Below are 67,830 nucleotides of genomic sequence, written 5' to 3'. Positions count from 1 at the left end.
GCGAGCAGACAGGGACCAGAAGCTTTAGTGGCTATTTTTGCATTTAATGAAGATTGACAAGACCCTGTGACAATGTTCACCCCTGGCTCATAGTAGCTGCTCACTAAAGAGTTATTAAATGAATAAGATTTTAAGACTTTATTTTTCCTTCTTTTCACATAGTTGAGGTTAAGATGCTCAAAATACACTGCTCCCAGGGGCTGGTTCTGACTGTGGATGCCAAAAATGCCCAGTCATCTGTTTACTCTGTCATCATGGAAGAAGCCAGTAAAGTCCAGTGACCTTAGTTAGAGGAACTGTATAGCTTTTGTTTCCTTTATAGAAGCAGCCACTGGCATAGACTGGGAACTCAGTCTTCATCCATTGTGTGGTTGTTAAAACAACACCAACTGGTTTCAGCTCCACCCAGGTATTCACACATAACATTGTGTACAAGGAGTAGGGGGTAAGGATCAGCCGCTAAAATTACTGGGTGGAAAATGGCTCTATCAGGGATATCTCTGGAGAAAAGTCTAGTCTGAAAAGATGCACGCACCCCAAAGTTCATAGCAGCACTATGCACAACAGCCAAGACACGGAAGCAACCTAAGTGTCCATGGACAGAGAAATGGGTAATAAAGATGTCATACATATATGTCATATATATACAATGAAATATTACTCAGCCATAAAAAAGAATGAAATAAGGCCATTTGTGGCAACATGGATAGACCTAGATATTATCCCACTAAGTGAAGTAAGTCAGAAAGACAAATATCATGTGATACTGCTTATATATGAATCTAAAAATGAAGATACAAATTAACTTATTTATAGCACAGAAATACACTCACAGATATAGAAAAGAAAACAAACTTATGGTTACTGAAGGGAAATAGGGAGGAAGGATAAATTAGGAGTGTGGGATTAACAGATACACTACTATTTAGAAAATAAATAATCAACAGGGACCTACTGTATAGCACAGGGGACTCTACTCAATATTTTGTAATAATCTATAAAGGAAAAGAATCTGAAAAATGATATACGTACACATGCGTAACTGAATTCCTTTGCCGTACATGTGAAACTAATACAACATTGTAAATCAACTATAATTCAATTTAAAAAAAAAGGAAAAAGAGGATAGAAAAACTTGAACTTACAGAAAAAGTCTTATTGCCTTTTCTAATAAACCTCACATTCTCAGGAAAAAGAAAAAGAAAAGTGGCTCCACCAGTCACCTGGGTGGACACATACCTGCTGGGGTGTTGTCTGAGTGTGGGGCTCCGGTGCCACCGGGCTTGTGCACAGGCTGGTGGACCAGGTTCCTATTTTCTCTATCTCCATAGCTGCGGAGTCCAGGTATCCAGCCCCTCAGTGGTCGTCTTCCTCAGCTTGCTGGAGTGGAGCTCTTTCTCAGAAGGTCTTCCAGTTGGGGGCCATCCCTGACAACCCTCACCAACCACTCTCCCCCTGGATTCTCTGGAAGAACCTCTTTGAGGGGGTTATTTGAGGAACCTGGGGTGATCTGAGTAACAATGTGATCAGGATGCTTTTATTTCGCTGGAGGAGTTCTTGCCCTCCCTTGCAGCCTGCAACCCTGGGGCATCGCTGGGCTTCCGCGCACTGTTCCTCTGTTCAGTGTTCCTCTGTGTGTCACTGGTCTCTGTGTGTGGAGGTGTGTCAGGGGGTCCTGGAGCTGACCTAGGAGAAAAGACATGGCCATAAGAGCCTGCAACCCACAGCAAGCTTCATCAGTGGGTCTTGGACAGGGTCGCATGAGAGACAAGGTCAGTGCATCACAGCTAGAGACCATACACAGGGACCACCATCCACAAAGGGAGGAGGGGAAGGGACTCCTGGGAGCGGGGCCAGGAGCGAGGGCTTACATGTGTATCTGTGTGTATCCAGTGATGCTGCCCAATGGGACATCTCTGGGTCAGAGGACCGAAGGACCGTAGCGGTTTGCGGGGGTTTTACAACCACAGACTCTTTCTCATCAATGGCTTGGAGTCATGGGGGTAAGGTCTCATGGGGCTTGCAAAGCAGCCAAGTTCTAAGTGGCTAAAACTTTTGGGCTATTTTTAAATAATTGGATGTGTAAGCATTGGAGTTAGAAGCCAGGGAGCTTTTAAGTAATGGGTCTCAGCCTGCAGTGAAGATATAAACCACCCGGAGGCCACCTTCAGATCATTCCTATAACCCCGTAACTGGGGTCTGGGTGTTCTTCCAAAGTCCATGATGAGGCCAAGCCCTGAGCTAAGACTCAGTGGTTCCCCCCGAGAGGAGAATGACCACCTGATAGGGGAGAGCCTGAATGGTCACTGGGAACCACGTGTCCCTGATGGCCTCAGGCCACATCCTCCCTATTCCTTACTGGGGATCACAGCCCCTGTGAACACTGCCTCTTCCCTGCCAGGGTTGGGGAGGCCTTGGCCGATGTCTCCTGCCTCCACACCTGCCTCTTCATTTCCTGAAATGCCTGGAGCCATCTCTTCCGTTTGTGTCCATTGATTTAGGCTAGAATGTCAGGGCCCACGAGGGTCATGTAGCGCAGTGTTTCCAGTGGTGAGTTCCAGGGAATCTAATCCTTGGAGACAATCTGAGAATAAGCATTCAGTGCTCTGATATATCTAGGAAAGGCTTCATCACCTAGTCTCCTCCTAGGGGCTCCTAAGACACAGTTGTAGGTTCAAGGATCCAAGATGATAGTGGAGTGAGTATGTTGTGTGGGGCAGCCTTTGGGGAGGTTCTGGAAAGGACCTCGCTGGGGAGGAAAATTCAAAAGAGTCCTGATGTCTCCAAGGATCGAGAGGCTTACAAGGTAGTGAAATTCAGATTTTAATGGTATTTTTATTTCATTATGGTTGTACAGCATAAAGGATGAATGAGCTATGAGAGCGATGAGGGAGAGAGAGCAAAAGAAGGACAGAGAGAGATTCGGAGACATAAGATAGCAAGACAAGGGGAGGGGCTTCCCTGATGGTCCAGAGGTTAATGCTTCACCTTCCAATGCAGGGGGTGCAGGTTTGATCCCTGGTCGAGGAGCTAAGATCTCATATGCCTCATGGCCAAAAAACCAAACCATAAAAAAACAGAAGCAATATTGTAATACATTCAATAAATACTTTTAAAAAAGGTGCACATAAAGAAATCTTTAAAAAGAAAAGGACAATAAGACAAGGGAGTCATTTAATCCCCATGGTTGAATGGACCACACTTTTCATCTGAATCATGTCTGACCTTGCTTTTAGTGAGAGTTATAATGACTCTCAGGCTTCCCAGGTGGCGCTAGTGGTAAAGAACCCGCCCGCTGATGCAGGAGATGTAAGAGAAGCAGGTTTGATCCCTGGGTGGGGAAGATCCCCTGGAGAAGGGCATGGCAACCCACTCCAGTATCCTTGCCTGGAGAATCCCATGGATAGAGCGGCCTCATAGTTGTGGTGGGCTCAGTACTTGTGGTGCATGGATTGAGTTACTCCTTGGCATGTAGGATCTTCCTGGACCAGGGATCGAACCCATGTCCCCTGCACTGGCAGGCGGATTCTTAACCACTGGACTAACAGGGAAGTCCAACACTTTCATTTTCGTCACTTTGAAAACTGGGTTGAGTCCACAGAGGCACATTTACGGGATGTAGTGGCTTATGGTCCAAGTTTATGTTTGGCTGCATCACCTGCCAACTCTGTGCCCTTGGGCACTGTGGTAACCTCTGGGGGCTGAAGGGGTCACAGTGGTCCACTCCTTCTGGGATTGTTGTAGGTAATAAAGTCAAGGTTTCAGCACAGCGTCTGGGGAGTGCCTGATCAGTTATAGGCATCGCATTTTGTAATTCCCTCTCCAACCACATGATGTTGACTTTTCTTCATTTCATTAAATTATCTTCCTTGACATTATTTTTAATGTCTTCACAGCATTTCATCTTATGACTGTACCAACCTTTATCCCCTATTGTTTGAAATATAGCATGTTCATTTTCCTTCTACAACAAACAGCTGCTTTTTTTTTTTTTTTTGCATATCCATATTTCTAGAATTTTCCTTTCTGGATCAAAACTGTAAGGTAATTGCCCCACGAGGTCCGGGATTTATCACTGAAGTCCCCCGGAGAGGTATTTCCTAGTCTTAAACAATGAAGAGTAAAAATACTTAAAGCTTTGCCCAGTCTTGCCTTGAACCTCTCCAAAGGTTTTGACCTTGATCTGTGAACTTCCTAGACTTTCCCTGAGGTTTCCCACTGGTTAAGTGGTTCAGGGGGTCACGAGGGAGAAAACATCTGTTCTCAAGTTCAATTGAAGTGCAGCCTCGTTCCTCCGGCTCAAAAGTGCTCAGGGAACAAAAGGAAGCATCAATGAGGCAGCTTGGGGAACGCTCCCCCGGGTCCCTTGCTGAGATGCTTTGTGTGTGCCCGTCGTTTTGTTTTGCTTTGCTGGTAATGAATGCTTCGCTGCCTGGTGTGGTCCCACCTGCCTGAATCAAGCATTCCCTTGGCTTAGAGTGGACCTTCCCATCCACCTCCCTCAAAAACAACCGGCCTCTGCCAGCCAGCCTAGGTTGCCTTCTTGGCCTTGTCTCGCTGGGCCTGCGGGACTTGAAAAGTCCGTCCACGCCTCTCCAATTCCCTCACCTCAAGACTGTTACTTCCTCCATCCAAGGGAGCCTCTCTCCACCAGGAGAAGAAAAACGTTCCTTAGCAATAAGAGTTTTTAGAAAAGTTTCAGAGTCCTCAGTCCCAAGTGCAAAGCCACATGGGACCCTCTCTTTCTTAGGTTACTTCGGAATCCCCCCTCTCGCCTGCTCGTGAGATGCCAGAGAAGACCGCCTTGCCCCTCCACTTGCATCTATGGAATTCGGCCTTTCTCAGCAACAATGTGTTTGGGAACAAAGAGTTCTTTGTACTTCGTATCGTGCCAATGGCTCCGCACGACCATTCTGTGCTTTCTCTCTCCCATAAGTGTGGCAGCTAAAGATGCGATGTATCCCATGATAAACTGTCAATCTGTGTAACTGAGGGAATGGCCCTGTGCCAACCTGAGTTTGTGTGTCATAGGCTGCTTTTTACCTGCGTCTTCGTTGCTCATTGAGAATATCTTCTAGGGGCTTGGAGATGACATAACTTCAGACACATCCAGCTATAGCAGAATCTGCACACGGAAGTCAACACTGGCTTCATTCCTCCTCTTCCCCTTCTCCTCCTCTTCTTTCTCTCCTCCCTCCCTCTCTTCCTTCATCCCCCTCTTCAGCTCACTCTCTTAATAATAAACTGCTCAGAGAGTCTAAATGGGTCTGGATGGGGCAGTAACCAGAGGCCCTTTCAGACCAGCTGTGTCCGAGCCCCGCCAGAAACTCCCACACAGCCTGCTGGCTGTAAGGAAACAGGAAAGGCCACCCTGCTGGAGTAAACACTCCCCAGATATTGACTGAGTGCTTGGTGGGGCTGATGTGCCAACGACATTCATCCCCTGGACAAATGCCCGATTGAGACTCATGTCTGTTTTTCCTTTGGGGAATTCTGCATAATGGAAAAACATCACAGGTTTGGAAACCAGAGGAGCTGGTTGCAAGTCCCAGCAGGTACTCGCTGGTGCACAAAGGAAAGACCCTCAATTTTCCAAGCCTCAGTTTCTAGCTAGAAAATAGTCCTGATTCCCTTCAAGTAAGATACTATATGAAATGGCATTTTGGCCACTCTAAGTGCAGAAGACAAGGGTTGCCTCTCACTTCCATGCATCTGATTCTCCTCCCTGTAGAGAGCAGTGATGGTCTCATGAAATCAAACTACCAGCCGTGCACTGGGTCCACCTTGTGCCAGCTGCACAGGTGAGTGATGCTGACAGCTTGGAGGCAGGATGAGTCGGGGCACGGGGAATGGGGGCCGCACAGGATGGGGCAATGGGTAGAGGTTGTAGGATGTTCTCTCTTTTTTTTTTTAATGAGAAAATAAACTGGGATGCATAAACAGATAAAACGTGTCAGTATCTTTGGTGAAAAAAGGGAATTAGATCACATAACATCTATGGAAGCACCATGAAAAAGTTTAGATGTACTATGAATCCAGACAGCTATGTGTGTTTGTCGCTCAGTGGTGTTTGACTTCTTTATTTTTTTGTGACTGCATGGACTGTAACCCACCAGGTTCCTCTGTCCATAAGATTCCCCATGGGAATCCTGGAGTGGGTTGTCATTCCCTTCTCCAGGGGATCTTTCCAACCCAGGGATCAAGCCCGAGTCTCCTGTGTTACAGGCAGATTCTTTACTGTGTGAGCCACCAGGAAGGCCCCAGACACCAATAAGAGGCTCCAAAAAGCAGTGGGTACCAAGAGTGGATTCTGCAGCCAGGTTCCCAGATTGAATCTGTCCTCAGCCGTTTCCTCATGGGGCATCTTGAGAAAGTCACTCCATGTCTTACTGTGCCTTGATTTCCCCCACACCCCATCTTGCCCCAGTCTCCTTCCTCTGAATTCTTAGGCCCTGAAGCAGGAATCTCCAGGCTGAGTCCTGGCCTGAGTGGCAGCAGCCTCTGCAATGCAGTCTTCAGAGTCAGATCCTGGGGGCATCCAGGAAGGCGGGGTGTCTGGGTGGGGGGGCGGTTTGCTGAGACACCGTGCTCATCGGTCCCCATCACCACCATGTCAGCAGAGGACTGTGGGAAATTCCTCTCTCTCTCTGTCTCTGTCTCTCTCACACACACATACACACACACCAGGTATACATACAAGCCCCTCTTATGCCTGCCAAGACTCTGACCACAGCTGTGTAACACTGCAGCCTGCACTGGGACTTACCTCGATTTGGGGCCCCCTGACACCATATGATGCGAAGAACCGACTCATTGGAAAAGACCCTGATGCTGGGAAAGACTGAAGGCAGGAGGAGAAGGGGGCTACAGAGGATGAGATGGTTGGATGGCATCATTGACTCTATGGACACGAGTTTGAGCAAACTCCGGGAGATGGTGAAGGACAGGGAAGCCTGCTGTGCTGCAGTCCATGGGATCACAAAGAGGCAGACATGACTGAGCAACTGAACTGAACTGACGCCATGTGACAATCTGACTGGATGCTGGAACATCCTGGTGAATGTTAGAAATGACCTACACCTGAGCCCCCTCCCAGACCACCGCGTCCATGTGTGGCTCTGGGTCTGGGCAAGGACGTTTCCAATCAAGGACTGATTCTGAGGAGCAGCCAAAGTTGAAATCTGAGATATGAAAACAGACTAAATTGTTTCCCTGTGACTGGGGAGATGCTGCCTGGGGGCAGAACTCCCTCCTGACTGTGGAGTCCAGCAGAACAGAACACAAAGTGTCTGTGGCAGAAGGGGACCTCCCTGCATGCATGGGTGCTCCAGATGGGGGACCCTTCACAGAAGAGGGAGAGAAACTGCCAGAATTTCAGGAAATTCATTCACTGAAACCAAGCCCCCTTGCCCGGAAGCTTCCACCTAGAGAACTTGGTAGAGATGGAGGACATTTTCTTTTTTTTTTTAATTAATTTTTATTGGAGTACAGTTGTATTTCAATGTTGTGTCAGTTTTTGCTGTACAATGAAGTGAATCAGCTATACATATACATATATCCCCTCATTTTTGGATTTGCTGCCCATTTAGGTCACCACAGGGCATTGAGGAGAATTCCCTGTGCTCTACAGTAGGTTCTCATTAGTCATCTATCTTAAACATAGTGGCAATCTGTTATACGTGTCAATTCCAGTCTCCCAGTTCTCCCACCCCTTGGAGAATGTTTTCTGAGGGTTTGAAGGTGTCCAAGCTGCAAAGAGTCTGAGAAACACCCTCCTTTCTTTTGTGTGCCTCTCCGCAGCTTTTCCATCGTCCTGCCCGACAGGTTAGAATGTTCTCAACAGAGGCTTGTTTATTTGAATTATCTCATGAAGGTCAACATTTAATCCTGACTCGATTAAAACCCCATGGAAGACAGAGCTGTAGGAACCCATTTCCAGGAGCTGCGTTTCAATGCCTGCCTGTGTGACAGAGCGGAGAGAGGTCTAGACAGTCATGGCAGGTGGCGGGGGCCCTGATTTGGTTCCCTGCTGAGATCCTGTGAAGAGATGACCTGTGCAATGTTTGAGTGCCTTAAAATGATGTCGTTGATAAAGGATGAAACCTACCTGCACACACATTATACACATAGTGTACTGCATTGGCCTCAAAGTCCGTTTGAGCTTTTGTATACGCTGTAAAAGAAAAACCTGAATGAACCTTTTGGCCAACCCTATGTTTCATCTTCGCTGACTTCACTGGGGGTGGCGGGGGGGCACTGAGGACTGGGTGATCTCTTTGCTCTGACACAGGCTGGCACTGGTGGTGAGAATGGTCTCAGCATCCCAGCTTTCAGGCACACCTGAAGCTCCTCTCCCTCCAGTCCAGGCTCCCCACACTCTAAGGGCCTCTTGGGATCACTGTGTTCTGGTGAGGACACAAAGCTGGGTGCTGTCTCTTTAAACAGTAGAGGCTGAGACGCTCTCAGGCCACCATGACATATCCCAGCATTGGACCAGCCCCTGAATAAACTGGATGGACGCCTGGTCTGGCTTCAGTTACTGGGGAGCATCACCAGGGCGCATTTCGGGGATCCTGGTGGGAAGCAGCAGGACTAGACCTGCCAGCTGCTGGTGTCTCGGCTGCCCTGTCCTGGGAGGGGCCTGCCTGACACGCGTCTGAGTGTGAAGACAGCCGCGTGGAGGAAAGGGTGACCCTGTTTGGCCCGGTGAGTTGTCTTGGTAGACTGTGCCTCTGGATGGTGTGTGCTCATGATTTACAGAGCACTTGCTGCCCAGCCCCACGCCCTGCAAACCACAAATGGAAAGGATCGCAGGGGAGACAGCGCGTGTATGTTGGAAATGACCAGAGAATCCAAGGGTTTCTAAAATCCTTGGCTAAGAGCTGGATATACACACTGGCTGGGGAGGCCAGAAGGGCCCTTTGGGAGCACCTAGAAACCCTGGCACATCCAGAGTTGAAGGGAGGAAGGGGACCAGACACGCCAGCCCTGATGGAAAACAGCTCCATGCACACAGCTGGCAGGTGACCTCGGATTGTAAGCAGGTTGGGGAGAGGCTTCCACTTGTAACGGAGCCCTGGCTGGGACCTGGGTGTGGCCGAGCTGGTGACATCACCCTAGGCGGCGGCATTTGTCTTCCACAGCTGGGGGCTGAATGGGCAGGAGGCAGGCGAGGGGCACTGAAGTGACTGACAGGGACGGGTGGGTTCAGATGTCCTGCAGTGTGACTACTGTGCGACCTGGTTAATGACTAAAACCTTGGGTGCAAAGGAAAGGAAGAAATGAGCTATATCTTACCATGTGTGCACTTTTCTAGATGTCTACATTTCATTCAGAAGTTTAGCTGGGAAAAAAGACAAGAAAGGAAGAAAATCCTGAGTAGATATGCTAATATTTATAAAGTGCTTAGAACAATCCCGGGAACCTGGTGATCATGTCAATGTTGGTTTAATAAATAAAAAGTCTGGATGGCACAAATTCCCAGGCAATTGCCCTGGCAATAATTCCCAGGGCAAACCCAGCCTAGAATATGACCCAGGAGGAAAGTGATCACTCCCATTTGTTTAGTTAGTCCTACCTACAAATGTGCTTTCAATCTAGGAGGCTGATAAGCGATTTTAGTTAGGGGGTCAGGCTTTCCTTAAAAGGTTGTTGTGAGGATTACATGTGAAATAATATTAATAGTGACAATTTCCTGGGTACCACTGATCCTTTATTTGGTTCCAGACATTATGCTAAGTATTTCACAACTATCTCTTTTAATCAACACCATAACTCTTTAAAAAAAATGGGCATTCTCAGTCCTGTTTGCAGATGAGAAAACTGAAGCACCCCGTACCTCAGCAAACTGACCAAATCCACAGCCCTGAGTAAGCAGGCTAATCAGGTTTGTTTGAGCCTCCACACCTAACCACTGGACCACACCCCTCTTACAGACCACCTCAGAGTCCTGCTAACCCACCTGCCATATCACTGGGCAGGGAACAAAAATTTCCCAAGGATTCGTCTTTTTAATCTAAGGATTTTTGAAAGACCATTGTTTGAAGAATTTTTCCAAATTATCTTTGCTTGAAGAATGTATAATTAGCTGCCACAGGCAGCCGCTTTCAGATAGTAAAATAAGTAGATGGGGGTATTTGAGTCATTCAGAGCGGTGATGTTCTGTGACACAGAGCTCTGGCAGGTGCTGGTGACTTGTGTGTGACCTGCTGCGTTGGCAGGCAGACCTGTAACGCCCACCTTCCCGCTCCGCGTTCCTGCATCAAGGCGGGCTCCCAGAGCGTTTTCCCCTCTTACTGGGGCGCACCCACCCTGCGCCCGGAAGGGCTATCCTCTCTCCCCGTGACGCTGGGCGGACCGCCTTCAGCCGACTATGAATCAGCTGATTTCCCTGGCTGCTCTTCCCCCACCTCAAATGGCCAACTCACCACCCTATGGCCGGGGACGCCAGCCCAGGCCGGGCACCAAGCCAGCAAACTCGTCTGGAGCGTACCCGGTTGTGGTCTGGATTTGCCCAGCGACCCCCGGGCGCGCTGTCCTGCAGTGGGCAGCCTTTTCCCCCTCCTCCTCCAACTCTCTCCCTAGCAGGCCCGCTAGATCCGTCCCGGGAATCCGAGGCACCTGGCGCACCGCCTGGGCGCAGACGGGATCGCGCGGGCGGGCTTGGTGCGGGTGAGCCCCGCTAGGACGCCGGGGCAGGCCAGGGGCGCCAGGACTCCAGGGGAGGGATGTCTGCCTGCGCTTAAGTGGCATCTCCCCCTATCCGTGGGAGGGGCATCCAGGCTGGACCTCCGCGTGGGCGCGGTCCGAATGCGTGCGTCCCAGAGCCTGGCGCTGGGCACCCGCGGGGGCAACCTCTGGTCGACTTTCCCACTTGGGCGGAGGGGGCGGAGGGGCCAGTATATCGGTCAACTCTTGGTCTCGGTAAAGTCAGCGAAACCACGGGAAACAGAGGTGAGAAAGCTGCGCGGTCTGCTAGTTTCCAGGATAAGTCACAGCGGTTTTGCCGTCATCGACTTTCTCCCGGGGCGCAGCGTAAGGCCCAGGCTGTCTCCTGCCCTCCCTCTCTCCCCGCTGCCCTCTCCCCTCCCCGAGTCCCGCCCCCCTGCACACGCTGACCCAGGGACACACCCTACTGCAGCGACGCAGACAGGGCGTTGTTCCCGTTAAAGGGGAACGCCGGGAGCCTCCCTCCTGCCCCTCGCTTGGCGCGCGTAGCCCCGCAGCGCAGCTGCCTTTGCGGACGCCAGCCGCTGAGCGGACGCACGGAGTGTGTGCCCGAGGCAGCTCTGAGGATCTCTGAGGATCGGGGACAGCTATCCTTTGGGCCGTAAGTGCTTTGGCCGGGAGAGTGGAGGAGACGAAGGAGGAATGTGGGCATCTTCCATCGACGGCGCCAGAACGCGCGGAGCGAGGGGGCTTCGGGCTGGCGCGTTCCCCGATCGCTGGCAGAACACCGCCTGTCCGGCGTCATTCCTGCGGGGCTTGTAAGGGTCTGGTATGGAGAACCTGCGGGTCTGTGAACCGCCGGGGGCGCGGGTGCTGATGTCTGGATGTGGGGCAGGGGCGGAGGACTTTTCGTCTCGCTGGAGAGTCGCCTACTCGGAGACTCGCTGGCAAAGCAGTCCCTGCGGTGGACATCTTCAGGGTATAGGGTCCCCGGGACCCCCCAATTTCTAGCTACATACCCGTTTATCTTTCTCTTGTCTCCCCCCACTTCCCCCCGCCTCCTCGGCATGAGGAGTCACTGGATTTAATTTAAACCTTCTGGGAGACGTCAGAAAACCCTGCTTATTTCCTCTGCACGTTCCAGGGTTTTTTTTTTTTTTTTTTTTTTTTTTTTAAGTGTTGCTGAAGGAGAGGACGGAGGGGCCTGCGACTGGGTACTTTAAACACTGAAGTTATTGAATCGTTGTTTCTAGCCCAAGACTCTGTCCTTCAGCACTTTCTTAAACGCAGCTTCGTCTTAGCAAACGTGCGGATCCTTCCGCAGATCAGACTCAGGATGTGAGGTGTGGTGTGAGGACCGCACCGCGGCGGATAGAAGAGGTCCTGCCGGCTCCATGCTGCTGCACTTATTTCTGGCGGGGGGGGAGCTCACCCCATTACCTCCGCCTCTCCTTCGCACGGACACTTGCTCCCCTCCAGCCTGGGCCCTGAGCGCATCGGCCCGACCAGCGCCCGGGGAGGGCAGGAGGCGCCGGCCCCAGCAATTCTCCCGGGCGGTTCTTTCCTCTTCCCTCGGCTCTGTGCCTTCTCTCCGGGGCCGCGGATGTCTTTGCCAAGCGGTGGTGGGGTCGGGGCGGCTCCCCCGCGCGGGCCAAACTTGAGTGGAAACTCGGAGCCTAACGAAACGCGGAGCGGTCTAAGGGACCCGGCTCTAAGCCGCGCGCTATCCTTCCCAGCACGCCGCTGGATCCCCAGGCCTCTCGCAGAGACCTAGGCCCCTGCCTGCCCCTCGCCCCCACCTCCACTCCACCGGGAGAGCGCTCGCTCTCCCTTTTCTGCCCCCCTTCCGCAAGCTGGGCCGCCCCCGGAGCGCCCGGGTGGGTGGAGGCGCGCTGCAGCCTCTGCTTGGCACTCTGGAAAAACCTCCCCTCCCGGGAAGACTTCGACGTTTGTCGTGCGTACCGCTTGTTTTCTTCCAAAAGCAAAAGATATTCGGCCCGGCGGGCTGCGGGGCAGGGATGCTACGGTCGGCTGCTGCCCTCTCTCGGCGGCCGCGGGGCGGGGTGGGCGGGCGGCGGGCCAGCACCGGGCATTCCGAGCGCAGGACCCTCCCTCCTCCCCTCCCACCTCCCCTCCCTCCTCTCCTCCCTCCCTCGCTCGCCTGCTCGGGCCAGTTAGCCCGACCTCACGTCCAATTCGGCTGTGTCTCCTGTCAGGCCAGACGGAAACTCCGCTGAGCAGAACCCCCCGCCAGAATGCTGCTCCTGCTGCTGGGTATCATCGTCCTCCACGTGGCCGTGCTGGTGCTGCTGTTCGTGTCCACCATCGTCAGCGTGAGTGTCCGGCCGGGTAGCGCGCGGTTGGGGCGCCCGGAGCTCGCCCAGAGCTTGGCCTCCGGACCACGATTCCCGCCACGCCCCCTCAAATTTGCAGATCGCGAGTCTCAGACATCCTTGGGCCTTTTGCAGTTTCTGGCAATCCGCGCCTTTTCAGTAGTTTTTGAGAATATCAGAGTGGATTCAGGGGTGGGGAGAAAGCAAGCAAGCGCTGGGCTAGGTCAGCACACAGGCCTCTCTTTAAGCCAAAGAATGTGAATGCAGATCCAGGGTCCCCCCTACCCCCTTCATGTGATAAGCTTGTTTAGCAGTTTTCTTGATGGGGCGGGGGAGGCGGGGAGGTGGGGGGCGGGGAGGGCGGTGGTGGTTGTCCTTGAGGAAGGAAGTGGAGAATTTAGGAAGGTCTGTTTTTTCTCCAAATGGCATCCATCAGATGGGTGACTTAGTTCATGAAACGGCCTTTAGGACTTAAAACTGGCAAGTTAAAATTAGATTTTCCTTAATGGTTCATAGTCCCAGGTCTGTTTTGTGCTGTGGACAGGGCACCTTCTTAGAAAAGCCTCCTCCAGTACAAACAGATCATTGGGATAACTTGCATTACAAAATCAGCAAACATCCAGCTCAGTAGGTTTTAAACTTATTTTCTTAAAGATGAGCCCAGACTTGGGCAGTCATGTGACTGTGGTCTTAACTTCTTAATATACGACAAGTCCCAGGTGTGATGTTCTTGCTTGGTTCAAAGATTGAAAAATAATTATGTTGGGGACTGATGAGTTGATTCATCACTTACCAGCATCTTCCCAACATCTTAACAGTAGGTTGATGGGAATTACCAATAAGGAAATGAGTTCAGAGTGGCTGTGGCACGGGGTCTGGGAGTCAGGAGATCAGGGGAGGAGAGACGGCTTGGATGCAGGTGTCCTGGCTTAAGTCCATGGCTCCTTCTACTGCTGTACACACCTTGGCACAGAGAAACTCATATTTGTGAGGTTTTTTTCACTTACAAAGTGCTTTTTACTTGCAAAGCCCTGGCCCTCCCCTAGAAAAAAGGTTTGGGCCAGAGCACCACCTCTTCCCTTTCTCTAGCACCGTGGGCTCTGGCTGGACAGTCGATGAGGCTGCTCTTTGCCTTGCCTTGGTCTTCTCCCTCCCCTTCTCTGTCACTCCTCACTGCCTCCTCTGACTTACTGCATCTGGTTCTTTCTAGCAATGGATGGTGGGCAATGGACACGCGACTGACCTCTGGCAAAACTGTAGCACCTCCTTGATGGGCAGTGTCCAGCACTGTTTTTCGTCATCAGCAAATGGTGAGGATGGTTTTTTGTTCCACAAACTCGTCCTGGTCTGTCTGCGATGTGCCTCTCTCTCCAGACCTAGAAGCACTTTGTTCTTGGAAGCTAGAGCGGTGTTGCTGGGCTGGGGTGAGATGTGGCCAGGGGCTGGGAAGCCAAGGTGAAAGGAGAGGGGTGGTAGCTTCACTGGCTAAGCTGAGATCTCAGGGAATTGTTGTGCATTCTCTCTACCTGGAGAGAAGCCCTAGACCTGCCCTCCTGTTCCTGCTCATCACTTAGTGTAATTCTTTTAGTGAGTGAAGAAATGTGGATGCAGATAAGCAATGATGATGCAAAATCTCAGGCAGATTCTGCTGGGAGTTTCGATCCAACAAGAAAGTTTGGTTTGGTGGTGGAATATCCAGGAGTGCCCTGGGTCTTCCTGGTGCAGTGATGGAGGGGCTGTCCCGGGAATCCACGGGCCCCTTTTGGTCTCCAGTTACAGGACTTCCTCTCTGGGTCTTGGGCCTCAAAGATCCCATATAGCCATCAGAGCTGTAGAGTGATTTCTTGTTGCAAGACGGGGCATTGACACTGTTTGCATGTCCCCAAGTTGAGCCCGGGGGTATTTTTACTCTGTCCTCAGCATCTTTGTTTGTGAGATGTTGGAATCCAGGCTTTCTTGGGTTCAGGTTAAAGGGATTAATTGGCAGTGGAAGCACACTCTTAGACCCTTGCAGTATCCAGAGGGAGGGAGGGCTCAGCAGGGCCCTGGGGCCTGTGAATGTACAGAGGCAGTAATAAATACGATGCAGTCTTTTTGGTGGCTGAGAAGTATCTGGTGGCAGCATGGACCCTGGCAGGGGCCACAGTGCCTGGTGTTGAGAACACAGTGGGCCAGGCTCTTCACAGTCTCATGTTCCAAAGGATGTGTCCTCAGCCTGGACATGAGGTTTCAATGTGGCCGCAGCTGCCCCTTGATCAAATATTTCTATCGAAGATGCTATAGCCAGTGAGAGAAACCATTTCAGATGCAGCTGAACAAGGCAGGCAGGGCAGTGGCCATTGGTTCTGGCTTCTCACCATCCATTTTCACTGCTGGCCTTTCCTTCTCTGGGCTATGTACCCAAATTGTCCCTGAAGCATCACCAACCAAACATCTCTAACCTCAGCATAAAGAGAAACTGCTAGAACTACTCGAGGAGGATAGCCAAGCAGTAGAAAACACTGTCTTATGTGTCTGCTTTCCTGGGGGCAAGAAAAGAGAGACCCCAGTCCTTGTGGAAGGGAGCAGTCCTTAATTCTTTTCTCTGAGTCTGTGAAGAATATTGAATTAAAACCACCCTTGAGGCTGCGTGGTGAGTTGGTAGCCAAGTAACCGAAACCCTCAGGAGTGTCTGAGCGTGTGGCCGGAGCACTGCTTGGCCCCAAAGCCGCAGCATCCGGTGTCTCCTGGGCAAGGTCTGGCTGAAGTTCCCTGAAGGCTGAGAATGGGAGAAGGCTCTGCTCCCTACTGACACCTGGTGGCCATGCGTGGTGACTCCGCCCACAAGGGCTGGCTTTCCCTGAGACCCGGGTACCCACTTGCACCTCCCCCAAGTGGTGTGTGGCCATGTGGAGTTGGCAGGAGATTCTACACTCACAGGCCCGGAAGGGGCAGTTTTGGCAGGCATGTTCCAACCCGGCTGGGTTTCAAGAGGGATGAGTCGGCAGAGGAGCAGGGATCTAAATTGTCCTGCAGCAGGGCAGCGATGTTCGTATGCTGCTGGCCTGCCTTCTGCATTGACCGCGGTCAGTTAGGAATGGCTGCTCTACCGTCCTCCCAGCAGCTCCCAAAGAGGCACCAGTGTCGTTTCAGTTGGGAACTTCCCATCGCTCAGCTAGCTCTTTGTGTTCAACCTCATCTTCTTGGATTTGCTGACAGTGATCTTGGAGTGTTTCATCTTGGGTTTTTATCCAAATCCACATTGTTGCTTTCCTGGGGCGGGGGGGTTCCAAGATCCTGCTTCTCCCCTACACATGCCTTCTCTTCTCTCCCAGGAAGGGCGTTTTTGAGGAGCTCTGGACAAGCTGTGTTTGTTTGCACTTGAACTTCTAAGTAAGATGTTCCCATTTCAGCTTCCCCAGTGGTCAGTATCTCTGCTCTCGTCTTCTGATGGGTCAGCTTGTGTTACAGCCTAAGCTCTGGTGGATTTGAAGCCACTGGGCCTCCTTTGCCTTCGGACTGGGTTTAACCATTTTTGTGCCAAACAAGAGGCGAAAAAAATACATAATTAAGAAAAAAATTAGACTGCCTTTACAGATGAACCCTGTTAGTCATAAACCAGTCACCATGGTTTGTATTTGCTCTTAGGATGTTTCAAACATACCTTTTATTTAAGTCATTGAAAGTAATTTTTTATTGATACTTGTTTGTGAAGAATATGTCAACAAGTTTGTTATGTGAAAATGCGTTGGTTTACATGACTTGCTATTTTTTTGAAGGGGCCTGTCTTTGCCTGAGTGGTGCTGGAGCCCTGCACCTCTGCAGGGCTTCATTCTTTTTTTTTTTCTTATATGAATGGTGCTTGTTACCACATTGACTGCATGGCAGTCAAACATCTATGTTACTTAGTTGGATGGAGACAGATTTTCCTTGAACTCCCTCTTGTATTAGAGTTGGTTTTAGATTTCTTACTAAATGCCCTCAACTTGTCTGCTTTTCCATTATCTAAATACATTTACATACATTTAGAATATAAATCCCTGGCTCTATCCTGATCCTGGCTGCAGACAGAGGTGAAGGAGGCCAGTGAGGGAATATTTATCATGACCTTGTTTTGAATGCCTCTTGACCCAGGGCATACAAGGACTTGTAGACTCTGGACTTTGGTCCTGATCGTCCTGAGCTCTGTGAGGAGTCAAGAGATCACTTCGGGGAGATGAAGACAGCATAGGCCAGATGCCCGAGGAGTGGAGGCAGGCAGGCAGAGCCGGAGTTCAGGGGAGGAAGTGGAAGGCAGGTCTCCTGTGGGAGGTGGGATTTGATCCATCCTCCAAAGGATGGGCAGGATTTAAATAAACACAGGCAAGGAGGAGGCAATTCCCTGTCGAGACAATGACATGACCTAAAGCAAGGGGAAAGGTAATGGAGAGACGCGTTCCGGTTGAGATTAAGATTGACCCCACAAAACAAAACATCTTTAAATGGTAGTGACTTAAATAAGATAGTTTATTTCTCTCTCTTTCAAAAGAAGTATGGAAATAGGCAGCCTAACATAGATATGGCAATTCCAGGAAACTGTCAGAGCCATAGGCACTTTCTACCTCATTTCTTTGTCTAATCCTTATGGAGCAGACAGCTGCTACAGCGCCAGCCATTTCATCTCTGCTTCAAGCCGCAGAATAGAGAAAGGAGGAGGAGAAGAATGTGTCCCCCTCCCTTTTAATGAAACATCTTCAGATAGACCACACACCTCTGTTTTTGTCTTTTCCTGGAAGTCAGTCACAGAGCCACACCTACTGTCAAGGGAGGCTGAGCACGGAGTCATTTGACGTCATGGGAAGCATGACTTCTTGATTCACAGAAATTTAATAGCAAGCACCTCCCAGTAAGCCTGGCTTCTCTTCAAGGCTGTGACCACATCCATCCATACCCAGTCATACTCTGACAATAGCTCTGGTGCATCCTATGCTGTTTCAGACTGGAGCCCAGTTACTTTAGGATTCAGCAGACAGTCTATCTCTGCCGTGTCCTGGGACCCTTCAGCAGCACAGTGACCTGTGTCGGCAATCCGATGACCCTTCGACTTCCTTCTCTTTTTCTCCACTTCCCCAGTCATTAGCAGCTCTTACTGTTTCATGGTGTCTCTTGAATCCTTGTTTCCTCCCAGGCTAGTCCTCTCTTCTGACCTCCAGACCAGCCTGGCCAGCCACCCACTGGAAGGTTCTGCTGGGATGTCTCAGAGGCGTCCCCAGACCAGCCAGCCTTCGTCCTCCTCCACCCAGTCTCCCCCTTTGACAGTTTCCAGTATTTTAGTGGAGGCTGTCTCACCGTCCAGTGAGATTCACACTCAGAGTCTGCCTGGATGTGTCTTCTCTCCCTTCTCAGAATCATCCTGGTCCCACTGGTCACTCGTCATCCCCACCCACATCACACCAGGGCCACTGCAGCAGCCTCCTTACTCCTGATCTTTCTCTCTTCGTTGTTCCTCATTTTGTACATTGAATCCAGGATGATATTTAAAAATACAAACCTTGTCATATCACTCTCAATTTAAAACCTCTCAGAGGTCCCTTTGGTCTTCATCTTCAGATGAACATCTTTGCTAAGGTCCATACATCTACATGAATGATCTGCTCCTATTAAACCTCACCCCATCTCTTCTCCCCTTCATCTTGGCATTTCAGCCTTCTCTCACTTCAGTGATCATGGACTGCCTGCCTGGACTGCCTGCCTCAGGATGCCCCCTCTCCTCCCTTCTCCCCTTTCTCCCTGGTCTCCTCCCTTCTCTCCTCTGCCCTTTCATGCAGGACTATTCACTGAACACCTGTCTTGCAGAAGATTCCACTGCAGACACTGAGGGTGCCAGTGGATGTGAGCTTCCATTTTACTGGGCAGATCAGTCAATAAATGTGGATAATCAGAAGGCAGTGATAGGAAGGATGAGGAGAATAAAGCAGGGTGATGTGTGGTGAGGGATTGGGATGGGGAAGAAATGATCTCTTGAGGATGACCAGGAAGAAGTCAGCCACAGGGACATCAGGGGCAGATTCCAGACAGTGGGACTTCCTGAGGACAAGGTCCCTGGGGCGGGAAGGAGCCTGGCAAAGCTGATGCACGGAGAACACAGGGGATGGAGAAGCAAGCCAGCCTGCAGGGTCTTCTAGATCCCAGGAAGGACTCTGGGGCATGTGGATGGGGTTCTAAGTTTCATGATTTGATTTAGACCTGCTCTGTCTTGTATGCATTTCTCAGCTGTTCTATTCCAAGTTGGAGTAACAATCCTGTGCATTTATAAGGCAGAATATGTCAGAAATCTTACAAAGTAGAAATCCTATCTATTTCCAGCAGTAGCGACCTTATGGCCAGCAGTAGGTTGTAGGCAGCCTTAAACCAGTCCTTTGGATTGAAAGTCAGAAAACAATATGTCTGGCCAGTCTCAGGAGCCCCTCCCTGACTTGAGCACTCTGTGTCTCCTGGGACTGTATCTCCTGTGATCGCCAGGTTTATCTTGTTTATCCGTTTGGTGGCATTGCCATTTCGGCAAGGACATCAGACCATTTCCTCATCTGTGGCTCAGCTTTTGGTCAACAATTTTAAAAACATAGGAGGCCCTCTGCACTTAGGGGCTCGTGTTTTGCAATTTAGCATCTTTGTGGCTCCCTGGGCTAACCCACAAGCTCTGCCCCAGCAATGGCTCTGGATTCTACACGCCCTTGTGGGATGCGGAGGTCCCGGCGGGCAAGGGAGGTGCGGGGTGGGACGAGGCGTCCTGATGCTGATGTTTCAACCCTTGGAGTCTCTCATCAGATGCCATCACCTAGGAGTAAATTCAGAGGCTTGTGCAGACCTGTGTCCCACCATATGGTGCTAGATACTCAGTCTTTGCTTTTTAAAAAATGTAAATTGCTTTCCCGGGATTTTACCAGTGTTGAGAAAGCATCCTTTGTAGTTCAGAAGCTGGGATTGGCCATGGGGCAGCTTGAGGGCATAGATGCTGTCTTTTGGTGCCCAAGAAAAGGATGCCTGGCAGGAAGCCTTCTGAGTATGTGCTCATCAGCACACACGTAGACTCTGATGCTGGCAGGGGCTCTGGAGGTCATCAGACCCATCCCCCTGCCCCATGTCACTCACTTCAGACCCCTCTGCAATGTACCCATTATATGCTCATCCTACCAGTGACAGGGGACTCACTACCTTTCAAGTGACTCCCTTTCATTTCAAAGAGCTAACAGAGTGGTCCATTCATCCATTCTTTAACTAGACTGAGTGTGTCCTAGGTACTGGGCACTGTTCCAGAAACCGAGCCGATGGAGCTGAACAAGAAATACCAGTCCCTGCTCCAGTGGATGGAGCTCACAGTTACTCAGGGGAGATGGAGGAAAGACAATGAATGAGTCACTGTGGGCAGCGGACAGTGCTCTGCAGGAGACGGCCAGAGCGACGGATAGCAGGGCGCCACTAGGGAGGAAGCAGCTGGTCACAGAAGGCCTCTTCCTGCCAGAGTCACATGGACAGAGGCTTAAAAGATGGGAGGGGCCAGCTGTATGAAGAACCACAGGAGGAACATTCCAGGAGGTACTGGAAAGGGCCAGCTCCTTAGGCAGGGAGGAGTCTGGTGTGTCCACCAGTGCTGGGCCAGCATGACTGAGTGCCAGGCTGCAGGCAGGAGAGGACAGGCTCTGATGCTGAAAAAGCCACCCAGGACATACAGAAGGGTCTGGAGCAGAAGGGGGGTGTAATTTGATTTGTGTTTTGAAGACGCATTCTGGCTGATACATTGAGAAGGTACAGTGTCAGCAAAGCACTTGGATTTAGGAATCTGTGGCTCAGGGTAGACGTCTGGCATGGACATTCAGCTTTGGGGTCATCGGTGTCTGCAGGAGGGTATTTAATGTCTGCAGGGGAATTGATGAGAGGTGGAAGGAGCAAGGGGTCCAGTGTGAGTCTTGTGACATCTGGTGGCTGATGGGGGCAGGAAGGAGCTGGCAGAAAGGTTGGGGAGGAGGGGCCCATGATGTAGAAGGGGTGAACTGCTGTGGGATACTGTCATTAAGAACTTACTTAGCTGTGGGACTTCCCTCGTGGTTCAGTGGTTAGGCCTCTGAGCTCCCATTACAGGGAGCATGGGTTTGATCCCTGGTTAGGGAACTAAGATCCCACATGCTGTATGGTACAGCAAATAAAAAAATAAAGCAACTTAAAAAAAAGAAAGAAATCACTCAGCTGAGGCCACATCAGTCCCCTAAATTTTTCAGTGGTTTCTGGTTGTCTTCATTCATGCCTGGAGGCTTGGACCTCATCCTCAAGGTGTCTAAATCCCTGTTCTGTCCTTGGAAGCTGTGGTTTTTTCTTCCCGGGTCTCCCCTTCTCCAGGTGGTGCTTCCTCCTTGCAGTGACCTTTCTGTTGCTGGTGAGAGTTCTGTGCCCCCATCCCCGCCTGTGTAACACGTTGTCTCTGGACCATGGGCATTGGCCTCCTGGTGCCACTCAGCTGCTGGCTTGTGGTTGGCCTGGCAGGTAGACACACAGAGAGGGGGTCTCTCTCCTGTGGCCACCCCATTCATTCTCCTCCCCACTAGGCTCTGTGGATGCCAAACCTAAAGAAAGGCTGAAGGATCATTTAACTCCTTAGATTTCAAACATGCTTTTGAACTTCTTGGGCTTCCCTGGTGGCTCAGACAGTTGAGAATCTGCCTGCAATGCAGGAGACCCACGTTCAATCCCTGGGTCAGGAAGATGCTCTGGAGAAGGGAATGGCTACCCACTCCAGTATTCTTGCCTGGGAAATCCCATGGACAGTGGAAGGGTGGGCTACAGTCCATGGGGTCGCAAAGAGTTGGACACGACTGAGTGACTAATAACACTTTGAACTTCTCAGCACCCCAGTGGATTGGCATCATGAGTGCCTGCTTTTCTGCACGGGGTATGCCTCTCAGAAGCTGGTTACCTGGGGCAAGTACCCTCATGGCCTAATAGGGTAACTGTGGAGGCAAGACCTGGGGTGGTCGCCCATCATGTCCCATGCACCCTGAGTCCTCTTCCCATTCAGGATATAATTGTGACATGGGGGGATCTTGAGTGGACACCGCCTTTGAGCTGGGCCTTGGAAATTGGGTAGAACTTCAGTAGGTGTGGGGAGAGGGGAGAGTGCTTGGTACTGAGCTTGGTGGGCTGGTGGCTCTTAATTTCCATGATGCTTGGACAGAAGGCCTCTGATTGTTTGCATATGGAGAATGCTTTTTAAACCTAAAGATCCTGAACCCCTTCCTCCACCAGACATCCCCTTTTCCTCTGTACATCCCTTACCTCCCCTGGGCAATTGAAATGTCTTTCTCTTCTCTTCCTTTCTGAAGTCACTGTCTGTGGCCAGACTCCACATATTCAAGTGTTCTTGACAACACCAACACAAAGTGTTCTCTGATCAGTCAATTTGGAAAAGACTATTTCAAATCTACTCAGGCTCTTCTTTTTAATCGTAAGACTTTTCAGAACCTTGAGTACCTTACTGTACATTGCAGTGTCCAAGGAGGGACGTTAATATACTTGACCACGGAAGCCACTTACTTTATTTTTCTGTGTGTGTGTGTGTGTGTGTGTGTGTGTGTGCATGTTAGATGGCTCAGTTGTGTCTGATTCTTTGTGACCCCATGGACTGTAGCCCACCAGGCTCCTCTGTCCTTGGGATTTCCCAGGCAATAATACTGGAGTGGGTTGCCATTTCCTTCTTCAGGGGACCTTCCTGACCCAAGGATCAAACTCACATCTCCCACATTGGCAGGTGGAGTCCTTACCACTGAGCCACCTGGGAAGCCCTCCATTTTTCTGTTTAATCAACAGTGTTTTGGGCAACAGCCTAACCTGACCCTCCTGTTACTAGAGTTTTCCAACCAGGGAATGGAGGAAGCCTGAAATAGCTGGACATTTTCAGTAACCTCGGAACCTCAATGACTGTATTATATCCCCTGTTCCAGTTTGAAGACTAGTGGGAATAAGACCGTTGGTGTCAAACCACACGTATAAATTAGACTCTGGAACAAATTCCTCTGCCCACGAGGGAGCCTCTTGGTCAGGAGGGCAGTTAACCAAGTGACGGTGTCAGGTGCAGCCTGAGCGCCTGGAACATGAGCTCACTCATCGTCAGCCAGAGGTTTAGCTGGAGTTGAAATGCCCCCCAGGATTAGCGTGGAAAGAGCCTCCCCCATGGTCTCCCTCATCCTTGTGAGCTTCTGGCCAGGGTCTGTGGGCTGAAAGACCCCATTATGGCTTTTCCCTCTGGCTGCATCCTTGTGGGTCCCAGGGAAAGTGAACCCAGGGCCCAATTTCAGAGCTCCCAGCTGGGTGGGATGGGAAGAAGCTGGAACCCTGGGCAAGGACCACTCGGTCCCTGCTCAGGCTCCTGCCAGTGGGCAAAGCAAACATACAGCAAAGTCCTCGTGGATAGGATGGAGGCTGCTCGCAAGTCAGCAGCCTCTGGAATGACATCCATCCCAAGAAGGAAGGAAAGTGGCAATTTGTGGGATGTCAGTGGGGAGGGTGCCAGCTAGTTCAGTGGTAGAGAATCCATCTGCCAATGCAGGAGACGTGGGTTTGATCCCTGGCTCGGGCAGATCCCCTGGAGAAGGAAATGGCAACCGGCTCCAGTATTCTTGCCTGGATAATCCCATGGACAGAGGAGCCTGGAGGGCTACAGTCCACAGGGTCACAAAGAATCAGACACAACTGAGTGACAGAACAACAACAGTGGGAAGGGAGGTTAGCGGGTGTGTCAGCTGCTTTGCAAGACGGCCCAGCATTCTGGACAGGGGCGGCTTTCACTCCCCCAGTGGTGATTCACCCCAATGGCTCCTTCCTCCTGGCTTGGCCTCCCCAGTTCATGCTCTGACCCATCTGCCACTGCCCTTCCTTTCACTCTTGATGGAGTCAGAGAGCTTTTGTGAATTGCCAGAGTGGGACTCGAGGTTGAGGGGGGAGCAGGCCCTCAGGCATGCCTCTAGGCTGGGAGGAAAGGAGGCAGAAGGACGCAGAGGGGCTGGTGCATTGAAGAGCGTTGCAGCCTCCCTGAGCCCTTCGCTCGCTGGCTCGTTGGCCCTGGGCTAAGAATACAGCTGAGGGGGCAGATGTATTTCCTTCATAGCTTAGCTGCTGCGGGGTAGGAATCTGACCTTTGGTCATTGGGCATCTGCAGCTTTCCCTTCTGTGGCGGGGAGGAGCGGGCTTCTGCTGGCTGCCATGGCCTAGCCCACGTCAGAAAGCTGTCAGCAACCCTATTACCTGACAGGCTCTTCAGAAGAGCAGGTCTGCAAGGAATTCGGGGGTTTTTAATTCCCGGGCTCAGCACCAACGTTGGAGGTTAAAACGCTGTCACTGGGCATTCCACAAATAGTTGCCGGGCACTGAGCAAGGCCTGGAGAATGACCGTGGGTGCTGGTCATGGGCTCTGCCAATGACCCTGAACTTGCAATTTGAGAGAAAAGAGTATCACTGGCCTGGGGCTTGGGTAGAAGTTCAGATTTGCCACCTGGCATGCTGCTCACATTAATTTGACTTTGTATAAAACAGGACTGCAGTGGACAGCATTTTCCTCTGCATCCAGGTCTTTCCACTCTAATCACTGTTTTCTGTACATTGGATGTATTTGGCTATAGTAGAGGTTGGCATCTGATGCAAAGAGCCGACTCATTGGAAAAGACCCTGATGCTGGGAAAGATTGAAGGCAGAAAGAGAAGAGGGTGGCAAAGCGTGAGATGGTTGGATGGCATCACTAACTCAATGGACATGAATTTGAGCGAACTCCGGGAGACAGTGAAGAATAGGGAAGCTTGGCGTGCTGTAGTCTATGGGGGTCACAAAGTTAGATATGACTTAGTAGCTGAACAGCAGCAACAGAGGTTGGCAAGCAATGGCCTGCAGATCCAGTTGGGTCCACTGCCTGATTGTGTAGATAAGGTTTTGTTAAGGTGAACAGGCCACACCCACTCATTTACATATTGAATGAGGCTGATTTTGTGCTAAGATGGCAAACTTCAGCAGTTGCCATGGAAACCATATGACCTGAGAAGCCTAAACTATTTATAGTTTGACCCTTCACAGATAATTTGCCAACCTTTGTGCTGAAGCTCTCGTAAGAACTGGTATCAGAATTGTATTGAAATGGGCTCTGCTCTCAAACAGCATTCTGGTTGGCACCCTATAATGGCTTATGTGGACACAGTTGTCCACCTTATTCCTTGGTGTGGCCCAGATAAAGATACCCTAAGGACCCCCTCCCCACCCTCCACCATAGTCTACAGCTACTAATTTACTCTGCCCCTGAGCTCAGCCTTTTAATGGGGTTATTTGTATTGTACAGAGCTTTTATATCAACATTCTTATTTGAACATTACACAGTCCTCTGAGGTAGTTGGTCCCTCTTGTTAGCCAGTTAAGCAGGGGGTACCCAGGCCTGTTTTGATGGAGCACATGGCCTAGCCTGGCTGGGGCCACAGCCTGTAGGTTTAAGGTACATACTGTCAGTAGCATTCCTTGCTGAAGAAAGCTTTACTTCTCATCTTGATTTCTTTTTCCAAGGGATTATCTGGAATAGTCTTTTAACATTTCCGAATTTATTTTGGCTGGTTTGTTTCTTTTGAGATTTATTGAGGGTTTTTTTGTTGTTGCCTACTGCATAATTGGTAAGACTATCCCATATGTGTTTGAAAATTTTATCGTCATCACTATAGAGACATAAAATAATGTACATCTTATCATATTTTTGATCTACTTGATTTACCTATTCTGAGAGAGGTATGCTGAAGTCTCCCACTGTGCTTGTAGGTGTATCCATTTCATCTTATACTTCAGTCATTTGTTGCTTTATATTTTTTCCAGGTCACACTGTGCACAGAGGTTTATGACTTTTGTTTCTTTATGATAAACTGGAAATACCATAAAATATCCTATGAAATATCCCTCTTTGGCCATCTTCATCTTTTTCAGTTTGAATTCCAGTTGTCTGGTGCTATTATGACTATATCTTTTTATTAATATTTGCTTGGTGCCTCTTTAAAAAAGCGTTTTAACTTTTAACTGTTGTTGGTTTTAGGTATCTCTCTCGTATCAGACTCTAGATAGGAATTACATACTTCAAGATGGAATTCTACATCTTATAATGATTTCCATTACTGTGATTGATAATATAGTTGAATTTGTCCTACTTTCATCACGTATGTGTGTTATTTATTGTGCTTCAGGTTGAAAACTTTCTTCTTCAACTTTGTATTCCCAGAGCTCAAAACAGTAGATTTTTAGCCAAGGCCTGCTGAATAAAAACTTCCTTGATTTCTTAATTCTGGTTTGATTAGAGAGCTAACTTATGGAAAATTAACTCAGTTGTAATGAGGTTGGCATTAAAATTCAAGTTCCTGGTAAAAGAAGTTTTGAGAAGAATTTAGTGACATCACTAAATTTAAGAGACTTTTCCTATTGATGTAGTTTTAACTTGTATGATTTTGAGTTTTCTCTAAATGTGAGGCCTGGCAGAAGTTTCTGTTATTAATGAGTGGAGATAGAGACTAAGGAAAAGATCTCAGAATTGGAGAAAGAAATCTGAGATGTTGCCTGCACCAACCGTGCTCCTTCTAAGGGTGTACCTTGAAGGACATTCCCCATGATCTCTGTTTTAGTTCTATACTTAGTTCTAGATTTATTTTTGTGGCTCAGATTTCTTTATGTTTCCAGCTTCACTTACCAGACTGCTGGATAATTGCTTTATTCAAAACGTAGAGTCTTCCCTGGTGGTCCAGTGGCTAAGACTCCATGCTCCCAATGCGGGATGCCTGGGTTTGATCCTTGGACAGGGAACGAGATCCCACATGCTGCGACTGAAGATCCCAGTGGAGCCAAATAAATAAATTAAAATAAATATTAAAAAGATAATATTATGGCGGCAGTAGCTTTGTTGCAGACTGCTCCTCCAGAAGAACCACTGTACTGGGTGTGAGTCAGTGAGTGAGTGATAGTCGCTCAGAGTGAAGGTCACTCAGTCACGTCCAACTCTGCGACCCCATGGACTGTAGCCCATCAGGCTCCTCTGTCCATGGAATTCTCCAGGCAAGGATACTGGAGTCTGTTGCTATTTCCTTCTCTAACTACACTGGGTAGAATGGTTCAATGAGAGATATGAAAATGAAGTCAGGATGGCTCATAGCCCATTAGATATCTTTTTCTAACCTTAATTGACAAAGAAATTGCAAAGATTAAAAAAAGCATATGGTCCATCAAGGTAGAAAGATCACCAGACTAGAACAAGGGCCTCCCAACCTTGGCCATGCCAATGGTGCTCAGTCGAACATCTCTGGAAATCTCTCTCAGTACAAAGGGCCTGGGTTAGCTGATCCCACAGGCTTCTTCCAACTCTAAAATGCTTTCAGAAGATTCTTCCCATCTTCCATGAAACTCTAGTCACAGTTGACCTAATCAGCATCCTTAAAATTCTTCCATGAACTACTTGCAACTCAAACCAGGGTCATCTTAGTGAGGTATTGATGTAAGCCATCCAGATTTCACAGTTTTTTCTACCGTGATAAGCCTAGGCATGTATTTTTCTAAGCCAATGCACATTAGTCTGTTCCTGACTGTGGAGGAGCAGACCTTGGGTCTTCTCTAACTGATCTTCCTTGTTTAGAGCAGCACCCACCCCCAGGATTCTCTGGCACTTGGAAGGAGGGATGCAGGAAGGAAGGATGACAAGGCCCTTGGAGGTCTCCAGGGGGGACCTGGCGGGTTCCTGTCTCTGATGCCAAACCCAGGTTTTTGCATCTTGTTGGTTCCTTCTGGAATTGACATTCATTTGTAGTAGATGGTGAACTACAGAGTTCTCTTCCTTGCCTGAATTTCAGTTGGACGCTTGGAGATTTGATCTAAGGCTGGTGGTTCAGCTAAGATAAGGAATTGTCATCTGTGCTCCTATCTGATGACCAGACTGAGCGCTGACTGCTCTGAGATGAGCTGGGAACAGACACAGTGTGGCTGAGCGAGTGGTTTATAGCTAAATAAAGCATGCTCTTCCCATCAGCATCTTCTTCCAACTTTCTGCAAAATTAGTCTTGGCTCCAACATAATTTTCTTCGTCCCAGCCGTCCCCAGGATCTCTCTGACTCCTTGGGGGATGCTGACATTTTGAACGGTGGTTTGGAACTATTCTCAGAATCCAGGGGTTCCAAGAAGCCCTTCAAACCCCCTGAGGACAGAGAGAGAGAGGACGCAGAGGGCAGGGTTCAGAGCCCCTTGAACACACACATATCTGTGTAAGTAACTCATTTGGCTAAAGGACTGGAAGGAAATTTAATATATTTTAACTTGATTTTAGCTCCTTGCGGTGGGACTGAGTATTTTCTTACAGCCTTTTCTTAAAATGTCTACAATTAAACATGTATTAATACCTCTTTTTTTTTTTCCTCCAAAAGAAAGCATGAAATAAAGAATGACTTTTAAGAGTGGGAAAGTGAATAGCCTGAGTTTCATTCAGAAGAGGGCTGCTGCTCCTGGGAGTGGGTGTGGCTTTCTGCTGCCCAGGCCACGCCCCCTGGAAGAGCCCCGCCCCTCTGGCTGGCCCGTGCGGCCTTTTCCTAACCCCGTGTCTCCTCCCCTAGAATGGCTGCAGTCTGTCCAGGCCACCATGATCCTGTCCATCATCTTCAGCGTTTTGTCTCTGTTCCTGTTCTTCTGCCAGCTCTTCACCCTCACCAAGGGCGGCCGGTTCTACATCACTGGGGTCTTCCAGATCCTCGCTGGTAAGTTGGAGAGGACCAAGTCCCCGTGGGGGCTAGGCTCCCCCAGACTGCATGCAGGATGGTCAGCCAGGTGGGCGTGGCTCCAGAATGACTGACGTGCGTGAGTCCTCCCCCTGGATGGATTTCATACAGCACAGGGTTGTGTGTGGGTGTGAATCTGGAAACTCTCCATGGAAAGGGGTACATGGGGAATAGACTTAGGGGCTCTGGAAGGAGGGTCCCTAACCGTGGGACGGAGCTACAATCCAGGATGCATCCTCGGAGGTAAATGTTGAAAGTGTCCATAGAGCAGAGGCCGGTCTCGAGGCTGGATTTCTGTAGCTCACATCGTGTGCCCTGGGAAGCACCCCTGCTCCAGTGTGGAAATGGCCCCTATGTACTGCCCAGATTGCTCTAGGGTACGTGTCTCCCTCTCTAAGCAGTGGTGGAGCCATCTGCCAGATCTTTCTCTCCTTTACTCCAGCCCCTGGAGTCCACTGGGCTCCTGTTTACTGGCATTTCCTTTTGTGTAACGTGTAATGCATGGTCAGTTCCAGACATGGGGCCATGACACCAAGGTCTTCTCTGCCCCCTCCCTGAACTGCCTCGAGCAACCCCCTTTGCACAGGTTATTCACACGGTCTGTGTGCAGAGTCCTAGACGTGACACCTTCCTGCTCTTGTCTCTGGATACTGGCCCTTGTCTCACTTTGTTGCCTCTTATCCTTCTGTCCATCGATGACCAGCTGAGTGAGTCCTCAGGGCACCAGAGAGACATAGGAGGTGGATGTGGTGGATTCTGTAGTCCAGGCTCAGATCAGATCAGATCAGATCAGTTGCTCAGTTGTGTCCGACTCTTTGCAACCCCGTGAATCACAGCACGCCAGGCCTCCCTGTCCATCACCAACTCCCAGAGTTCACTCAGACTCACATCCATCGAGTCAGTGATGCCGTCCAGCCATCTTATCCTCTGTCGTCCCCTTCTCCTCCTGCCCCCAATCCCTCCCAGCATCAGAGTCTTTTCCAATGAGTCAACTCTTCGCATGAGGTGGCCAAAGTACTGGAGTTTCAGCTTTAGCACCATTCCTTCCAAAGAAATCCCAGGGCTGATCTCCTTCAGAATGGACTGGTTGGATCTCCTTGCAGTAGTCCAGGCTAATAACCCACAAACCTCGTACGTGCTGGAGTACATCTGGGGACTGTAAAGTATTCTCAATTCTGACCCCTGATTGGGCAGTGGGTAGCATCTCTTGTTTAGTTGCTGGATCACAAGCAGTCATTGGAGGGTTGAAAACAGCCCACACGTCCTAGATGGATGGATGGACGGGCAGGCAGATCTCATGGCTTATGCAGGGCTGTATGACAAGACACAGCCTCAAGTTGGACGTCGATGACCCTTTTCTAGAAGACAGAGAGTTACCTTTCCCTGGAAAAAGGAAGTAAACTAGAAAACCGTGTCTCCTCAAATCCCTAAATACAGCAGGTCAATGTGCACAGTTTGGAATTTCAAAGTCAAATAGAGCTTGGCTAGTTGCCCAGGTTTCATTATACCAGCTAAGCTTCTCGGGTGTTTCCAGCTTTATTAAAGCACTAATTCTGTGGTGAGAAATCATTTCTGGGGATGTTAGGAGCAGAGACCATCAGTCACCCAGAAGGAACAGAGAACTAGGATGTATTCTGGGATTTCTTCTTTGGGTCCCTATTTACCGTTTGATATCAGAGGTGATCATCTCCTCTGTATCAATGACTGTGTCCTCAAGAAAAAGGGACACAGATGTAGGAAGCAGAAGTTTCATAAAATACTTATATTTGCTCTATACACTCTTGTTATGTTACTGATAAATAAGTTGAGACCAGGAGAGGCTACATGAAAGCGCAGCTCATGCAAGCACACTGGGATGTCCCCACTTCCTCCCATCCCACGTGGAATGAATATATTTAGAGATTCAGAATCCACTCCAGTTTTTAATGAACACAAGATCCAAGGCAGAAACTACTTTTTATGTGATCTTTCATTGAACCTGATTGACCATGGAAGATGAATTCAAATCTACATCCTTTTTGATCCCCAAGGTCCCAAACACCTGTGATGAATGAGTCTATGTGTCAGAACTGATGAGTAGTCAGACTGAAAACATCAGAATGGAGTGAACTTATTACTGTTGAAGGGGCATCTCAAGGCAGGGAGTATGTTATCTTTTTTCCTCTGAGGTATTTTAGCTTAAAATTCTCTAACAATGTCTTTTTAGCAAGGTCATTTTCAGTCAAAACTAGAGTGCAGAGATCAGTACTTCCTTGCAGCCTGAACACTCTTAGGCATTGAGTTTTTCTAATCTAAAGTTTATTTACTCATTGCTACTTGTTTCACCATTTGGATTCTTCTCCGAACTCAGTCCAAGCCGTTCGGTACTCTGCCACAAAAACCTCTGAATTTAGAAGCACTTGATTTGTTCTTGCATTATCCCTTCCAGATCTAGCTTCTTATCTCTCATGAGACTTCATTTTCGGTTACTGGTTTGTCAGCTTAGCAGTCCCTCTGTGAATAGGAAGTTACTGAATTAGAGTGTTGATCCAGAATAGCAGTTGTACTCTATACGTCGAAGAGTGCTCCATGCTTGTTCCCTCTGGGCAAAAGAACCCGAGAGCTGGTCTAAGAAACCTCAGCTCTCTAGAATGTTGCATTTGAACTTGCTGAAGCATCTTTCCACTCTAGTTGGGAATCTAAGAGAGTGGGGACTTCCCTTAGAGATTTCATAACTTTTAGCATCTGACAACCCTGCTCTTGTGTGTTTCTCCTCTCATGATCTAAAGGATCCAGTAACTAGGGAGATTGCAGACAGTGACTACAGTCATGCAATTAAAGGATGCTTGCTCATTGGAAGGAAAGCTATGACAAACCTAGACAGCATATTAAAAGGCAAAGACATCACTTTGCTAACAAAGGTCCATCTAGTCAAAGCTATGGCTTTTCCAGTAGTCATGTATGGATGTGAGAGTTGGACCATAAAGAAGGCTGAGTGCCAAAGAATTGATGCTCCTGAACTATGATGCTGGTGAAGAATCTTGAGAGTCCCCTGGACTACAAGGAGACCAAACCAGTCAATCCTAAAGGAAATCAACCCTGAATATTCATTGGAAGGACTGATGCTGAAGCTGAAGCCCCAGTACTTTGGCCACCTGATACAAAGAGCCAACTCATTGGAAAAGACCCTGATGCTGGGAAAGATTGAAAGCAAAAGAAGACGGTGGCAGAAAATGAGATGGTTGGATGATATCACCAACTGAACGGATATGAATTTGAGCAAACTCCAGGAGACAGTGAAGAACGGAGGAGCCTGGCATGCAGCAGTCCATGGGATTGCGAAGAATTGGACATGACTGGGTGACTGAACAACAGCAGCAACAAACTAGGGGGACAGTTCGGGGAGGGTTGTTGGTGACAAAGGCTGGTGATAGCCCGAGAAATTACCCCTAAATATCAAGGAGCAAATCAGAAAGCAAAAACAGCCACGCAGTAAACAAAAAGAAGAGTAGAACGGAGTAAGGAAGGGAGGAAAGAAGGAAGTAGGTCCACAGTTGCGGGGTGCGGTCCACAGGCAGGTTGCCCACCGCAGGCAAGGTCCACTCAGGGCAGGGCAGATGCTTCTTTAAACACTGCACCCTGTTGGGTGGAAGCCCCAGAATCCACTGAGCATCCCCGGGGCTGTTGCAGCTGAAGGGCCTGGCTGTGTGGACTCCAGACACGCATGTGAGCGTGCAGGGAAGGCAGGTGAAAGGTTGTGTGGAGCTCTTCCGCTGACTACAGACCTGGGAGCCGTCCCTGCCTGGCGCTGCCTGTCTTGCTGCATCATCCCTTCTCCACTTATAATAAGCTGAGAGTCTCACCTGTAAGAACTATCTTTCCTTGATTACATATTTCTCAGTTTGGCTGTTTCCTGAAGACGTTTCGAGAGGCACCCCGTCATCCTCTTTGGTGCTTCTCAATCTTAGCTGCATTTTTTTTTTAAAGGGGATGCTTTTAAAAAGGGCTTTCCAGGGGGCTCAATGATAAAGAATCCGCCTGCCAATGCAGGAGACGTGGATTTGATCCCTAGGTTGGGAAGATCCCCTGGAGGAGGAAATGGCAGCCCATTCCAGTATTCTTGCCTGGAGAATCCCACGGGCAGGGGTGCCTGGCAGACGACAGTCCAAGGGGTCGCAAAGAGTCGGACACAACTTAGCTACTGAACAGCAACAAAAGGGCGTTTAGAATAAAAACCTGGGGGAGGAATAAGAACCCAGTGCCCTTTCTGTTCTGAGTGGTTCGAAGTCGATTTAAGTCAGAGACCACGTTTAGAAACGCTGGTTCTGGGTGACTCGTCCCAGCTGTCGCCCTGGCCAGGCCAGGATGAGCATCTTGTAAGGCTGGGGGGTGATGTGTGAGGCTACAGGGGTCACTTGGAGGCTGAGAGTGGAAGGAGGGACAGCGGCTTACCTATTCCACGGGAACCTTCATAAAGGTTCCCCACCTACTGGTGGCTGAGAACTCGAGCCACAGTCCCCTTACGGGGGAAGGTGTTTGACTTTTTGGGATTCCTGTATGACACTGCCTGCTCTGTATTCCAGGGCACGACTGTTGCTTTGCACACAGACAGCCTCGTAATGATATATTCCCTAAAACATCAGTCTCCCGACAACAATAATTATCAAGTAGTGTGTCTTCTCGTTGGTTTGTAAGTGTATAAGCTTATGGCTTCTTGAAGCTAAGCACAAATTCCTTTACTTCTGAGATTCTCCCAGGGCGGATGTCACATAATTAAGTCATCGACTCAGTCACTGCACTTGTGCGTGCTGTTTCTCTTGCTCCCCCAGGTCACAGATGGAGTGTTTTGTCTTTGCTCTTTTTTGTTTGCTGGGGAATTCTGGGCCCAGCTGGTCCGCACAGGTGTCATGGCATTTCTCCATGCTGGGTGGACATGGGTCCCATCTGGAAGCCCTGCCAAGAGGGTGGGCACCATCCTACCCTTCGGACGCTCTGTTTAAACCTCCCTCTCCCTTGGTCAGGCCTCCCCTTTGAGAGCTCTGCCCTCATTAGGTAGGTCAGACAATGAATTAGCACACTTGAGGTGAGCCATGGACCTCGAGGCAAATACAGTGTGTTTCCAGCAGGTCAACACTGCCCCTCCATGACAGTTCACCACCTATGACACCCCTGTGGACACAGATGTCTTCGCGTCTCCCGGGCTTTCAGGAGGTGGAAGGTCCTGGAGCTGACCCCCTGGGGGTCTCAGGCCTGCTGTGTGGCTCCCTCAAGGTGGGGGGGCAATGCAGTGGGAGTCTCCTCTCTCGGACTTGCAGAAGGACAGTCTTATCGGGGCGTTGAACGTGACACATTCCCACCTCTGCACTTTGTTCAGACAGAGCCACAGTGTCCAGTGAAATAGCCCAAATAGCAGTGAGGTTAGATGTAGGTGGTCCAGCCTGGGGGGCCCTGGACCCACAGGCATCCCACATGCTTGCTGGACTCATAATAGAGTCACTTAGAGCCTGTCAAAGCCCCTGTGTTCAGGAGGGGACAGAGTGGCCTTTGTGCTGCTGGAGCTGGGGTGCTGACCTCACTGGACCCCTCCCCGCAGGGATGCTGACTGTCCCCGTGGGCAGGGACCGTCACGCTGGAACTTGCCTGCTGTGTGAGGTCCCAGGTGGAGGTTTTTCTTGTCCCTCCCACCCCAAAGGCTGCATGGTCAATGAAGCAGGGGTGGGCCGACAGGCCTGCCCATCTGAGACCTTCTCACCTTCGTCTGGGCTGCAGACCAACCTTGGGGGACTACGGGTAGCTGAAAGGGACCAAGCGCCATGAAGCTTGTCCGTGACTGCCTCCTCTCTTGGCTGTGTCCTTCCTCCTGCATTCTTCCCCCACCACCCTGTTCCCCTCCACGTGTTCCTCTGTCTGCCTAGCAGTGCCCACGGGCGTTGTTGCTCTGTCTCTGATGTATTGATCCTGCCACGGGGGTCAGCACAGCCTTCTGCCCTGTGCTTGGCGTGAGTGCCACTCAGATAATGATAAAGTGTCGCTTTCCGTGGTTTCAGAGACCGCTACCACCCGTCTATGGAACGCTTCACAGCTTCCAGGGGCTCCACAGCCAGCCATCCTTGCAAAGAGATGGATGGGCTTCTCTTGATACCTGAATTCTCGCTGGTGCCCTCGTGTTGACTGGCCATGGGTGACAGTTAAGGGAGATGAGGCAGGAGAGAGGCTGAGGGGCCCGTGACCTGGGTCAGGTGGACTGGACACAGAGAGAGACTGTTTGCTGGTTCCTGTACCTTCCCCTTCCTCCTCACAGTTCTGGGTCTGTTGGCAGATTCCTGCTTGAGATGGACTTGCCTTCTCTCCCTGCAGCCTACATTCTTCTTCCTAAGAAAGAGAGAAGCGTGCCCTGTTGTGTGTGTGTGTGTGTGTGTGGGGGGTGTGGTGTGTGTGTGTATGTGTGGTGTGTGTTTGTGTGTGTGTGTGTGGTGTATGTGTCTGTGTGTGTGGTGTGTGTCTGTGTGTGTGGTGTGTCGGTGTGTGGTGTGTGTGTATGTGTGTGTGGTGTGTGTGTGGTGTGTGTGGTGTATGTGTGTGGTGTGTGTCTGTGGTGTGTGTGGTATGTATGTGTGTGTGTGGTGTGTGTGTGTGTGTGTGTGGTGTATGTGTGTGTGTGGTGTGTGTGTGTGTGTGTCTGTGTGTGTGTGTGGTGTGTATATATGTGTGTGTGCAAGTATGAGGTGAGCTGGAGTTTGGGGAAGAGAGGAGTGGGTGGGGGAGGTGCCCAGGGTCTTGGGGAGTCTGGGTTGGGGGTGGTGCAGCGTCCCTGCCCCGTGGTGACCCCTCCCACTCCCAACTGATCCCTCTCCTTCCCAGGTCTGTGCGTGATGAGCGCGGCGTCCATCTACACGGTCCGGCACCCGGAATGGCATTTCAACTCGGACGGCTCCTATGGCTTCGCCTACATCCTGGCCTGGGTGGCCTTCCCCCTGGCACTTCTCAGCGGTGTCATCTATGTGATCTTGCGGAAGCGTGAATGAGGCCCGGGGATGGGACGGCCGAGGCTCTGAGCTCACGTGGGGAGGGAGGAAGCAAACCAGAAGCCAGGAAAACAAACAAAAAAAACCAAGCTAGCCAAAAAACCCAAACTCAAACCAAACCAAACAGAAAGCAGTGCGGGGGGTGGGGGGGTGGTTAGTGTTGATTGAAGATGTATATAATATCGACGGTTTATAAAACCTATTTATAACACTTTTTACATATATGTACATAGTATTGTTTGCTTTACGTGTTGACCATCAGCCTTGGGTTGAACCTTAAAGTAGCTAAGGAACTTGACATCCTAACCATATAATCAAGCTCAGTTTTGTTTTTTTTTTTCTTTTTTCTTTGTTTGTTTTGCCCAGAAAGAAAGTAAGCCCATCACGCCCCTTCCCCTTCATCTGAAAGAAGTTACCTCCCTCCCACTCCACCTCATTTAGAAAACCAAAGTGTGGGTAGAAACCCTCAACGGCCCAAAGCCTTTAACTGTGGGTGACCCGCCGTGTGTCACAGACACGCGCTGCCCACGCCTCTGTGTGCAGCCTTACCTGCACTCAACAAAGCCCCCAAACTGGAGCCCTCGGAGAGTCGCGGCTTGTGGCTTTGGAACCCTTGCCCTGGAGAGGACGCGGTGTCCCAGTCGCGCGTCTAGGTTAGGAATCGGTGACAACCAACCTACGAAGTGGTGCTATCCATTTACCATTCCTTACGGTCACTAATCGTCTAAACGCCTCACTGGAAATTCAATTAACAGTCTTACAACATAAAGTTGAATGGAGACCTGAATAATTCTGTGTAATATACATGGTTTATAACTGCTTTTGTACCTGGCTAGGCTGCTGTTATTACTATAATACATAACAATGCACCGCCTTTATCACGCCCACATTTCCTTATGGTCGGAGCATCCGGACAAGCTTCTAGACCCGCTGGGACGGTGGGATCCCAGGATATGGCGGAGTCTAGATTGTCCTCTGCCTCCAAGGACTGTCTGGCAATGACTCGTACTGGCCACCAACGGTAGATGTATATACGGGGCCCTTCTGATGCCAAGACTCCAGACCTTGTTTTTTCCCTCTTTTTTTGCTTTGCTTTTTCTGATTTTATACCAACTGTGTGGACTAAGATGCATTAAAATAAACATCAGAGTAACTCACTGAGTTCTCATGGGTTTTTGTGGGTGAGGGTGTGAGGTGTATGTTGGAGCAGATGGAAGAGGGTTGTGAAGCTGCTGTTGGGTAGATGATCTGGGTTGTAGTTTGGTGCTAAGGAACCAGAATCTTCACCTTTGTCCAGGCTCCCAGGGGCATCTTACACCTTCTAGAAGCCTGTGCAAACATCTGCTAGCTGGAAAGGCTAGCCCTTGTGGCTGAAACAGACCCTACAAGTGGGCTGGAGGGACTCAAGTGTTATTTAGCCAAATCATCTTTCTCCTGTTCTGGCCTCTGATGACCCACATGGGGTCTGGAGCACCGCACACACTCACGTAATGTATGAGATGTTGGCATGAGCAGTGCTGGTCCCTAACCTTTGGGGGGGCAGGTGTGATCTGGTGGATTGTCAGTGGATCATCTGCATGATGATGATCTGAGGCCAGACTTTCAGGTCAGACGTTAGTCAGAACCAACTCCTCCCCATGCTGTCCCCAGGGAGCTGGGGTCACTGTGCTGTCAGCTCCAGGGTCCCAAGCTGTGTCTCACTCTCACATTTTCTTTTCCTCAATACTTTGAGCTAATGATGACCTTGCTGTTCTTCAGCATTATCCAGCACATATATTGATGGACATACTTCTTGATCTCCAAGGTGACATTTTAGTGAGAGGCACAGCAGAGAATTAACTATGTTACAATGTTGTTGTTCAGTGGCTCAGACGTGTCTGACTCTTTGTGACCCCGTGGACTGCAGCATGCCAGGCTTCCCTGTCCTTCAGTATCTCCCAGTTTGCTCAAATTCATGTCCATTGAGTCAATGATGCCATCCAACCATCTCATCCTCTGCCACCCTCTTCCCCTCTTGCCTTCTATCTTTTCCAGCATCAGGGTCTTTTCCAATAGTCGGCTCTTTGTATCAGGTGGCCAAAGTATTGGAGCTTCAGCTTCAGCATCAGTCTTCCCAATGAATATTCAGGGTACACATAAATTAGAGACCTTGGCTTTGAACCTGCCCTCTGCCCCTTGCCGGCTATGTGAGGCCGGACAGTTTCCTTAAACTCTTAAGGTTCTATTTCCTTATCTGTGAGATGAAGATGCTGATTCCAAGCTTACAAGATTGTGGAGATTAAAAGGAGGTGATCAACGTGTATAAAACATTTAGCCTAGGGACCAGCGGGTAGACAATACTCTATAAATGAGTGCTTATCCCCAAAGTCATGTTAGAGGTGTATTGGAAGATGTTGGCTGTTCTGGGGAATCAATACCTACATGTTAGAATCGCCTGTGCAGGGCTCACCCAGAGATGCAGCTTCCTTGTGCTGGTGGTGGGACCCATCTTGTCTGGATAGTCTTAAAGAACCTCGCCAGTGACTGCAGCATTCAGCTCGGGGTGACAAGCTCTGAGCTCGTCCAGGGCTTTTAGACTTGAATCTGCTACTGAATCTCCTGGGAGTCCTGTAGTCCTGTAAAATCAGATCTGAGTGGGGACTGAGGTGCTGTATTTCCAACTTAGAGCCTGAGAGATGCCGGTGCCGCCGGCCCAGATCACACTCTGAGTAGCAAGGATGTCGAATGAGGCCACCTTCAGGCACCTCATGCTCCCATGTCTTTGAACATCTGTGATGGAAGGCCTTCTCCCTTCCAAGGTTTCTGATAGTAACCCGCACGCTCTGCTTTGACTTGGATAGATGGGGTAAGTTGGCACAGATGGCCGTGAGGTGACTGAAAACTGGGAATTTCACTTCATGAGCTCGAACACTGAAGATACACACTTTCATTTCATAAGCTTTCTTTATAACATTTAACTAGAAATTTAAAATGAATACAGTTAAGAACAAAGAAGAAAACCAGAAATGGCCCAAATCTCACCATCCATGTAAGTGTGTTGGTCGCTCAGTCGTGTCTGACTCTGCGATCCTATGGACTGTAGCCCACCAGGCTCCTGTCCATGGAATTCTCCAGGCAAGAATATGGGAGTGGTTGCCATTTACTTCTCCATCCAGATAAACCTTTTGGAATTAAAAAAAACTAAGTCTAGGATCATGACATCCTAAAATTATCCAGAGGGAAAGATAAGATGCGAAAGCCTCTTTTCCTCTTTTTTTTTCCTGTAGTCTCTTGCCAAAGGTAACTAGAAGACATGGCTTATGATTTCCTCCAGGATAAAAGGGGATACCCACATAGATATCTATTCAAATATTTGTAAGATTTCCACAAAATGGAGCAAAGTACTCATATTATTCTACACCATGCTGTTCTTTCCCTGTAGTAAGGATATAAATTGGAGATCTTTCTATAGCAACATATACCTTATTCTATTTTTAGTGAGCTCTGCTTCATTCTTTCAGAATCCACATAGTATTTCACTGCGGAGCTGCACAGACATTGATTTCCCAACTCCTCAATGATAAGCACTTTGATTGTGTCCTGGTTTTTATTATTACCCAAAATACGTCAGTGAACATCCTTACACATGAGTATTGGTGCATTTTAAGAGTACATCCAAGTGCTAAATTCCTGGTAAGGATATTGCCAAGAAAAGGACATGCATATTTAAAAAAATGTACTAGCTGTGGCCAGCTTTAGTCTCCAAAAAAATCACACCAACTCTTGACAGTGAGCTTTATTTTCTAATCATACCTCATGAGGACTGCCAAATACAGACGCATGTTAAAATAAAAACACTTGAGTAGAATCAGGTACTTGCTACCAGTTCCTTTGTATGTGACTGTGATGGATCTTTCATCCACAAGCCAGTCTTTCTGATCTGGGAACCTGTCTGCTATAGATTATTTTCTAAGTGTGAGAATACTTGTAAATCTTTTATCTGGAAATTGACTTGTATTCAGAATATATATAAGGAACTCTTATCAGTCAGTTCAGTTCAGTTGTTCAGTTGTATCTGACTCTTTTGCCACCCCATGGACTGCAGCACGCTAGGCTTCCCTGTCCATCACCAACTCCTGGAGCTTGCTCAGACTCATGTCCATAGAGTTGGTGATGCCATCCAGCCATCTCATCCTCTGTCATCCCCTTCTCCTGTTTCCAGCAAGTATAAGAACTCTTATACTCAATAATAAAAAGACAAACCATCCAATTAAGGGGTCTTCTTGGTGGTTCAGATGGTAAAGAATCTACCTGCAACACAGCTGACCTGGGTTCAGTCCCTGAATCAGGGAGATCCCCTGGAGGAGGAAATGGTAACCCATTCCTGTATTCTTGCCTGGAGAATTCTATAAACAGAGGAGTTTGGTGGGCTACAGTCCACAGGGTCACAAAAAGTTGAACATGACTTGGTGATTGAATAACCACATATATACAAATGGCTAATAAGCAACTGAAAAGAATGTTCAGCATCATGTGTCATCAGGGAAATGCAAATCCAACCATGGTTCGGTGCTGTTAGTCCACACCCACTAGGTGAGCTTGGGTTGAAAAGTGTGATGATAGCACAGGGTGATGAGGAGGTGCAGAAATTGGAGCTTTCCATCCTTGAGCAACCTGCTATGCTGCTGGTGGGAATGGAAATGGTACAACCACTTTGGAGAACCTTGATATTTCCTTAAAGGGTTAAACATAGCATTGCCCTAGGACCCAGCAATTCTAGATACTCATGTAAGAGACATGAGCAAATATGTCTGAGCAGGAACTTGTATGTTCCTTGGATGTTTATGGTAGCATTATTAAAGATGGAAACAACCCAAATGTCTATCAGCTGATGAATGAATTAACAAAAGTGTCCATGTGCCGGGCTACTACTTGGCCACAAAAAGAAATGAGATACTGCTATGTGCTACAACATGGACGAGCCTAGGATATTTTATGCTAAATGAAAGAATCTAGTCATAAAAGACTGCATTTTTATGTGATTGAATTTCCATGAAAGTCCCAACTGGAAAGTCTTTAGAGACAGAAAGTCCCCTATGGTTTGTTTAGAGCTGGGAAAAGGTGGGTGAGGATGTAGGGTTGTAAAAACTAACATGTGTGATGTTTCCTTTCGAGTTGATGAAATGTTCTAAAACGGATTGCGATGATGGTTGCATCCCTTTTCACAGATGTGAATATACTAACATCCAATGAATCGTATGCTTAAAATGGGTCAATTGTATAGGAGGAGAAATACATCTCAATAAAGTTTCTAAAAAAGAAAAGGGACAGCTGTCTGCTGTAGCTGTTCCTAATTTTCTCATTCAGTCTGTTCTCTCTGGAAAGCAATACCTCTTTTTTTTTTTTTCCCTGTGGTTTTGGATCTATATTTTAAAGGGAAGAGATTCTTACTCCTTCTGAGCAATTTAAAGCACAACAGGATATTGGAGACGAACAGTTAACATAGTTCTTCACTCAGAATCTTGAGTTTTCCCAGAGGATTTTTTTAATGACATTTATTTTCCATCCTTGAGCTCTTCTGAGAAATAATGCAATCTTAAGAATTTGTAGCAATGGAAATTTGATTCAAAACCACCCTCCTGACAGTTGCTTTGTGCTTTGCACTCAGGGAGGGTACCGTTTAGGAAATGGTGAGTGCAGACAGGGGTGAGGCTGGCTTCTTTGCAATTGTCTTCTCTCCAGGACCTTGAACACTTCATGTCTTAGCAACCCTGAACTCCAATTTTGTCTCCCAGCTCTTTGAGCTCCTGAGAACGATGTTAGCCTTCCTGCCCTCAGCAAGTGGTTTCAGGGCAGCTTTTCAGTTTCTTGGTCTGTTGCTTATTAATTGGCAAATTCTTTCAGCAGGAATTCAGAAGATGTTGGACTGGTCCAAATGAGGGGGGGTGGGTTTCTTCTCACACCTGCGAGCTCCTGAATCCTGGAGGCCTTGGTATCTCTTGATGCTGTCAAACAGAAGGAAAAATCTAATCCAGATTTTCTAATAATTCTTGGCCAGAAGAATCTGTCTTTCTATAAGATGCTACAAGCTATTCTACAAGAAAGCCCTTTTGTTCCGAAAACAAAAGTTCAGTATTTATTTTGAAAGAGGTCATTTAATTTTTTATATTTATTTATTTATTTGAATGCAGGATCTTTGATGTGGCATGTGGGATCTAGTTCCTTGACCAGGGATTGAACCCAGGCCCCCTGCATTGGGAGAGCAGAGTCTTAACCACTGGGCTGCCAGGGAAGTTCCAAAAGAGTTAATTTAAATGTATAAATGAATGTCAACAGGGAGATATTGATATCATTTCAGGCATGTTCCCAGTCTGAACAAACTCTAATGAGTCTGATCTTTGTTTACACCTTCATAACATTTTTTTGTTTCCATTATATAGGTCCTATACTTTTATATTAACTCTATTTCTAGGCATTTACATGCTTTATGGCCTTTATGAATTTCTTTTATTCTGTGGTGTTTTATTGTTAGCTCCTGTGTGTGTGTTGGAAACATGGATTTTTCTTAGCCAGTTTTATAATTGTTTCTTTGACTGAATTGTCTTACTGTTTTCCATATTTATCCAGTTGATTATCTTGGCTTTTTACATAGATAATCACAGCAGTGCAAAGACAGAAAAAAAAGAGGTAATATGCTTTTATTTCCTTTTCCATATTTACAGTTCTTCATTTTTAAAATTATCTGATTGATTTTCTAGATCTTCCAGCACATGCCAAGTAATAGTTGGGATGGTAAACACTGTTTCACTTTTTCCCCCTTGAATTTAATGGAAATGCTGATGCTTATAGTTAACTTGTTTAAACATAATTTATTTTGGTAAGTGCGTATTTCTGATTCTCAGCTTAATAGGAATTTTATCTAAGAATTATATTACACATTATGCAATGTTTTCAGTCTTTATCTGCTGCTGCTGCTAAGTTGCTTCAGTCGTGTCCGACTCTTTGCAACCCCATGGACAGCAGCCCACCAAGCTTCTCTGTCCATGGGATTCTCCGTTCAAGAATATGGGAGTGGGTTGCCATTTCCTTCTCCACAATCTTTATCAAGAAGACTTAATTTTGTTATACCTTTAACCAGTTACTCTGGCGAATCCTATCAATAGTTTTCTTAATATTGACTCATTCATTTTGTAAATGAAATAAAGGCCAGTTTTGGGAAAGTGGCATTCTTTTGATGTTGATGGGTTATTTATTTACGTATTTTTGACTGTTCGGGGTCTTTGTTGCTTTGAGGGCTTTTCCCTGGTTGCCGTGAGTGTGACGACTCTCTAGTCGTGGTGTAGGGGCTTCTCCTGTTGTGGAGCGTGGGCTCCAGGGCATCAGGGCTTCCCTAGTTGAGGCCCACGTGCTTAGTTGCTCCCCTGCATATGGGCTCTTCCCGGACCAGGGATTGAACCCGTGTCTCCTGCAGTGGCAGGTGCGTTCTCCACCCCTGAGCCACCAGGGAGGCCCCTTCTTGGCTTATTTTTGCTTACATTTTATTAAGGCTTTTTATATTTTATTAAGGTATTTACATTTGTAAATAAGATTGATTTTTCGGGATGTGTGTGTGTGGAGGATGGAAAAGTGACATGAAGTCCATCCGTATTAGTACAGAGAAAACATTAACTTGTTTCTCTGGGGTACTGTGTGGGGGTTCTCATTTTCTGTACAGTTGGCAGTTTTCACGTAAGGCACACTGCTGGGCAAGTGACTGCTGGAAATTGTGACAGTTCACAATCGATTGACTTATCGACCTGACATAATTGGTAGTGACGTTTAGACGCTGTCATTCACAGTCTGATCAGTGGACTCCAAAATTTAACTCCACATGTTTAGAATTTCAAGTGGATCTTGTCTGGAATTTAAATTGGTCCTTTTCTTTTTGGAATTCCAAATGGAGCCAAGAAGAAAGCGAAAACAAAACTTTAAAATGCCCAGGCTTTATTACTGCATTCAGATTTACAACGTAAAATCTTCAACCCACTGATCCATAGCGGGCAGGCATGTAGGTTTAAGAGCTGGAGACGCATGGAATCATCCTGAGGCTCCTACACTATTTATCAGGACCTGGATCTCTGAGAAATATACGGTGAGTCCCCATCTCCAATGGACTGCAGCCAAGACACATTTCCTAACTCAATGAAAAATCATTCCCTTTATTCTTTGTGCTCCTTTGGTTTCCATTAGGTGTATCCCAGGATAACTTTATTGCCTGCCAAATTAAGACTAACAACAAGAAAACCATTCTCCAAGAGTGCCTCCCTAAGACTTATAGCATCTTTCTATACTCACCCTATTCATCTTAGAGCAAGTGAACATTCACTTTACTAAATCAGCAACTCGGCTTCATAACTACCAGAAAGGCTTTCATTACCCACATAGACAGGGGATGTCAGTCTTGCAAGGTTAAATTATGGGTGCTTTTCTCATTCCATTCCCAAGGAGGTAATTCAAGGAGTCAATTACAATGTATGGGTTTCAAAGTAGATTTCCAGCAGGGGGAGCCCCTGCTTGGGTAATAGAGTGTTCCTTTTATCTTCGTTAAAATGCACAAAGTGAAGATTTTGAATAGAATTCATTAGCATAATTTTCCACCTCCAGCTCCATTTGTAGTCAAATGCTCTATCACTGAGCTCCACTCCCCACCATTCCAGCTCTATGTGTAGACTAAGCACATAATTTTTTTTTTTTTTTTGGCAAAAACGAACCAAATGACTGTTTCTATATCTAGACCCCAGGGCAGGAATTGCCCAGGGTTCAGGACCCTGGCTTTGGTGCCTGGTAATTGGCCATCCCTGTGGCTCAGTTGGTAAAGAATCCGCTTGCCAGTGTTAAGAGACCACCTGGAATACAGGAGACCCGGGTTTGATCCCTGGGTCAAGAAGATCCCCTGGAGAAGGAAATGGCAACCTGCTCCGGTATTTTTTCCTTGGGAATCCCATGGACAGAGGAGCCTAGCTCAGTCTAGGCCTCTTTAGTCCCCTCCAGAGGGGCATTCTGAGCCCTGTGGTGGGAATGAATTGAAGGTGGTGGAGTAAGAGCCTGAGGTTCAGAATCAGGTGCCTAACGTTCAAATCCCAGCTTTTCCATTCACGGACTGTCCCTTGGATGCGTTGTGCAACCTTTCCAAGAGAATGTCAGTATTTACCATACAGGGTTGGATACTGAATATCAGGTGACATAATGCTGGCAAATAATAAGAGCCTTATAATATGTTAGGCATTATTGCTGTTGTTGCTTTTATTAAACCCAACTTGCCTTTGGGGTCCTAAATTCTTGCCCTGAGATCCTCTAATTCTGCTTCACCCTTGCAGCTTGCTGACAACCGTAGGAAGAATAATTAGGCAATTGTCATGTGTAACACACTATATAATTTCCCCCCCACTTTACATTATGTGCATAATTTTATCATTTGGTATCAAAGGGAGTTGAAGAGTTCTCATACCATTCTCCTGTTCCCAAAACACTGGGGCAGAGGGTGTGGGAGGGACAGGGTGGACAGAGGGTGGACACAAGATCTCATTTTAGTTGTTGAGGAAAATGTCTTAGAAAGCAAAACCCACAAAGACAGATCCAATGCTGCCTTTTTAGGGGGAAAAAATCTCCTGTAAATATATGTACACCAATGTAATCTTATAAATTCTTGTCTGATACAAACTACAATCATTAGCATAACCCTCAATATCCAGTTTCAGATTTTAATCCTATGTTCTGGGCTGAACAGGTTATCTTCAATTGGTCTCTATTGATTGGACTTCTCCTGAGAGTCACTCTCATTTCTGGTTTGACAAAAGAAACATTTGCTGTTGTTAAACCTCCTTTTTTTTTTTTTTCCTATTGATTTTGCCCTTTTTCTTTAATCTCTTATGTGATCTGCCTTTTGGGTGAAGGACGTTCCAGAGGTCTGGAGGGAATGAAATAGGGTTTGCAAGAGGAGGGGTTGTTGAGTTGGGGGTTATTTTTGCAGACACCTGTCCTAGAAAGAGGTGTGGAAAGCCCCCTCTCCTTGTAATTCTTCACTTTGAACTGATGGAGGTGTATGTGGAGGGGGAACCTGAGGTTGTAAAAGTAAATGACTGTTTTCTGGGAGCTCTAGCAGCTTCCAGTGGGGAGGGACAGCCAGTTCAAAGGATCAGGACCACTTGGACACACCCAGCTGTTCCCAAATGCCACTGGCCACCACTTTCTAAAAATGAAGTGTTAAGACACCGGGAGGAGAAAAGAGATGTCTGGCTTTTAGCTGCTAAATGTGGACTCCCCGTCACTCGTTGTAGGCGGGTAGCAAGCACTGGGAAGATTAAACTGACCTTTGTTTTTGCATAAATACAGAACCAGGGAAAGTGTGGAGTATTCTCAAGTGGTTTCAATCTGCATTCTCCTGCCCAGGAACCAGCAGCCACATGTATCCACTGGGCGCTTGCAAGGTGGTTGGTATGTTGAACTGAATTTTTAACTTCAGTAATAATTTACATTGAATTCATGTGCAGTGTTTTTGTATATTTATTATATATTGAAAAAAATTTCCCTGGTGGCTCAGACGGTAAAAAATCTGCCTGCCATTCAGCAGATCCAGGTTTGATCCCTGGGTTGGGAAGATCCCCTGGGGGAGGGAATGGCTACCCACCTCAGTATTCTTGCCTGGAGAACTCCATGGACAGAGGAGCCTGATGGGATACAGTCCATGGGGTCACAAAGAGTTGGGCGTGACTGAACGACTAACACACACATTATAAATTGAAATGATAATATTTTAGATACACTGGGTTAAATATATTTTTGAAATTAACTTCATTGTTTCATTATACATTTTAAAAAATATGTGAAAATATATTTAAAAAATGTGTCAGTGGTTCATTCCTTTTAGTTATGGACAAGTGTTCCATTGTTTGGCTACCACACTTCGTCCATTCACTTGTTAATGGATATTAAGATTGTTCCTGTTTAGAGACCATTATATATCAAGCTGCTATGAACATTCATGTTTGAGTCTGAATGAGTACATATTGATATTTCCTTTTTGTTGTTGTTCGGTTGCTTAGTCGTGTCCAACTCTTTGCAACCCCATGGGCTGCGGCATGGGGTGTAGGAATAAAGTGACTGACTTCCAGGTCAGGGTTAGTCTACCTTTATAAGAAGGAGCGATACTGTTTTGCAAAGTGGCTGCATCATTTTATACATTCACCTGCAAGGCAAGAGTGATTTGGTTCCTCTACATCCTTGCCATCATCAGATCAGTCTTTGATTTTAGCAGTTTTGGAGGATAATAGAAAATATATGTCGGTCTCTCCCCCCTGGTTCCTGGCACAGAGCTCCTAAAGCCCTCGTAATTTCCTAAGTGATAAGAACACTAGGAGCACCTCATTCTAATGCTAGTCCTTGACCTCTGTTCCTGACACAGAGCTCCCAAACTCTTGGAATTTCCTGGGTGATAAGAGTGTCTTTTGTTTTTAATGAGGCCACTCTGGATGAGGGCTGGCCACCAGAGAGACCAAATCATGATTAGAAGCTTGGAATTTTCAGCTCCCCCATTCTACTACAATTCTCTTGAGAAGGAAGAGGGACTAAAATGGAGTTAATGGTGGATCATGCCTATGTGAGGAAGGCCCTGTAATATCCCCAAATTACAGGGCTCAGAGAGCTTCCGGGTTGGGGTTGATGTACACATGGAGATGCAGGCGGAGTCGGTGGGGAGCTCAGCCCCGTTTCCTCCGTGCCCTGCCCCAACCCCTCTTCTCCATGCGTGTTCACCTGTTGTTGTTCACTCCCTAAATCATGTCCGACTCTTGCAACCCCATGGACCACAGCACAGCAGGCTCCTCTGTCCTTCAGTGTCTCTCAGAGTTTGCTCAAATTCATGTCTATTGAGTCAGTGATGCCATCCGACCATCTCATCTTCTGTTGCCCCCTTCTCCTCCTGCCCTCAATCTTTCCCAGCAACAGAGTCTTTTCCGATGAGCAGGCTCTTCGCCTCAGGTGGCCAAAGTATTGAAGCTTCAGTTTCAGGATCAGTCCTTCCAATGAATATTCAGGGTTGATTTCCTTTAAGATTGACTGGTTTGATCTCTCTGCCTGTCCAAGGGACTCTCAAGAGTCTTCTCCAATTCGAAAGCATTAATTCTTTGGTGCTTGGTCTTCTTTATGATCCAAGTCTCACATCTGTACATGACTACTGAAAAAGCCATAGTTTTGACCATACAGACTCTGGCAGCAAAGTGATGTCTCTGCTTTTATCATATTCTTCGTAATAAACCTATAAGCCTAAGCCTATTGTTTTCTCGAGCTCTGTGAGCCACTTTGGCAAATTAATTGAATTCATTAAAATCTCCCATCTCTAGCTGGTTGGTCAGAAGTCCAGGTTATCACTGGTCTTTCCAGGGATCTGAGGGGGAGTGTGTGTGTGTGTGTGTGTGTGTGTGTGTGTGTGTGTGTGTGTGTGAGTCTTGTGGGACTGAGCCGTTAACCCATGTGATCTGACACTATCTCTGGGTAACTAGTGTCAGAATTGAGTTAAATTATGGGACCCTCAGCTGATGTCATCGAGAATTGCTGGGGGTGGTGGAACCTTCACTCATTTGGTGACCAGAAGCATCAGGATTGATAGTGTCAGCTATCTGTGTACATTGTACAGAAAAGAAATAGAACTTGGTTTTTCCCTACACAGGAGGTAGATAACTGAGTTCTTCTTTACACATTCTGATCAGTTTGTAGTTGTAGCTCATTGTGGTTTTAACTCACACCCTCAAATGACTTACAAGGTTGAACATTTTTTAATGTGTTTATTTTCAAGCTGCATATATTTGCTTAACTCCCTGCTCACATGTTTTTGTGATTTTTGAATGGGGTTGTTTGCTTTCTTCTTATTGGCTTTGGATATATTTTTATTTATTCTGGTTACAAGCCCTTTGTTGGGTGTAGGATTCATAAATATTTTCTCCTGATTTGTGACTCATTTTTCCATTCTCCTAACAGTGTGTTTCAAAGAGCAGAAGTTTTTGATTTTGGCAAAGCCCAGTTTACAGATTTTTTAATTGTATGGATTATGTTTTTGGTGTTTGTGGCTGTGAAACCTTTGCCAAACCTAAAGTTGTAATCATTTTCTCCTGTATTTTCTTTTGGAGTTTTATAGTTTTGGGGTTTTACATCTAGGTCTCTCATCTGTTTTGAGTTAATTTTTGCATATAGTGTGAGGTGTGGGTCAAAGTTCCTTTCATCTTTCTATTTTTTTTTTTTTTTTTGCATGTGGCTATCTGATTGTCCTGCCATTGTGTGTTGAAAACCATCTTTTCTCCACTAAATTTCCTTAGTGTGGAAAATCAGTTTTTCGGCATGTATAGGTCTATTTTTGGACTTGATTTCTTTGATCTATTTGTATATCTTGATGCTAAAACATACTGTCTTGATTTCTGAGGCTTTATAATAAGTCTGGAAACTAGATAGCTTACTGTTAATGCAAGTTTGCATGCCTGGCACACGGTGAGGCCAAACACACCAAAACATTGGAGTTTGGAGCAGAGAAAGGTTTACTGCAGAGTCATGAAAGGAGATAGGTGTGGCTCACGTTCCCAAAAGTCCCTAACTCTCTAAAGGGTTTCAGCAAAGTGTTTTAAAAAGCCAAGTGAGGGAAGGGATGGTATGTGATCAGCTGGTACAGTTCTCTGATTGGCTGACGGGTGAGAGAAGAGGGTGATGTCACAGGGGTTAGCCTTCTCAGTCCTGAGGTTCCAGGTGGCCTGGGGCCGTGTGCTCATGGTCCTCAAGTAGTCTAGCATCTTCCATGTGGTGGGAGGTTTTCACATTTGAATATTCATTGGAAGGACTGATGCTGATGCTGAAACTCCAATACTTTGGCCACCTGCTGTGAAGAACTGACTCATTGGAAAAGACCCTGATACTGGGAATGATTGAAGGCGAGAGGAGAAGGGGACGACAGATGAGATGGTTGGATGGCATCACTGACTCAATGGACATGAATTTGAGTAGGCTCTGGGAATTGGTGATGGACAGGGAAGCCTGGCATACTGCAGTCCATGGGGTCGCAAAGAGTCGGACATGACAGCGACTGAACTGAACTGAAACAACTCAGGAAATCTGCATCAAATGGTATTATCTAGGTACTTCTGAGAAGAGCTAAAGCAGAGGCTAAGGGGAAAGACCTATACTGGGAAGGAGGGCCTCAGTGAGTCCTGCTCTGTTACACAACTACTCTACTCTGATCTGTTTCAAGTTCTTGTGGCCCTTCTGTGTCTTTTGCATTTTGTGCTACTGTTTTTATATATTTAATTTTTACATGTATTACCAATCTCACATTACTTTGTTACAGTGTTTGTCTAAACAATGATCTTTGAGAGTGTTTTTCCCCATTTTTTTTTTTTTTTTTTGGTAAATTATGCATAGTGCAAGGAGATCCAACCAGTCCATTCTGAAGGAGATCAGCCCTGGGATTTCTTTGGAAGGAATGATGCTGAAGCTGAAACTCCAGTACTTTGGCCACCTCATGCGAAGAGTTGACTCATTGGAAAAGACTCTGATGCTGGGAGGGATTGGGGGCAGGAGGAGAAGGGGACGACAGAGGATGAGATGGTTGGATGGCATCACTGACTCGATGGACGTGAGTCTGAGTGAACTCCGGGAGTTGGTGATGGACAGGGAGGCCTGGCGTGCTGCTATTCATGGGGTCACAAAGAGTCGGACATGACTGAGCAACTGATCTGATCTGATCTGATGCATAACATTTGCCATCTTAATCATTTTTAAGTATTCGGTTCATTGGTGTTAAATATTTCATAAGGTGGTGCAGCCACCTCTGCCATCCATCCCCATAGCTCTTTCCATCTCCGAAAAGTGGAAACACTAAACTAGTAAACACTAACTCCCTATTCCTCCTCTCGTGAACCCCTGGAAACCACCAGTTTTCTTTGTCTCTGTGAACCTGACCACAGTAGGTACAAATGAGGCCATGTCCATTTGTGATGGCTTATTTCACTCAGCACAATGTCCTCAACGTTCATCCTTATTGCAGTAGGTGTCAGAATCTCCTCCCTTTTGAAGGCTGAACGATATTCCACTGTGTGTTTAGACCACACTTTGCTTCTCCATTCATCCACTGACGGATATTCGAGCTGCTTCCACATGTCAGCTATTGTGAATTATGCTGCAGTGAACATGGTGTACAGATATCTCTTTGAGATCCTGCTTTCAATTCTTTTAGGTATCTTGTATACTGTTTTTGAGTATGTATCCATGTATAGTTTTTTTTTTTTTTTTTTAGCATTTTAAATACTAAAAGATACATGTATGATTTTTATTGATATCAACATTTTACCAATTGGGGTACAGAACTAAGGACGAAACAGCTCAATGAGAAACAAAATGAATTAAATCTAAGCATCTAGGTTCTTAGAGAGACTGCAGACCAACGGGGTGGGGTAGACAGATGTACACTCAGAATCTCTGTGGCATCCTTGCAATTTGACCTAAGCTCCAAACAATATGGGCACATCCCAAAGTGAGAAATAATGGTGTCACGCACCACTTATTAAGTGCTTTACTGGGCACGCACTGGAGTGTTTCCATGCATTGTTTCTTTGACACCGCGTGGGAAATGGATATGAAAATCTGAACTTACAAAATAGATCAATTAAAGGGTGACTATTTGCATTATAAAAGAATTCTTTGTGGTACAAGAGGATTAGCATGGGGTTCCTTTAAATGGCATCTCCCCTGGGTATTAATGTGTTTATTTATAGATCATTAACTACTTGACAAAGATGCCTCGGGGCAGAGCAGCTCAGAGACAACTGGTCAGGGGGCCCTGGGTGGAAGATCAATTAAATTGGAAGACAAAGTGTCTTTGAAAGAATACACAAAGTTAATAGAGAAAGGGGATTCATTTGCCCACATTTGTTTTATCTCAGTGGGGAGCACATGTATTGGGTGAACAGCACACCTACGTGCTCTCATTCATGGCTTGTCCAGGCAGATGCATGCTCTCTTCTGTGTGGCTGAGGTCTGACATGTCCAGGGTCATAGCTATGTTTGGCCCCCTTGTGGTTGTGCTTTAATTAAGAGGTAAAATGATTAAAGTGGCAGATGTTTCTAGCCTGAGGACCCGGGCCCTGTTACATCAAGCAGATGGTCCCAAGCAGGAGAGCATCCTTTAACGAAGAAGCATTTGCAATTCATGAGCGTTCAGGACGTCCGTTTCTCTCAGTGCCCAGTGTTCTGCTTGTCAGGGCTCCCATTGTGTGGCCAGGGAGCATGATGAATTAGGCAAACCCCTTCTGGTTTGGGATGGCATCTCACGCTGATGAAAATTAAAAGTATTATCGCCCAGAAGATCAAGGGACCCTGATCAACGGAGTGGGGGTTCTCCTGCCCTCTCTCTCATATGCCTGGTGATCTGGCCAAGAGCCATCACCCACATCACAGGCTCTACCCAAGGTATGACTTGGCTTTAAGGACCCAGAACTGTGAAAGAACTTCCTTCTTCAGTCGATTCCTGAAATTTTCACCTTGGAGGGGACCCTGGTTGGATCTGAGGCTCATTTTGATTCTTTCCCAGGATGACTGGCAGGCAGAGACTTTGGAAAGACTGCCATTTACAGGGAAAATATTTTGGTTCGATATCCATGTGACCTGGGGCAGATAACACACACACACATACAAAATCACACACAAACTGGGTAAATGTAACCAAAATGCTTGCTCAGTTGCTTCTGACTCTGCAACCCCATGGACTGTAGCCCGCCAGGCTCCTCTGTCCAAAGATTTTCCAGGCAAGAATACTGGAGTGGGTTGCCATTTCCTTCTCAGGGATCTTCCTGACCCAGGGATCAAACCCACACCTCTTGAGTCTCCTGTGTTGGCAGGTGGATTCTTTACTGCTGCACTACAAAATATTTCATCCTGATACCCATGTGACCCTGGGGCAGATCTCACACACACACACACACACACACACACACACACACACACACAATAAACTTAATCAAAATAAGAGACAACAAATACACAACATTAGAAACGGGGAAGGTGACCATAGATTCTGAGTGGGTTAAAAGAGCAAAGAGAGGATTCTGTAAACAATTCCATGCAAATCTACTTCAAATTCTTATAAACAGATGCTTTCCTTGGAAATTCAGATGTTGACGCAAGAAGCAGAGACCTAAATAAAGCAATCACCATGAGAAAATTTTTAAGCATTTGTCAAAGGACTGTCCCATCCCGAAAATACTAGGCCAAGGGGGCACTAAAGACTAGCTCTTTGACCTTCCAAGACTAGAAGATTCTTGCATTGTTTCATGTGTTCCAGAGCATAGATAAAAATAGAAGGCTTTCCAACTCATTTTACTAAGTTAGCCTAACCACAGGCGTCCATCAGGTTCCCAGCAGGAAAGAGATGTCACTCTTAGAGTGGCTAATTTGAAGAGAGCTCAGTTAAGGAGTGGGGAAGATTCAGAAGCGCTAGGTGGCAATGCAGTCCTGCTCCCCACCTTGGCTTGAAGGGACCGGGAAGCAGGCCTTATCAGAGTTTCTTAGAAGGGCCTGGTAGGAGCTATGATCTTTGCTCCTGGGATCCAGTCAGCTTACTGACACCTTGCAGGGCAGGCCTGGGAGAAGAGATGCCCTCACCCGCTTCTTCTCCCACCCTCCAGTTTCCTTCCTGGTTCCCCATTGGCCAAACACAACTGGAACCCACAGGTCAGTGGAGTCCGTTGATGTAGTCCTTATGAGTCAGCCTCCCAGGGCATAGAGCGGGTGGAGGTAGGTGGAGGTGGCCCTGGAGGGGCTGATGGAAGTCCTGTCACACCCCTGGTACTGCAATCTGATAAGCATTACACAAAGAACACAGGTGGAGGACAACCTAACCTCTAAAGAGAGATGCAAAAACACTGAAATGAAATACTAGCAAATTGAATTCAGAACTTGATAAGGATACTATTAGCAAATAATGCTATGCAGTTGGGCTGGCTGTTATTTCAATTCTATATATGTATTTGGACTTCCCTGATGGCTCAGGGGCTAAAGAATCACCAACAGTACAGGGGACACAGGAGACCTGGGTTCCATTCCTGGGTCTGGAAGATCCCTGGAGGAGGAAATGACCACCCACTCCAGTGGCCTAGGGAATCCCATGGACAGAAGATCCTGGTGGGCTACTGTCCAAAGGGTCACAAAGAGGTGGAAACGACTGAGTGACAAAGTGCATATATATTTTTAGGACACTGTGTTTTTGGTTCTTCATGTTTCTAGGAAAATTCCCATTCTTTCCCTCCTTATTCTGTTCTTCCCAAGGGAGGAGAAATGACTGGCTTCACGGATGTGTTGAAGAGGACACTAAAGCTGCTGGGTTGGTTTCGGAATGAGTTTCTCTGTGGAAGGTAAGCCTCCCCCACTTCTCCAGCATCACAATGGGGGCCTCTGGGCTCCACGCTGGACCAGTGACTGGGGGGCAAGTTATTGAATTCAGCAGCAAAGAATTAGCAAAACCATTTAGCTGTGCATCTAGGCCGTGTCATCCAATCAGTTTTTTATCAGTAATCAAGCTAATATTTATCTCCATCTAATTCCTCTTATCTTTTATTCATTCATTTTATTATTCACTGGAGGAAGATAAACTGTTAATTGATTAGCCTTTAAAAATGCCAACATCAAGGATATGGAGAAAAGGGAAAGCTTATACACTGTTGATGGGAATGGAAATTGGTGCAGCCATGATAGAATACAGTATGGTGATTCCTTAAAAACTGAACTACCATGCAATCCAGCATTCCCATTCCTGAGTGCATTATCTGAAGGAATAAACCATTGTCTTGAAGAGACATCTGCAGATCCATGTTCACTGCATTAGCCAAAATACTCAAGACACAGAAATAACCGAAGTGTCTGTCAGCTGATGACTGGATAGAGACGATGTGGTCTGTAAATAGAAAAATGGAATAGTATTCAGTTATAAAAAAGAAGGAAATCCTGCCATTTGCAATGGCATGGAAGGAACTTGAGGGTGTTAGGCTAAGTGAGATAAGTCAGACTGAGAAACACAAATAATATGTGATCTCACTTACAGGTGGAAAGTGAAGAAACAACTGAGTTGTGGACTGGTCGTCCACCAGAGTGGACTGGTGGTCACCAGGGGTTGGGGACGGAGGATTTGGGGAGACGATGTTTAAGGATACAAATGGCAACTGGTTGATAATAAGTTGAGAGATCTCATGCACAGCATACCGAAGATAGTCAAAAACACTGTAACTTCAAAGTTACTAAGAGACTAGATCTTAACTGTTCTTAACACAAAGAAGAAATGACAATTATGTGCCCTGATAAACGTGTTGGCTAACATTGCTGTGGGGCTTCGTTGGTGGCTCAGTGGGAAAGAGTCTGCCTGCAATGTGGGAAACTCGGGTTCGATTCCTGGGTCGGGAAGATCCTCTGGAGAGGGAAATAGCAACCCACTCCAGGCTTCTTGCTTGGGAAATCCCCTGGACCTAGGAGCTGGGGATTCACATATGATGAATTATGACTCATATATGATGTGTATATGTATATATAATATGTACATATATGAATCACCTTGTAGTTCACCTGAAACTAACACAACATAGTAAATCAACTTTATTTTACTAACAATTGAAAAAAAATAAGGTGGCTTTGCAAGATTCCTGGGCTCCTTGGGGGAAAGCAGCCAGAATTCCCTGCCCCAGCCCCATGGTGGAAGGCTAGATGTCTGTTAGAACCAGTGGTCCCTAGAGGACACTTTGCAATTTCCTGTTGTCCTTATATCCTGGATCTGAGGCCAGGAGCTTGAATTTGGGCAGAAGGGCACAGCTGACACCTTCGGGCAGAGATGCTAAACTCTGCCTGCACTTTCTCTCTTCTGGGGGCCCGGGTAGGTCCCGTCAGCACCTGCCAGAGGCCAGAGGCCAGAGGCTCTTGTTTCCCCCATATTTCCCGGTAGTATTCCTCAGAGGTCCTGGTGTCTTAGGAAGCTTCGTGGTGTTGTGATGCAAGAAATGTGTGTCTTGGCTGTTCTTAAAGGGCCTGCCATGAGCAGATGATGGGGTAATGCTAAGACCATGATCAGATGAAGACAGGAAGCAGGTGATGCTAAGAGTAAAGATGCACAAAAGGACCAAACCTTTCAAAGAATTTGCTCCCAGCCGCGTTGAATTGGAGTCACCCAGAATGGATCAAAACACTTACCCAGGAACGCTGTGAGGTGGCAGAGAGAGCGTTCAGACCCAGGGTTCAAGCTTCTGGCTGGTCTGGTCCTCACTTGTTCCTTCTCACTGGGCTGCTGGGATGCCTCCAGGTCGTGATGAATGTCAATGAACTTTTAATGAGGTCTTAATCAACTGCTTCGTTACTGGGACTCTCTTCGGGGAGCCCAGCCATGGCCCTTTGGAGACAAAGGCGGGTATTCAAGCCAGAGGGACTTGGGATCCCTCACAGGTCCCGCTCCTTTTCAAGGCCAGCCTTTTCACCCGGCTACTCCCACTGCTGGGAGGACCTTGAAGCAAACAAAAGGAAACCCTCAGACCTGCTTTGCGTGAGCTCTGGACTGCCCTTGGCCTTGGTGCTAATAAGGAACTCAACAAATGCCCTCTGAAAAGTTGCATTTTATTAGCATATGTTTAGCTGGCCCCAGTATCCCTACTTCCTAAGACTGCTGTGACCCTCAGAAAACCACAGGAAGCCACATTTTTCTTCCCTCTCTCTCTGGCCTGGCCTCTTCCCTAGCCCAGCTAACCTGTCTTGCTTGTTGAGGTCCGTCTAACAACAAGGTTTAGCCCCTGGCAGATTTTTCACAGGACAGAGAGACAGACATTCCTACACCTTCATTCCAAGGCATTAACTCAGCTTGAAAAATCCCAGCTTGATCTCATTTCTTACTGTCTTTTCTCCTTCAAAGGCCCAAATGTGGACTCGCTAGTGAATCAGGAGAGCTGCTGCTGGATGAAGGGTCCCTCTCGATAAGCTCTCAGTTTTCAGGCTTTTCACCAGGTAACGTGGATCTGTCACGGGTCTTACGTCTGGGTGCCGAGATCAGACTCAAGGAAAACTGGCAGAGACGTTTTGTGTATTTCACAGTCATTCTCATCAGATGCCTTGAACATGGAGCTCTGGAAACAGCCAGCTTTTAAAATTCAGATACTGGCATCTACCAATGTACTTTCTGACTGTATGAATTTGACTATTCTAGGTACTTCATATAAGCGGAATCAAACAGTATTTGTCTGCATCTACTATATATTGGAATACATTTTAAGGCTTAACCCTATTATATAGTTGGGTATTATGCAGTCTTCTAAAGCTGTAATATATTATATAATTCATTCATCAAAAAACTAGGGAGCCCTCTATGTTAGTGGGTATTATACATATATGCACACACAGTAGAATTCATTCATCAGAAAAGTTAGGGAGACTTCTCACAGAGAGGAAAGTTGGTGATCTCTATTTTGAAAGACATTCTATCTACAGGTACGCTCAGAGCAGTGCAGGCCATGGGGCTGCAACCTCAGCTGCTCGAGCAGCCCCAGGAGGACGGGGGGCAGAGGGGCTGTGGTCCCTGGGAGTGATGGCAGCGGACAGGCACAAGCTGCCAGTTCGGGGATTCCCTTGAGGTCCAATCTGTCCCTTTACATGTCCAGGTGAATTTTAAAACCAATTTCCTCCTTAAGAAAGAGGAGCAACAGCTCAGTGAGGTGTGGACAACACTGATAAGCATGAGGCTAGTAACTGCAGGGAATCATAAAGACAGGTTAGGGTCATCCTTAATGGACTGAGAGACTTCAAACCCAGGAGAAATCTCTGAAAGGGCCAGAGCCGAAGACAAAAGCAAAAAAGGAGAGGTATTAAGGCTAAGAAAGTCCGATATCTCTCAGAGCGACAGTGACCACAACCCACCACCCCCAACCTGGTACCTGCAATGGTTCGTTCACCACACACACTTGTGTAACCCAGCAGGGACTCAGCGCTTACATACACCATCTCACGAGGTGAATATCTGTAGCCCCATTTTATTTTATTTTTAAATTTTATATTGAAGTACAGCTGATTTTGGGCTTCCCAGGTGGCTTAGTGGTAAAGAATCCGGCTGTCAATGCAGAAGACATGGGTTTGATTCATAGAGTTGTAAATTCCATAGGGCTGCAAAGAGTTGGACATGACTGAAGAGACTTAGCATGCAGGCAGGCAAACATGGCCAGGTTCAGGACATGCAAGCCCCAAACATGGCTCCTGGGCACACGAAATGTTTTTGACCAAAAGCATTTGAGAAACAGTGGGTACAGGAAGGAAGTATCTTGCTGGTGGATCACTACAACCATTCACATAACAAATGGCCATTTCTGATGAACACAAGAAGAATCGTAGGTGTGGGTAGATATAGGCTAACTTGCACGATTTGGGGGAGAATTTTAAACTTATCCATAGAGGTTCTGCACCTGACTTATGGTTCCTTTTTCAAAATTTTTAGCTTACAACTTGAGAAGGGGTGAGGACAGTCATTTAAGGTGTATTTTGACTTTCTACACTTTTTTTTTTTTGCCACATGGCTTGCAGGATCTTAGCTTCTTGTTGTTGCTGTTCAGTTACTAAGTCATGTCCAACTCTTTGTGACCCCATGCACTGCAGCACACTAGGCTTCCTTGTCCTTCACTATCTCCCAGAGTTTGCTCAAACTCATGTCCATTGAGTCTGTGATGCCATCCAACGACCTCATCCTCTGTTGCATCCTTCTCCTCCTGCCCTCAATCTTTCCCAGCATTGAGGTCTTTTCCAGTGAGTCAGCTCTTCGCATCAGGTGGCCAAAGTAGTGGAGCTTCAGCTTCGGCATCAGTCCTTCCAATGAATATTCAAGTTGATTTCCTTTAGGATGGACTGGTTTGGTCTCCTTGCTGTCCAAGCTACTCTCAGAAGACTCTCAGGTTTGTCACAGCTTTCCTTCCAAGGAGCAAGCATCTAGGGATCAAACCTGTGCTCCCCACAGTGGAAGCTGAGTCCTAACCACTGGACCTCCAGGGAACTCCTCATTTTTTGTACTTTCACATCTACAAATAGATTTCTTGAATTTCTAATGATGCTACAACCACTGTAGATCATTAGGTGGACCTGTGTACATCCCTGTACACCTGTGAGATTGGGAGTCAGGGAGGGACTTCTTTAAATGTTTTTTTTTTTTTTGGCTCTGCTTTATCCTACTGAGAATTAGGAATGCTGAATGTATTGTAAAAACCTGGCTCCGAGAAACAGTGAAACCTGTATGAAGGACTTGGGGTTTGGGACTTGGAGGTGGATGTGAGGAGGTAATCACTACATAAGAGGTTCTAAATACCACGAGTTAATAATAAGCAACTTCTCAATTGCCTTTTCTAAACACTGCTCCACATTTTAAAGAGAAATGAACAGTCATGAATGTTGAAATTCCCTCCTATCCCAGCAGCAATACCGCTCCAGTCTAGCTGATCTGCTCAACTCACGGACACAGAGAACGGGGGCGGGAGGCCATTGGTGGAAATATCCTTAAGGAAATTGCAGGCGGATGTTGGCCTGGGTTCTTGTACCTCGTGGGTGCAGTAACAGGCTGTGTCCACTGGGTGGTGCGCGTGGCCACTGACTCTGGCCCCGCGGATACCCGTCTGGCTGGACTGAGTGGAAACATTTGTAGGACTTGGAAGCGTTTAGCTCCACACAGCTCATGGTCAACCTGATGTTTTAAAAATGTGCAGTTTCCTCTGTTCTTGATTCAGCCTAATTCTGCTTATTAGCATGGCAAAGAGACAGGCTGTAAAGGGATCTTAAGAGATGAGAGAGCGAGATTGAGAACAAAAGGCCTGAAGGACTCAGGGGGCCTAGGGTCAGCTTGAGGCTCTGGCGTCCCCCAGGTCACTTTACAAATCTAGCCTCAGAGGAAGTCAGGAGAGGGGGGTGTGTATCGACCCGTTTCCCAGCTCCCTTTCTGTGGGAGATGCTCTGATGTGTGGTTAGGGGGTTTTGCACCTGAGGCAGGGTCTGAACAAGGATCGTGGTGGGAGGAAAGAGAAGAACACTGTGAAGGATGCTTGCTTTGGGATATTGGAGGATACATAAGTGTCACATGTCTTTATTCGCTGAAGTCGAATCAGGCCAGACCTCCAGGAGCAAGGCCCCCACCCCCAGGAGGAGAGGACTTGATGGAGGCTCCCTTTCTTCCTGGAGGACCCACTCCCTGTGAAAACAAGGGCTTCCCTGGTGGCTCAGCTGGTAAAGAATCCGCCTGCAATGCAGGAAATCTGGGTTCTATCTATCCCTGGGTTGGGAAGATCCCATGGAGAAGGGAAAGGCTACCCATTCCAGTATTCTGGCGTGGAGTCACAAAGAAGGGTCACAAAGAGCTGGACACGACTGAGCGACTTTCACTTCACTTTCCTCAAGGGTGCTGTCGAGCTTCCCCACAGGAAGGAGACACAGCACAGTGGGAAGAGGAAATTGGATGGTGTTTGGTGAAGGGATGATGTCCAGCCAGACTGATGGAGAAGGCTTTTGGCATCATTGTTGTTGTTCAGTTGCTCAGTCGTGTCCGACTCTGTGACCCCATGGATGGCAGCGCACCAGGCTTCCCTGTCCTTCACCATCTTCTGGAGTTTACTCAGACTCACGTCCGCTGATTTTGTGATGCCATCCAACTATCTCATCCTCTGTCATCCCTTCTCCCGCCTTCAATCTTTCCCAGCATCATCATTTGTTTAAAAAATATAGAGAAGTGAGGAGGAGCAGCATTTGGAAGAAACTGCTGCTGCTGCTAAGTCGCTTCAGTCGTGTCCGACTCTGTGCGACCCCATAGATGGCAGCCCACCAGGCTCCCCCGTCTCTGGGATTCTCCAGGCAAGAACACTGGAGTGGGTTGCCATTTCCTTCTCCAATGCATGAAACTGGATGCATTTTATTCATTCAGTCCCTCATTTTTTATTGGATGAGAGAGGACATGCCAGGCACCAGGGGTGCAGGTCTTCTTGAGGACTTCGTAGTCAAGACGGGGAGGCAGACAGTTGAAGGAATGAGAACACAGATACATTTGTGATTTCTCTGTGTAGTAGGTACTCTAGGGGCTGCTGTGTAAGCCAAGAGGCAGAGGGTGGTCAAATCCAGTGTTCATAGCAGCACTATTCACAACAGCACAGACACGGAAGCAATCCAAATCTCCATCAACAGATGACTGGATTAAGATGTGGTACAGTGAGATATTTATGTTATTTGCAGCAACATGGATGCACCTGGAGATTGTCCTACTAAGCAAAGTAAGTTAGGCAAAGACAAATGTCATATGATATCAACAATATGTGAAATCTAGAATAGGACACAGATGAACTTATCTATGAAATAAAGAGAGACTCACAGACACAGAAAACAGATTTGTGGTTGCCAAGGAGGAGGGTTAGCAAATTTGGAAAACTCAGCAGTGGCCATAGGACTGGAAAAGGTCAGTTTTTATTCCAGTCCCAAAGAAAGGCAATGCCAAAGAATGCTCAAACTACCGCATAATTGCACTCATCTCACGTGCTAGTAAAGTAATGCTCAAAATTCTCCAAGCCAGGCTTCAGCAATACGTGAACTGTGAACTTCAGATGTTCAAGCTGGTTTTAGAAAAGGCAGAGGAACCAGAGATCAAATTGCCAACATCCACTGGATCATGGGAAAAGCAAGAGAGTTCTAGAAAAACATCTATTTCTGCTTTATTGACTATGTCAAAGCCTTTGACTGTGTAGATCACAATAAACTGTGGAAAATTCTAAAAGAGATGGGAATACCAGACCACCTGACCTGCCTCTTGAGAAAGCTGTATGCAGGTCAGGAAGCAACAGTTAGAACTGGCCATGGAACAACAGACTGGTTCCAAATAGGAAAAGGAGTATGTCAAGGCTGTATATTGTCACCCTGCTTATTTAACTTATATGCAGAGTACGTCATGAGAAATGCTGGGCTGGAGGAAGCACAAGCTGGAATCAAGATTGCCGGGAGAAATATCAATAACCTCAGATATGCAGATGACATGACCCTTATGGCAGAAAGCGAATAAGAACTAAAAAGCCTCTTGATGATAGTAAAAGAGGAGAGTGAAAAAGTTGGCTTAAAGGTCAACGTTCAGAAAACTAAGATCACGGCATCTGGTCCCATCACTTCATGGCAAATAAATGGGGAAGCAGTGGAAACAGTGGCTGACTTTATTTTTCTGGGCTCCAAGATTGCTGCAGATGGTGACTGCAGCCATGAAATTAAAAGACACTTACTCCTTGGAAGGAAAGTTATGACCAGCCTAGACAGCATATTCAAAAGCAGAGACATTACTTTGCCAACAAAGGTCTGTCTAGTCAAGGCTATGGTTTTTCCAGTGGTCATGTATGGATGTGAGAGTTGGACTATAAAGAAAGCTGAGCACCGAAGAATTGATGCTTTTGAACTGTGGTGTTGGAGAAGACTCTTGAGAGTCCCTTGGACTGCAAGGAGATCCAGTCAGTCCATCCTAAAGGAGATCAATCCTGGGTGTTTATTGGAAGGACTGATATTGAAGCTGAAACTCCAGACTTTGGCCACCTGATGAGAAGAGCTGACTCATTTGAAAAGAGCTGGGAAAGATTGAGGGCAGGAGGAGAAGGGGACGACAGAGGATGAGATGGTTGGATGGCATCACCGACTCGATGGACATGGGTTGAGTAGACTCTGGGAGTTGGTGATGGACAGGGAGGCCTGGCGTGCTGCGGTTCATGGGATCGCAAAGAGTCGGACACAACTGAGTGACTGAACTGAACTGAGCTGAACTGAAGGGGGAGGGATGGATTGGGAATTTGGGATTAGCAAACTATTTTTTACAGGATGGATAAACAACAAGGTCCTACTGTAGAGCACAGGGGACTATATTCAGTATCCTGTGATAAACCATAATGGAAAAGAATATGAAAAAGAATGTATATATATGTGTGCGTGTGGATAACTGAACCACTTTGTTGTACAATATAAATTAGCACAACATTGTAAATAGACTATAGTTCAATAAAATAAATGAAAAAAAAGAAGAGGGTGGTCAGAGAAGTAAACAGGGTGTAACATTGACCCTGAAGTTTCCTGAAGCTTTTCTGCTTCCTCACCTAGAAGACCTTTGGTTTTGCTGCTATTATAAATGTGTCAGGTATGCAGTCCATCATTATATCCTGCGGATCTCTCTCTCTGTCTTAGGCATTCTACGAGGTCCGTGTGAGTGAGTCCATGAATTCCTACTACTCTTAGCAACCAGCTGAGGCCGTGCTTGGGCTGTGCAGTCTACTGCTTGCCACAGTAGCTAGGCTCCTTGGGCAAGTTAATTCATTTGCTTAAACCTCAGTATACACGTCTGTGTGATGGCAACAGTGATAGAATGGACCTGTAGATTATTGCAAGAAATGATACTTGTGTTTTAAGTATACTGAAGCGACTTAGCAGCAGCAGCATCATGTATAATGATATATTAAGTCTATCTGTTAGTCACTCTGCTGCTGCTACTGCTGCTAAGTCGCTTCAGTCATGTCCGATTCTGTGCGACCCCATAGACGGCAGCCCACCAGGCCCCGCCGTCCCTGGGATTCTCCAGGCAAGAACACAGGAGTGGGTTGCCATTTCCTTCTCCAATGCATGAAAGTGAAAAGTGAAAGTGAAGTCGCTCAGTCGTGTCCGACTCTGAGCGACCCCATGGACTGCAGCCTACCAGGCTCCTCCGTCCATGGGATTTTCCAGGCAAGAGTGCTGGAGTGGGGTGCCATTGCCTTCTCCGCCCAAACTCCCTAACTATCCTTTATTCCCATTTACCCACCCTGGAAATCATAAGTTTGTTCTCCGAGTCTGTATATGCTTCATAAATAGGTTCATTTGTATAATTTCTTTTTACGTGCCACATGTAACAGGATGTCATGCAACACTCCTGCTTCTCTGTCTGTACTTCACTCAGCGCGACAGATTCTGGGTCCATCCGTGTTGCCGCACATATCTGGTCTCACGTTTAGATCTTTGATCCAACGTGGAAATGACTCTTGAATTGAGTTAAGGAGATTGTCAGACACCTCTTCTGCCATTAAATTCTTTTTTTTTTTTAATAAAAAAGAAGAAAGAAAAAAAGAAAAGAGAAAGAAAATGACAGGCAAAGAACATTGTTCCCTGCACAGAAGGCTGCAATGGCCGGGGGTGTTGGGAAGATGGGCGGGTCTTACCTGTTTTTTCTGGCATTAAGATCGCTCAGCGCCGGAGCATCACTCGGTCCAGATGTTCCATTCACAGGAAAGCAGAGGTGGGCTGAGCGGGAGGATGTGTGTAATGGACAAGTGCTCCCGGGCACCTCTGCTCCCGGGATGATATTTACCTCTGTGTCCATGGGAAGCCACGCAGCTGGTTTGACTGAATTTGTCTCTGGGTTAATGATGTCTGGGTATCAGGGAGAAACAACCTGATGGAGACAGATGAGCAGTTCCTCTCTGCGTCCTCTCGGGAGCGAGGGCTGCTGTCTCTGCAGGGCTGGCAGGGGTAGGAGGCAGGGGTGTGTCCCTGCCGTAACTGGGCTGTGACGCTCCGTGATGATGTGTCCAGAGAAGGCAGAGGGACTCATTGGCCAGATGGCGCACAAAACTAATATGCGTGGGTAGCTGGACTAAATGAAATTCCAGGGTGAAGAAATGTGCTCTCTACCTCTTTGAAAAATCCGATATTTCACTTCTGCATCTGAGGACTACCACCATACGATCCACATCACGGTTCGGCTGGAGTGCAACAGTGAGGCAGCATCTTTTATATTGCTGACTTTTTCTTAGAAATGCCTGCAAAATGAGTTCATCAGAGATGCTGGAGCCCTTCACTGGCTGGTGACCGCCCTCAGGGCACCTGGGCTGACCCTTTTCTTCCCATGACTGCCCAAAATTCCCCAGATACATTCACCCTTTGCTCCTCCTCTCCTTTTAAATTTCCTGTTGGATGAAGTTAATGGATGGACAGAAATGGCATGGTTGAAACTTTCTGTACAAAACTTGATCACCCTGCAGTAGGTGCTGGTTTCTGAAACGATGAACACGATCATGTCCTCAGCTCTTAGTTTCAGGGGATCAGCATCTTTAACAAATCATTGATTTATTTATAGCTGCAAACATGTTATGTGTGAATGGTGGAAAGAGTGGCAGAATACAGCCCAACTCAAAGGAAAAAACAAATAGGTCATTCTGTCATCAGAAATGACCTCTGTTAACCTTGTTATATTTCTTTCCAGCTTGTTTCAATGCAAGTGTTTATAATGACTTGGGATTATTCCACACAGACCATTCCGACAACCCACTTTTCATTCCATTTATCATCCCATTTCATCTTGTCGAAAAGAGTCGGCCACAACTGAGACACTGAACTGAACTGAGGCATTCTTCAATATATTTTTATAATAAAGTATCCATTCTATTCGATTACAAAAAATAATCTACAATGTTCATTGTAAAATGTTTGGACAATACTGAGACACAAGGCCTGGATTGTTCAAACATTCACATGCATTTTCTGTTCTTCAAGGATATATTGAAAGTTTAAGTGAAAGTGAAGTCTCTAAGTCGTGTCTGATTCTGCGGCCCCATGGACTGGAGCCCACCAGGCTCAGGGATCGAACCTGGGTCTCCAGCATTGCAGGCAGACGCTTTTACCATCTGAGCCACCAGGGAAGCCCAAAGGATATATTGAACTGAGATGTGAATCATCTGAAACCAGTTCCTTTCTTCTAGTAGTTCCTCTGTGGTGGCTGGTCCAGTTTGTTCTCTGGTACAGGGTCTGTTCTGGTTTTCTCAGTCTTCTCATAAATTTTTACTTCAGTGGGAAAATCTATTTTCTCTAGTTTTTAAACAATGTTACAGGTTGAACGACTTCCCAGGTGGTGCTATCGATAAAATAATCTGCCTGCCAGTGCAGGAGTCGCAGGAGATGCCAGTTTAATCCCTGGGTCAGGAAGATCCCCTGGAGGAGGGAATGGCAACTCACTCCAGTATTCTTGCCTGGAGAATCTCATGGACAGAGGAGCCTGGCGGGCTGCAGTCCATGGGGTCTCGGGGTCGGACATGACCTAGCACACATACAGTTGAACACACTTTGTTGTTGCTGTTCAGTTGTTCAGCCGTGTTCATCTCCCGGAGCTTGCTCAATCACGTCGGTGATGAGTCGACGTGATGCCATCCAACCATCTCATCCTCTGTCACTCCCTTCTGCCCTCAATGTTTCCCAGCATCAGGGTCTTTCCCAGTGAGTCATCTCTTCCCATCAGGTGGCCAAAGTATTGGAGTTTGTTTCAGCATCAGTCTTTCCATGAATAATCAGGGTTGATGTCCTTAGGATTGACTGGTTGGATCTCTTTGCAGTCCGAGGGACTCTCAAGAGTCTTTTCCATCACCACAGTTTGAAGGCATCAATTCTCAGCCTTCTTTATGGTCCAACTCTCACATCCATATATGACTACTGGAAAAACTATAGCTTTGACTATACGGACTTTTGTAGGTAAAGTGATGTCTCTGCTTTTTAATATGCTGTCTAGCTTTGTCATTGCTTTCCTTCCAAGTAGCAACATCTTTTAATTTCATGGCTACAGTCACCAACAGACTCATCTATCCTTTAGAAGTTCATCAAAGAGGAATTATGGTGTCGGTTTTTAAACACTGAAACATATGGTGAGGGGAAACAGCAGAAAATTTTGCCCGTTAAAAAATAATTTCTTTTTTTTTTTTTCGCCACATCATGCAGCAAGTGGGATCTTAGTTTCCTGACCAGGGTTTGAACCCATGCCCCCTACATTGGAAGGTGGAGTCCCGCCCTCTGGGTGGAGATCAGGTTATGTAAGCAGCACTTATTAAACATTATAATATCTGAAGAAGTGAAGATTCAGGGAGAGATTTATAAAAGTATAATTATAGTAGGAAATGAAAAATTTGGCAAATCAAATAGCAAGCTATCAGGAGGTATTCATGATATTTGAATACCACAATTTGTAAACTAAAGTACAATTGAAACCTGGGTATTTGGTACCTACACTTACACCACATACATACACACTGATAGAGGGAGAACATGCTTTCTTTGAGGAAATGTGATTTTTAAAAAAAAAATGTCTGTGGAACACATAAAAATTCAGTGATATACTTGACCAAAAAAACTTTAATAATTTACCAATGTAGAAAGTTAACAAACCACATTCTTTCATCCTAATCCAATAAAACTAAGAATCAACAATGAAAAACAGACCCCAAATGATTTTTTCATAAATATAGGAACACTTGTAAGTAATCCCTTTACTAAATAAGAATTTATAACCAAAAATTTTTTTCCTCAAATGTAATAACCAAGAATATATTTCATTCCCGAAACCTAAGGGATCAGACTTATTTCTAGAAAAGTGTATCACTGTCTACGATATTATCTTTAATTTTGAGAAAAGACCAAAAACAAATGAACAAAGCATATAACCTCAGACATGAGAAAAAGAAAAACAAAGTAAACCATATGAAAGCAGGAGGTGGGTATTAAGATAAAAGCTTATGCTGATTCACTAGAAAACAGAGGAAGAATTGAAAAGATAAATGAAACCAAAAGTTGGTATCTGAAAAGGCTAATAGAATAGATATTTCCCTGCTGATTCTGATTAAATAAAAAGAAATAAGGCAACATTATAATATGTTAGTAACAAGAACGCAGATACAAAGGTGGAAGAGATTAAAAATATTAGAGATGATAATGAACAACAATCTGGCAATTTATTATAAAAAATCTTGAGAACACAGAAAGTCTCCTCTTAAAATATACAGTTCTGAAATGCACCCAAGAGGAGTTAGGAAGACTGGAACAATCACAGAATAGACACAAATAGGGATTATGAAGCTACTGTGGAAAAGAAACGAGGTCCAAATGATCTTGTAACTGAGATCAATACAGTGGAACCAATAATATGTGTATTTATCTGAATGATTCCAGACGGTAGAAAAGATAGAAAACTCCTCATTTATGTAGACAACCTACTCCAGT

General features: G+C 46.9%; 1 protein-coding gene across 4 annotated transcripts; it reads left to right on the top strand.

The window, feature by feature from the left end:
• The first annotated feature begins 8,590 nt into the window (after window positions 1–8,590).
• PMP22 (peripheral myelin protein 22) lies at window positions 8,591–36,932 on the top strand. 4 transcript variants are annotated; one of them, XM_019981726.2, is made up of 5 exons: window positions 8,591–8,706; window positions 12,885–13,001; window positions 14,212–14,311; window positions 28,610–28,750; window positions 35,612–36,932. In XM_019981726.2, the coding sequence occupies exons 2-5, from the start codon at window positions 12,924–12,926 to the stop codon at window positions 35,773–35,775; spliced, it is 483 nt and encodes a 160-aa protein (XP_019837285.1). In that variant the 5' UTR covers window positions 8,591–8,706; window positions 12,885–12,923; the 3' UTR covers window positions 35,776–36,932. The 4 variants fall into 4 exon arrangements, with proteins under 4 accessions (XP_019837285.1, XP_019837286.1, XP_019837283.1 ...); XM_019981727.2 differs by lacking the exon at window positions 8,591–8,706 and adding an exon at window positions 10,935–10,953; XM_019981724.2 differs by lacking the exon at window positions 8,591–8,706 and adding an exon at window positions 11,162–11,329.
• The last annotated feature ends 30,898 nt before the right edge of the window (window positions 36,933–67,830 follow it).

The sequence above is a fragment of the Bos indicus genome, chromosome 19 (genome assembly GCF_029378745.1).
Source record: "Bos indicus isolate NIAB-ARS_2022 breed Sahiwal x Tharparkar chromosome 19, NIAB-ARS_B.indTharparkar_mat_pri_1.0, whole genome shotgun sequence".
NCBI lineage: Eukaryota > Metazoa > Chordata > Mammalia > Artiodactyla > Bovidae > Bos > Bos indicus.
The sequence above is the reverse complement of the archived record's forward strand: the minus strand, read 5'-3'. Positions and strand labels throughout refer to the sequence as shown.

Bases quoted from the DNA above. Each gene is read 5' to 3' on its own strand.
- PMP22 (XM_019981726.2), top strand. From the start codon at position 12,924: ATGCTGCTCCTGCTGCTGGGTATCATCGTCCTCCACGTGGCCGTGCTG. The intron at 14,312-28,609 runs GTGAGGATGGTT...CTCCTCCCCTAG, and splicing joins TTTTTCGTCATCAGCAAATG to AATGGCTGCAGTCTGTCCAG. The intron at 28,751-35,611 runs GTAAGTTGGAGA...TCTCCTTCCCAG, and splicing joins GGTCTTCCAGATCCTCGCTG to GTCTGTGCGTGATGAGCGCG.